Raw genomic sequence first — 57063 nt, 5'->3', positions numbered from 1 at the left:
ACTTACACACTGTCACTTTCAGCTGCTGGTTGCACTATCTGTAATTTTGCACTATTGCACTGTACTCCACCTAGGTTAGAATAGGTTATAGGGTTGTAATAGGTTTTATTTGTATGTAGGGTTAGTATAGTGTATCATTTATTGTTATCTGTACATTTAGGAAGTTTTACTTATTTAAGCTTAGCATAGATGTAAATTATGTTCTGTGTACTTATATGTTAGGTTGTGTTATGCCAGGTGCTTGCGTTGTCTTGTCTTAAGAATTTCAGTGCCCAGTCTGACCTTGTGTTGTTTTGTACATTTGACAATTACAGTACATTTGAAAACTTGAACTTGAGGACTGTAAACAATATATTGTGAAACTGTCATCATGGACTGTTGGCTTTAGTATTCTGAGTCTGAATAAAAAACTCTTTAAAATGGGTCTATATTCTTTTTAACACCATGTCTCTCCTGTAGGCCTATAGGCCTACTGTGCTTTACGCCACGAGGCCTAGGCTTCTATGAATGGGTCCCTAGTGTGGACATTTGCATGGGAAGTGCTCATCACATGTCACATTTTACCACCTTTGCATGATTTTAATGCATCGTTGAAAATCGTATTATATTATCAATTGACGTTGTATTATCAGTGAATGTCAGTTACCTTATTTAAATAGTTGTTATGGTTTCTAAAACCCAATTTACATGATTATTTTCATATTTCTTGCCTGCTTCGCGATTTGGTCAGTGCAAGGTGGATGAAATGGCTATAAAAGTGGAAGGCACACACCACTGATGCCCGTCTTCTTCTTTTGAAACAAAGTGAAGTGCATCATGCAGCCTTGGATTCTTCTGCTTGTCTTCATGGTTGAAGGTAAAACTTTCGACCAGCTTGCTGCTCAGCCTGGTTATTAGCTACAGTAACATTACAACAGGAGTTGAGTGGTGACCATTTAGTCAAGTGAGCACCATGTTTGCAGACAAGTGCTGCTACATACAACATGTGTTCCTGAGAGCTCAAACGTTTTGTTTTTATGAATCAGGATCACAATTGTCTTCCAACAGGCTAACTGGACTTATTATATTTTATCATAGATAATCTGCATGACGTGTTTTGTATTTTCATTTTGGATAAAGACTGGACATGTTTTTATACACATATTTATATACATAGTATTTATATACATAGTATTTAACCTATTATTCTCGATGCGGTGATGCTGAACCAAGGATGATCTTTCCAGTCTTGATCTTCACTTGCAGGCTTTGAACCAGTAAACTAGACCAGAGCATTCTGTACAGCAGACTTTCTGCTTTTCACAGACCATTCTAACTTTATAAACATTTCTGGTCCTTTCTTTTGAAGTGGAAACCATGTAAATGTCTACCATTGTTTTATAACATTGGTAGACATATATTAGAGCTAAATGGCTCAACACCATTTAGCTATAATATTAGAAAGTTAGATGTGATATGGATAGGTCAGCAACAAAGATGAAGAATCTATGTCAATGTCGTATATTCTTTGTTACAACTTAAATTTTGAAACTATATAATCCATAGAGATCTATTTCCTGTACTGTAAAATATTCTAATCAATGACTGTTCTTTTCTCTTTGCTAAAACTTGGCATGCTTCCATAGGTCAGTGTTGTGGCTGGCTGGCAGACTGGTTTGCCATACAACAGCACCACAATTGTGTTTTTATTAAAACTATGTGATCTCGTATTATGAAATATACAATGTCCATTTTAACATGCAAAACATAATCCAGAACTGGGGACATCTATTTCTAATTCAATCTTCTTTCATTTCTTGGGCTACAAAAATGTTGAGTTACAATTTGTAATTAAAAGTTTGCATGTTAAAATGCTCTGGTCTAGTTTACTGGTTCAAAGCCTGCACGTGAAGATCAAGACTGGAAGCATACATGAGGACATTGGGACAAATGTATATTTATCGTCATGGAAATGTTAAATTGTAATTTGTGACATTATTCAAAAGGTTTCTTCAACTTTGTGATTACATTCATGATTCCCTGGTGACAGATATTGATTGGTGTGTGAACACTCCACCGTTTCTCCCCTGCTAGTGTGTGTGAAATGCTAGTGTTTTATCTCAGTCTTAAACTGAAGTAAAGTGGCTGTGTACTGTGCCACAATAAGTATCCTCTGTGTGGCTGAAGTCCTGATATGGAGATGTCACAAAACCAAAACACAACAGCTTAGCGATTATAAGGGAGGTGTAAACAAAATGCCAATGTTTTTTAGGGTTTTTTTTATTCATGAAAAACAGATCAAAAGTGATTTAAAAAAATGATCAGAGTGGGAAGTGACAGGTCCTTGCTGTAGTCAGGTCAGTAAGCAGGCAGCTCCCTCTACTGGTGAGTCATGCAGCTACAGCAGAACACCTTGGAGAGAGCTCCAGAGATCCTGCAGAAGAAGCCTTTAATAGACTTCTTCTTCTTCTTCTGCTTCTGCTTCTGTTCCTCTTCTCCTGGGATGCTGGAGGACTCTGCAAGATCTGGGCCTGGACATGGAAAACCATCACACAACAGGACATAACATCACACACACCTTCAGCACTGTCTATTTACTTGCAACGAGTGTGTGTGTGTGTGTGCGTGTGTGTGTGTGCGTGTGTGTCTGCGTGTGTGTGTGTGTTTGTGTGAAATGATGGGAGAGCCAACTAAAGCCTAGCCTAAATGAACAAATATCCATTCATAATCTCACTTTTACCGTTGAGAGGAGTAACTGTCTTTTGTTTTTTCCTTTTTCCAGTGACAGCCTTGGTCTTCTTTCTCATCTGGGGTGGAAGGGAGAGTAAAGACAAACATAATTCCTTTAAATTCTTAAATGTTTTACATTATGTTGACAGGACATAACTACATTAACTGTAACTGTCAGAGGTTCAAATCCCTCGTGTTTGGATTTGAATGAATAAGTCTGCAAAATAATTACATCTAATGTTTACAACTCATACATCATGTATTCTACACATGCTTACTTGTAACCCATCTTATCCTTGACTCAGTTAAGGTCAGTTCTACCCAGTGCCAGTGTTTGTGGAGTTATTTTCATCTTACCAATGTGAACCATCTTTGGAGGCTGGAGAGTTTTTTCTTTCCAAGACGGCCCAGATTGGAATGGAAGATGGAAGACCTGTTGAAGGTTTGGGAGGGCACAGAGGGAGATAACATTGAGTTGGAGGATGAAGAGGAGGAGTGGCAGGACTGGGAGGTGGAGGTCTCCTCAGAAGACCTGTCGATCTTCTCCCAGGCCTTTAACAAGCCTGGGTCTGCAGCTCTATCTCTCTGCTTCCTGGAGACCCTGAGCTCTTCCGGTGATCTGGAGGAGAAGGGACACTCTCTGGCCTTTACCAAACCAAATCTGTCACATGTCTTCTTGACCTTTCCATCTGCTTTAGTCTCCATATGGGTCTCACTGGCCTTTCCCAAGCCAGAAGACTCCATCTCAGGTCCATCATGTAGCCTCACATCCTCACACAGGGAGCTGGAGCTTCCACCGGCCTTTTCCAAGCCAGCAGAGTTTATAGCATTCTCCTTCTCAAAATGGACGCTAAGATCGGACACGGCAGGAGCGCGCCAGGCCTCGGCGTGGCGGGAGATGACCTTGGCGATGGTCTCAGCCAGACCACAAATGGCTCCAGCTTCTCCATGGCAAGCGGAGCGGAGCAGGGCTCTGCTGCTGTTAGCGCTGAGCAACAGCTTAGCATAAGCCGCCTCCAACATGGCGTCCAGGGCGTCTGTGCCGCTGTAGAAAGGGCTCTGAGGCAGGTGCTCCAGGACGAGGCTGATCCCATCTTGGGTCTTGAGAATCCAGCCTACTTCCTGGAGGAGAGTTGCCTCTATCTGTGAGAAGGTGAGGGAGCTAGAGGTTGAGGGGGACTCCTGGAGGGCCAGGCGGACCAGAAGACCATGCAGCAGGTCCCGCAGGGTCTGGTGGTGTAGGGCACTGGGCCCGGAGGGCTTCCAGACCTTCTCCTGGATGCCAATCTCCAAAGTTTGCAGGGAGGGGGTCTCAGGGGGTCTCGGGGGCAACCAGGGAAGCACCTGGACCACCTCAGGGAGACCAGAAGCTTCATCATCTTTCCCATCCCCCGTAGTATTTATTTGCCTGGCAATGTTGATGCCTTTGGTCAGACTATCTGACATGTCTTCCTCTTCATGGAATTCACAAACATGGTCAACATTGTCGTTGTCGGGGACAATATTGGCCTTCTCAAACTGGCCTACTTGTAGGTTAGTGAAACTTGAACTCAACTCTGGGTTGAGACTTCCTGTTGTGGCTTCAGAGGAGGACCTGCAAAGGTCAGCGATCCTGGCCATGAACTCAGCATCAAGGCCTGGCACAAAAAAAAACCACACTCACACTTTTAAGTATCCTTGTATTACTATAGCTATTACCTATACTTTTCTTTAAACAGTATTAATATTATAGTTCTTAACTATACCTACAGCAGTACTGTAGCACTTACAACTCTGTATTATATGGCAAACATATAGACTCCAGAGGTCTTATACCTCAAAAGGTTAAGGAAAATTTCACAAGGAGGACTTCTTGTAACATGTAAAACACATCCATTTAATAACAGCAATATGGCGACATGGTGAGACATTCTATTTCTAAAGAGCATTCCATTTAATGCAGTCTATCATTTGTACTTATTCTGTAACAGTGTGCTCAGTGTTACTAGTTAGGCTACCTGAACACCTGAAAATTCCCTTTGGGGTCAATATATTGAATTGAGTAAAAGATTTCTCTACCTTTGTTGACAATGGCCATTACTTTTTCTGGGTCATTGCAGGAGCACTGAAGGACCCCTCCCACTTTGAGGGTCAACACCTCAGAAATGGCCTCTAGCGCCCTCCTCTGGTCCTGGCTGGCAGAGGAAGATGGCCGGTTCCTACCCACAGTCCCTCGGCTGGGGCCCGGCATCACGCAGTGGGACCCTTCCAGAGACGCGCGGTCGCTGCTGTTGTCGCTGTCACTGCTGTCGCTGCTCTCCCAAGATACATCCTTGATGGAGGTCCTGTCCTTCTTACACATCCATTCGAGGTGGTCGTTCACCAGGACACATTCGTCCGGAAGCGAGTTGGTCAGGCCAAGGAAGTTCTCCATCAGTTTCTTGAAAGCCAAGTGGATGAAATTGTACAGCATCGGAGCGAAGAGCTCCCAGTCCAGGTGCTGCTTGGCCTCCGGGTTCTGGATGTTGGGCTTGGAGCGGCCTGTCGAGGGGAGTCGTCCCACCTGCGTGTCCAGGAGCAGCTCATAGAGGCGGTCGATCAGCTCCATGGAGAAGCTCTGGATCCTCGTCTGCAACATCCTGGTACACATGTTGTGAGAGGCGAGCAGGCGGCCCAGGTCGTACTCAGCCTGGTCCAACAACCCGACGGAGGAGCCTCCTTTGTCTTTTTCGCAGTCTTCATCATTGGAGACTGATCTGGTGGAGTAGGCCATCCGCATGACAGTGTCCAGCATTTTGTGAGCCGTCAGGTTGAGGTTGTGGCTGTTTGCCTTGATCCTGGGGCTAGGGCTCCTGGGGCTAGGGCCCCTGGTGCTAGGGCTCTTGGGGCTAGGGCTACTGGAGGCTGACCTGGCCTCCTCCTTCTGCTGCTCCTCCTCCTCCTCGTCGCTAGCCGAGCCGCACTCCTCCTCTGATCTCCTCTCCTCCTGCTGGGTGCTGAAAAGGAAGCTTTCCTGACACGAGCGTGTGCAGGCCTCCTTCTCCTCCTTTCCCTTGACCCAGTTCCCCAGCAGCTCTCCCTGGCTGCGGCTCCTCCTGCTGCTCCTCCCGCTGCTGACCCCCTGGTTCCTCCTCTGTAGGGCCTTCACCTCCTCCGTAACCTGGCTGAGCAGGGACTCGCTCACGCACTCCACTAACAGGGTGAAGTCATTACCGCGTGGCTGCAGGAAGTCCACCTCTCCTTCTGTAATCATCTCCGCTGCTGCGCTGAAGTTCTCCAGAACAAGGTGGATGATGGTGCAGGCACTGGAGATGTTCTGGGGCAGGGAGGCCGTGTCGGCGTCTTGGGGATGGTTCAGGGAAGAGCGTCTTTCTCTGGCCACTATCCCCTGGAGGATGCCCCCCAACCGCCTCACCAGCTCCAGCTTCTCCTCTGTGGTGAAAACGCCCTGTCTCTGGAAGAGGGCATGGTGGGACAGGATGCCAGAGAGGCTCTCCATCTGGGTGGAGGGGTTGTGAGGCTCGCTATCGCATCTGACGAGTCCAATGCTGCTGACCGAGCTGCGGCCTGAGCCGGTCGATACCGCTGTCACACAGCTGGGCCTGGGCGATGTCATAGCCTTTTCCATCTCCTGGGCTTCCGCCACACTGCCAATGAGGAACGACACCATCTTCTCAGCCTCCTTTTTCTCCCTGTGGAAGACGACCTCTGACGTATTGCTGTTGGCAGACAACAGGGGCCGCGGGGGCATCTGCTCGTTGACGGCGTCCATGTGGATGTCGGCGAGGACCTGGATCTTCTCCTTGGCGTCCTGCCAGGTGTTCAGGATCAGGTCCTCAGAGATACTTGTCGAATAGAATTCAGACAAGGAGCTGCCCGGGTGGTGAAGCACCAACTCGTCCATCACCTTGTCCATGGCCGAGTCACAGAGCTCCTCTACAATGGCAGACAGCTTCGCCTCTTCCCTGTCTCTCGCCATCACTCCCTTCAACATGGCGATGACCTCTGCCACAGTGAGGGATGCCGTGGCAAGGATATCCTCCTCTGTGGACCTACTGGGGTGAAGGGGTGTCGGAGGCCTCTCGCTCGATAGCCTGTCCTGTGGCCTGGATCCCAGCCCGCTTTCCAGCAGGGGGTGGGACTTCTCTGAGATGATCCCCTCGGGGACATCAGGCTGGGCTGAGCCCTGAGAAGAGGCCCGGTCCTTGGACAAAAGAGGAGACGAAGAAGACCTGTTCCTTGTCGAGATGCCGCTGCTGTAGGAGGTAGCGGAAGACAGAGGGTCTTGGTGGAGGTGGACCTGGTAAAGGGCAATGGCAGGCAGAACCCCATCATTGGCCACCTGGAGAACCCACTCCATCATCTCCTCTGAGCGCTTCTGCAGCTCAGCGATACTCTTGTTCTAAGAGAGAGAGAGAGAGAGAGAGAGAGAGAGAGAGAGAGAGAGAGAGAGAGGGTGAGAGGGGGAAGAGACAGAAAAGGATGGAAAGAGAGGAGACAAAACAGGCAGAGTGAAAAAAGGGGAGAAAGTTCAATCGCAGTTCAGATACAGTACACATAGTTATTGTCAAGCTGAGTAAAAAAGTATTTTGAGTTAGAAACTAAAGATTTTATCTACCTTTCTCAACAGGACCTTTTTGACCAGTCTCCACTGACTGTAACAAGAACAAGAACAGATGTGTTACTGACTCTCTATACAGTACAATGACAACTAACGACACATCTTAACATTGTGTTCAACAGACCAGTAGCCTAAAGGGGACGTTAACAGGGACACTCACGGGTGGGACATCATGGCCTCTGACACTGGAATTTCGTCCAGCGTCATTGGTTCCTCTGGGCGGGATTGGATTTTGATTGGTGGAAGAACACCTATATGTCGAGGATTGTCACAGTGTGATTGGTGGATCCCTCTCTCTTGATAGAAAGTGATAATTCAATCATGAATGTTGTACTTTTGATACATTAATAAACCGATTACTCACGGTAGCTGCTCTGGTACATGGGAGGCATCTTCACACATGTAACCCTGATCTGCAGGCAAGACAAACGCTTTAGCAAGGCAAAGTAACAGAGAAAGTTATCAGAGTTTTTGGAGACATGGAGGTAGATTGATATGACTTCAAAAGTTATATTTCATATTTCCAAGTCATATCAAAAGTTATATTTCATATTTCCAAGTCATATCAAAAGTTAAAATAATTTCTGTTCAAGGCACCTCTCTGTCTGTGATCTACACTATGTATCCAAGTTAATGACTTGGAAATATGAAATATAACTAGATCTACACTATGTATCCAAGTTAAGTCACATTGTTAAACACAACAGTTAAACTCACAGAAATGAAATTCTAAAGAATCTGAAGAATCAAACATTTTCGTGTGTTTTCATCGTTTTAGCTACTAGGATAAATAACCATATTCAAATCAAATGTATTTGTATAGCCCTTTTTACACGCAAGCATGTCACAGAGGGCTTCACATACGCCCATAGAACTGCCCCTCAACCAACCTAAACCCCGAAGGTTTAACCCACTTACTTACCTTCTGTTTAGGCCTCCGTTCTTGTTGTCTTTTCTGTTTTGGGATTTCATCCATGTTTTACTGACTCAGTATGAATGGCAAACTCTTTCAAACGACTCCTTTGCCTTGTGATGAACATTTATTTCATCACTGACAGGTTTGATTTTGCAAGTCGTTTTTATATCATTTGGTAAAGTGCGTCACAATCCCTTTATGCCCCATGACGTCATCATGTCTAAATAGCGCGGCGTCTTTTCCAAAACAATGGCCCGACGTTTTGACAAATAGGTACGATTGGGATGTTTTTAAATAACTACTCGCGGGTTGTTTCCCACTTTACTCGAATTGGTAGGGACATTTTTGACAGTGTGAATTGTACAGCGATTCTACGTCCTGTACCCAGTGCTATCCAAATACTACTTTCACGTAATAAACCACACAGTGAGAAATCAGCTTTGCTGTAAAACAATAAATAAAGACTGAATCTTTATCTGCAGGAGGGGGAAAAAAGGACACAGCTAAGGCAGCTAATAGTTCTCCAACCGTAGGCCTACTGTAGCAGAGCTTCGTCGGCTAGCCAACCGCTAAAACAAACCAATTCAGGAAAACAAAACCCTCGCTTTAAGCAAAATAATTAATATTCTCTCAATCCATACTCATTCACAAAACAACAACATACATTACTAGCTAACTAAATCAATAACTAAATCAATATCTTTGTCTCTTTCTTTCTTCTCAGTAAAATGCTAATCGTTTTTTTTTATTTCTAGTCTTTCTCTCGTCTCCCTCTATTGCGGTTAGCCTTCCTTTCTCCGCGCGAGAGCACACGAGACCCCAAACTTTCTCGCCTGCACCCCGAAAGATGCACATTCACCAACAGCAAGTTATCCCAACATAAAAACATGAAACAAATATGTAGGCTACATTGATCCACAGCATCAACCTGGGACCAAACCACACCAGCATCACTTTTCTTAATAAACAAATAAATAATAGCTCTTGCATATTACCTTTGTGAATATAATAGTTATTTATTTGTTACTGTTTATAAATAATTTTATTTTACATGTAATTAATTTGTGCCTTGTAACCCTGGGTTACACATTGATATGGCCATTGATTCACTGCACACTAGTCACTTAAACACGGCCACTTTCAGCTACTGGTTGCATCAGTAACATTGCACTACTGTACCTCACTGTACTTTGCCATCAGGCTCCTGTATGGTCATTGACATAGTCACTGATTGGCCTCTTAATAGTTACTTACACACTGTCACTTTCAGCTGCTGGTTGCACTATCTGTAATTTTGCACTATTGCACTGTACTCCACCTAGGTTAGAATAGGTTATAGGGTTGTAATAGGTTTTATTTGTATGTAGGGTTAGTATAGTGTATCATTTATTGTTATCTGTACATTTAGGAAGTTTTACTTATTTAAGCTTAGCATAGATGTAAATTATGTTCTGTGTACTTATATGTTAGGTTGTGTTATGCCAGGTGCTTGCGTTGTCTTGTCTTAAGAATTTCAGTGCCCAGTCTGACCTTGTACTGTTTTGTACATTTGACAATTACACTACATTTGAAAACTTGAACTTGAGGACTGTAAACAATATATTGTAAAACTGTCATCATGGACTGTTGGCTTTAGTATTCTGAGTCTGAATAAAAAACTCTTTAAAATGGGTCTATATTCTTTTTAACACCATGTCTCTCCTGTAGGCCTATAGGCCTACTGTGCTTTACACCACGAGGCCTAGGCTTCTATGAATGGGTCCCTAGTGTGGACATTTGCATGGAAAGTGCTCATCACATGTCACATTTTACCACCTTTGCATGATTTTAATGCATCGTTGAAAATCGTATTATATTATCAATTGACGTTGTATTATCAGTGAATGTCAGTTACCTTATTCAAATAGTTGTTATGGTTTCTAAAACCCAATTTACATGATTATTTTCATATTTCTTGCCTGCTTCGCGATTTGGTCAGTGCAAGGTGGATGAAATGGCTATAAAAGTGGAAGGCACACACCACTGATGCCCGTCTTCTTCTTTTGAAACAAAGTGAAGTGCATCATGCAGCCTTGGATTCTTCTGCTTGTCTTCATGGTTGAAGGTAAAACTTTCGACCAGCTTGCTGCTCAGCCTGGTTATTAGCTACAGTAACATTACAACAGGAGTTGAGTGGTGACCATTTAGTCAAGTGAGCACCATGTTTGCAGACAAGTGCTGCTACATACAACATGTGTTCCTGAGAGCTCAAACGTTTTGTTTTTATGAATCAGGATCACAATTGTCTTCCAACAGGCTAACTGGACTTATTATATTTTATCATAGATAATCTGCATGACGTGTTTTGTATTTTCATTTTGGATAAAGACTGGACATGTTTTTATACACATATTTATATACATAGTATTTATATACATAGTATTTAACCTATTATTCTCGATGTGGTGATGCTGAACCAAGGATGATCTTTCCAGTCTTGATCTTCACTTGCAGGCTTTGAACCAGTAAACTAGACCAGAGCATTCTGTACAGCAGACTTTCTGCTTTTCACAGACCATTCTAACTTTATAAACATTTCTGGTCCTTTCTTTTGAAGTGGAAACCATGTAAATGTCTACCATTGTTTTATAACATTGGTAGACATATATTAGAGCTAAATGGCTCAACACCATTTAGCTATAATATTAGAAAGTTAGATGTGATATGGATAGGTCAGCAACAAAGATGAAGAATCTATGTCAATGTCGTATATTCTTTGTTACAACTTAAATTTTGAAACTATATAATCCATAGAGATCTATTTCCTGTACTGTAAAATATTCTAATCAATGACTGTTCTTTTCTCTTTGCTAAAACTTGGCATGCTTCCATAGGTCAGTGTTGTGGCTGGCTGGCAGACTGGTTTGCCATACAACAGCACCACAATTGTGTTTTTATTAAAACTATGTGATCTCGTATTATGAAATATACAATGTCCATTTTAACATGCAAAACATAATCCAGAACTGGGGAAATCTATTTCTAATTCAATCTTCTTTAATTTATTGGGCTACAAGAATGTTGAGTTACAATTTGTAATTAAAAGTTTGCATGTTAAAATGCTCTGGTCTAGTTTACTGGTTCAAAGCCTGCACGTGAAGATCAAGACTGGAAGCATACATGAGGACATTGGGACAAATGTATATTTATCCTCATGGATATGTTAAATTGTAATTTGTGACATTATTCAAAAGGTTTCTTCAACTTTGTGATTACATTCATGATTCCCTGGTGACAGATATTGATTGGTGTGTGAACACTCCACCGTTTCTCCCCTGCTAGTGTGTGTGAAATGCTAGTGTTTTATCTCAGTCTTAAACTGAAGTAAAGTGGCTGTGTACTGTGCCACAATAAATATCCTCTGTGTGGCTGAAATCCTGATATGGAGATGTCACAAAACCAAAACACAACAGCTTAGCGATTATAAGGGAGGTGTAAACAAAATGCCAATGTTTTTTAGGGTTTTTTTTATTCATGAAAAACAGATCAAAAGTGATTTAAAAAAATGATCAGAGTGGGAAGTGACAGGTCCTTGCTGTAGTCAGGTCAGTAAGCAGGCAGCTCCCTCTACTGGTGAGTCATGCAGCTACAGCAGAACACCTTGGAGAGAGCTCCAGAGATCCTGCAGAAGAAGCCTTTAATAGACTTCTTCTTCTTCTTCTGCTTCTGCTTCTGTTCCTCTTCTCCTGGGATGCTGGAGGACTCTGCAAGATCTGGGCCTGGACATGGAAAACCATCACACAACAGGACATAACATCACACACACCTTCAGCACTGTCTATTTACTTGCAACGAGTGTGTGTGTGTGTGTGTGTGTGTGTGCGTGTGTGTCTGCGTGTGTTTGTGTGTTTGTGTGAAATGATGGGAGAGCCAACTAAAGCCTAAATGAACAAATATCCATTCATAATCTCACTTTTACCGTTGAGAGGAGTAACTGTCTTTTGTTTTTTCCTTTTTCCAGTGACAGCCTTGGTCTTCTTTCTCATCTGGGGTGGAAGGGAGAGTAAAGACAAACATAATTCCTTTAAATTCTTAAATGTTTTACATTATGTTGACAGGACATAACTACATTAACTGTAACTGTCAGAGGTTCAAATCCCTCGTGTTTGGATTTGAATGAATAAGTCTGCAAAATAATTACATCTAATGTTTACAACTCATACATAATGTATTCTACACATGCTTACTTGTAACCCATCTTATCCTTGACTCAGTTAAGGTCAGTTCTACCCAGTGCCAGTGTTTGTGGAGTTATTTTCATCTTACCAATGTGAACCATCTTTGGAGGCTGGAGAGTTTTTTCTTTCCAAGACGGCCCAGATTGGAATGGAAGATGGAAGACCTGTTGAAGGTTTGGGAGGGCACAGAGGGAGATAACATTGAGTTGGAGGATGAAGAGGAGGAGTGGCAGGACTGGGAGGTGGAGGTCTCCTCAGAAGACCTGTCGATCTTCTCCCAGGCCTTTAACAAGCCTGGGTCTGCAGCTCTCTCTCTCTGCTTCCTGGAGACCCTGAGCTCTTCCGGTGATCTGGAGGAGAAGGGACACTCTCTGGCCTTTACCAAACCAAATCTGTCACATGTCTTCTTGACCTTTCCATCTGCTTTAGTCTCCATATGGGTCTCACTGGCCTTTCCCAAGCCAGAAGACTCCATCTCAGGTCCATCATGTAGCCTCACATCCTCACACAGGGAGCTGGAGCTTCCACCGGCCTTTTCCAAGCCAGCAGAGTTTATAGCATTCTCCTTCTCAAAATGGACGCTAAGATCGGACACGGCAGGAGCGCGCCAGGCCTCGGCGTGGCGGGAGATGACCTTGGCGATGGTCTCAGCCAGACCACAAATGGCTCCAGCTTCTCCATGGCAAGCGGAGCGGAGCAGGGCTCTGCTGCTGTTAGCGCTGAGCAACAGCTTAGCATAAGCCGCCTCCAACATGGCGTCCAGGGCGTCTGTGCCGCTGTAGAAAGGGCTCTGAGGCAGGTGCTCCAGGACGAGGCTGATCCCATCTTGGGTCTTGAGAATCCAGCCTACTTCCTGGAGGAGAGTTGCCTCTATCTGTGAGAAGGTGAGGGTGCTAGAGGTTGAGGGGGACTCCTGGAGGGCCAGGCGGACCAGAAGACCATGCAGCAGGTCCCGCAGGGTCTGGTGGTGTAGGGCACTGGGCCCGGAGGGCTTCCAGACCTTCTCCTGGATGCCAATCTCCAAAGTTTGCAGGGAGGGGGTCTCAGGGGGTCTCGGGGGCAACCAGGGAAGCACCTGGACCACCTCAGGGAGACCAGAAGCTTCATCATCTTTCCCATCCCCCGTAGTATTTATTTGCCTGGCAATGTTGATGCCTTTGGTCAGACTATCTGACATGTCTTCCTCTTCATGGAATTCACAAACATGGTCAACATTGTCGTTGTCGGGGACAATATTGGCCTTCTCAAACTGGCCTACTTCTAGGTTAGTGAAACTTGAACTCAACTCTGGGTTGAGACTTCCTGTTGTGGCTTCAGAGGAGGACCTGCAAAGGTCAGCGATCCTGGCCATGAACTCAGCATCAAGGCCTGGCACAAAAAAAAAAACACACTCACACTTTTAAGTATCCTTGTATTACTATAGCTATTACCTATACTTTTCAGTATTAATATTATAGTTCTTAACTATACCTACAGCAGTACTGTAGCACTTACAACTCTGTATTATATGGCAAAGATATAGACTCCAGAGGTCTTATACCTCAAAAGGTTAAGGAAAATTTCACAAGGAGGACTTCTTGTAACATGTAAAACACATCCATTTAATAACAGCAATATGGCGACATGGTGAGACATTCTATTTCTAAAGGGCATTCCATTTATTGCAATCTATCATTTGTACTTATTCTGTAACAGTGTGCTCAGTGTTACTAGTTAGGCTACCTGAACACCTGAAAATTCCCTTTGGGGTCAATATATTGAATTGAGTAAAAGATTTCTCTACCTTTGTTGACAATGGCCATTACTTTTTCTGGGTCATTGCAGGAGCACTGAAGGACCCCTCCCACTTTGAGGGTCAACACCTCAGAAATGGCCTCTAGCGCCCTCCTCTGGTCCTGGCTGGCAGAGGAAGATGGCCGGTTCCTACCCACAGTCCCTCGGTTGGGGCCCGGCATCACGCAGTGGGACCCTTCCAGAGACGTGCGGTCGCTGCTGTTGTCGCTGTCACTGCTGTCGCTGCTCTCCCAAGATACATCCTTGATGGAGGTCCTGTCCTTCTTACACATCCATTCGAGGTGGTCGTTCACCAGGACACATTCGTCCGGAAGCGAGTTGGTCAGGCCAAGGAAGTTCTCCATCAGTTTCTTGAAAGCCAAGTGGATGAAATTGTACAGCATCGGAGCGAAGAGCTCCCAGTCCAGGTGCTGCTTGGCCTCCGGGTTCTGGATGTTGGGCTTGGAGCGGCAGCGGCCTGTCGAGGGGAGTCGTCCCACCTGCGTGTCCAGGAGCAGCTCATAGAGGCGGTCGATCAGCTCCATGGAGAAGCTCTGGATCCTCGTCTGCAACATCCTGGTACACATGTTGTGAGAGGCGAGCAGGCGGCCCAGGTCGTACTCAGCCTGGTCCAACAACCCGACGGAGGAGCCTCCTTTGTCTTTTTCGCAGTCTTCATCATTGGAGACTGATCTGGTGGAGTAGGCCATCCGCATGACAGTGTCCAGCATTTTGTGAGCCGTCAGGTTGAGGTTGTGGCTGTTTGCCTTGATCCTGGGGCTAGGGCTCCTGGGGCTAGGGCCCCTGGTGCTAGGGCTCTTGGGGCTAGGGCTACTGGAGGCTGACCTGGCCTCCTCCTTCTGCTGCTCCTCCTCCTCCTCGTCGCTAGCCGAGCCGCACTCCTCCTCTGATCTCCTCTCCTCCTGCTGGGTGCTGAAAAGGAAGCTTTCCTGACACGAGCGTGTGCAGGCCTCCTTCTCCTCCTTTCCCTTGACCCAGTTCCCCAGCAGCTCTCCCTGGCTGCGGCTCCTCCTGCTGCTCCTCCCGCTGCTGACCCCCTGGTTCCTCCTCTGTAGGGCCTTCACCTCCTCCGTAACCTGGCTGAGCAGGGACTCGCTCACGCACTCCACTAACAGGGTGAAGTCATTACCCCGTGGCTGCAGGAAGTCCACCTCTCCTTCTGTAATCATCTCCGCTGCTGCGCTGAAGTTCTCCAGAACAAGGTGGATGATGTTGCAGGCACTGGAGATGTTCTGGGGCAGGGAGGCCGTGTCGGCGTCTTGGGGATGGTTCAGGCAAGAGCGTCTTTCTCTGGCCACTATCCCCTGGAGGATGCCCCCCAACCGCCTCACCAGCTCCAGCTTCTCCTCTGTGGTGAAAACGCCCTGTCTCTGGAAGAGGGCATGGTGGGACAGGATGCCAGAGAGGCTCTCCATCTGGGTGGAGGGGTTGTGAGGCTCGCTATCGCATCTGACGAGTCCAATGCTGCTGACCGAGCTGCGGCCTGAGCCGGTCGATACCGCTGTCACACAGCTGGGCCTGGGCGATGTCATAGCCTTTTCCATCTCCTGGGCTTCCGCCACACTGCCAATGAAGAACGACACCATCTTCTCAGCCTCCTTTTTCTCCCTGTGGAAGACGACCTCTGACGTATTGCTGTTGGCAGACAACAGGGGCCGCGGGGGCATCTGCTCGTTGACGGCGTCCATGTGGATGTCGGCGAGGACCTGGATCTTCTCCTTGGCGTCCTGCCAGGTGTTCAGGATCAGGTCCTCAGAGATACTTGTCGAATAGAATTCAGACAAGGAGCTGCCCGGGTGGTGAAGCACCAACTCGTCCATCACCTTGTCCATGGCCGAGTCACAGAGCTCCTCTACAATGGCAGATAGCTTCGCCTCTTCCCTGTCTCTCACCATCACTCCCTTCAACATGGCGATGACCTCTGCCACAGTGAGGGATGCCGTGGCAAGGATATCCTCCTCTGTGGACCTACTGGGGTGAAGGGGTGTCGGAGGCCTCTCGCTCGATAGCCTGTCCTGTGGCCTGGATCCCAGCCCGCTTTCCAGCAGGGGGTGGGACTTCTCTGAGATGATCCCCTCGGGGACATCAGGCTGGGCTGAGCCCTGAGAAGAGGCCCGGTCCTTGGACAAAAGAGGAGACGAAGAAGACCTGTTCCTTGTCGAGATGCCGCTGCTGTAGGAGGTAGCGGAAGACAGAGGGTCTTGGTGGAGGTGGACCTGGTAAAGGGCAATGGCAGGCAGAACCCCATCATTGGCCACCTGGAGAACCCACTCCATCATCTCCTCTGAGCGCTTCTGCAGCTCAGCGATACTCTTGTTCTGAGAGAGAGAGAGAGAGAGAGAGAGAGAGAGAGAGAGAGAGAGAGAGGGTGAGAGGGGGAAGAGACAGAAAAGGATGGAGAGAGAGGAGAGAAAACAGGCAGAGTGAAAAAAGGGGAGAAAGTTCAATCGCAGTTCAGATACAGTACACATAGTTATTGTCAAGCTGAGTAAAAAAGTATTTTGAGTTAGAAACTAAAGATTTTATCTACCTTTCTCAACAGGACCTTTTTGACCAGTCTCCACTGACTGTAACAAGAACAAGAACAGATGTGTTACTGACTCTCTATACAGTACAATGACAACTAACGACACATCTTAACATTGTGTTCAACAGACCAGTAGCCTAAAGGGGACGTTAACAGGGACACTCACGGGTGGGACATCATGGCCTCTGACACTGGAATTTCGTCCAGCATCATTGGTTCCTCTGGGCGGGATTGGATTTTGATTGGTGGAAGAACACCTATATGTCGAGGATTGTCACAGTGTGATTGGTGGATCCCTCTCTCTTGATAGAAAGTGATAATTCAATCATGAATGTTGTACTTTTGATACATTAATAAACCGATTACTCACGGTAGCTGCTCTGGTACATGGGAGGCATCTTCACACATGTAACCCTGATCTGCAGGCAAGACAAACGCTTTAGCAAGGCAAAGTAACAGAGAAAGTTATCAGAGTTTTTGGAGACATGGAGGTAGATTGATATGACTTCAAAAGTTATATTTCATATTTCCAAGTCATATCAAAAGTTATATTTCATATTTCCAAGTCATATCAAAAGTTAAAATAATTTCTGTTCAAGGCACCTCTCTGTCTCTGATCTACACTATGTATCCAAGTTAATGACTTGGAAATATGAAATATAACTAGATCTACACTATGTATCCAAGTTAAGTCACATTGTTAAACACAACAGTTAAACTCACAGAAATGAAATTCTAAAGAATCTGAAGAATCAAACATTTTCGTGTGTTTTCATCGTTTTAGCTACTAGGATAAATAACCATATTCAAATCAAATGTATTTGTATAGCCCTTTTTACACGCAAGCATGTCACAGAGGGCTTCACATACGCCCATAGAACTGCCCCTCAACCAACCTAAACCCCGAAGGTTTAACCCACTTACTTACCTTCTGTTTAGGCCTCCGTTCTTGTTGTCTTTTCTGTTTTGGGATTTCCTCCATGTTTTACTGACTCAGTATGAATGGCAAACTCTTTCAAACGACTCCTTTGCCTTGTGATGAACATTTCTTTCATCACTGACAGGTTTGATTTTGCAAGTCGTTTTTATATCATTTGGTAAAGTGCGTCACAATCCCTTTATGCCCCATGACGTCATCATGTCTAAATAGCGCGGCGTCTTTTCCAAAACAATGGCCCGACGTTTTGACAAATAGGTACGATTGGGATGTTTTTAAATAACTACTCGTGGGTTGTTTCCCACTTTACTCGAATTGGTAGGGACATTTTTGACAGTGTGAATTGTACAGCGATTCTACGTCCTGTACCCAGTGCTATCCAAATACTACTTTCACGTAATAAACCACACAGTGAGAAATCAGCTTTGCTGTAAAACAATAAATAAAGACTGAATCTTTATTAACACACGCACGCGTGCGCTTACATGTATGTGTAACGAGTGTCTAACTTTAACACCGCTACAGAGAATAATAATGATGATCAATGGGAGATGTATCAGAATATGTGGTTCTTTGGAAAGATGGTACTGTTTGCACTACAGAATGAAACACACAGAACACGTTGGCTATATTTCAGAGGTAATAGAATTGTTGTTGTTATTATTTTTGATATGTTGTTTCTCTATTACCTCTGCTTTATTTTCCCCCAAGGAATGTAGAAGAATGCAGGAGGGGGAAAAAAGGACACAGCTAAGGCAGCTAATAGTTCTCCAACCGTAGGCCTACTGTAGCAGAGCTTCGTCGGCTAGCCAACCGCTAAAACAAACCAATTCAGGAAAACAAAACCCTCGCTTTAAGCGAAATAATTAATATTCTCTCAATCAATACTCATTCACAAAACAACAACATACATTACTAGCTAACTAAATCAATATCTTTGTCTCTTTCTTTCTTCTCAGTAAAATGCTAATCGTTTTTTTTATTTCTAGTCTCTCTCTCGTCTCCCTCTATTGCGGTTAGCCTTCCTTTCTCCGCGCGAGAGCGCACGAGACCCCAAACTTTCTCGCCTGCACCCCGAAAGATGCACATTCACCAACAGCAAGTTATCCCAACATAAAAACATGAAACAAATATGTAGGCTACATTGATCCACAGCATCAACCTGGGACCAAACCACACCAGCATCACTTTTCTTAATAAACAAATAAATAATAGCTCTTGCATTTTACCTTTGTGAATATAATAGTTATTTATTTGTTACTGTTTATAAATAATTTTATCTTACATGTAATTAATTTGTGCCCTGTAACCCTGGGTTACACATTGATATGGCCATTGATTCACTGCACACTAGTCACTTAAACACGGTCACTTTCAGCTACTGGTTGCATCAGTAACATTGCACTACTGTACCTCACTGTACTTTGCCATCAGGCTCCTGTATGGTCATTGACATAGTCACTGATTGGCCTCTTAATAGTTACTTACACACTGTCACTTTCAGCTGCTGGTTGCACTATCTGTAATTTTGCACTATTGCACTGTACTCCACCTAGGTTAGAATAGGTTATAGGGTTGTAATAGGTTTTATTTGTATGTAGGGTTAGTATAGTGTATCATTTATTGTTATCTGTACATTTAGGAAGTTTTACTTATTTAAGCTTAGCATAGATGTAAATTATGTTCTGTGTACTTATATGTTAGGTTGTGTTATGCCAGGTGCTTGCGTTGTCTTGTCTTAAGAATTTCAGTGCCCAGTCTGACCTTGTGTTGTTTTGTACATTTGACAATTACAGTACATTTGAAAACTTGAACTTGAGGACTGTAAACAATATATTGTGAAACTGTCATCATGGACTGTTGGCTTTAGTATTCTGAGTCTGAATAAAAAACTCTTTAAAATGGGTCTATATTCTTTTTAACACCATGTCTCTCCTGTAGGCCTATAGGCCTACTGTGCTTTACACCACGAGGCCTAGGCTTCTATGAATGGGTCCCTAGTGTGGACATTTGCATGGAAAGTGCTCATCACATGTCACATTTTACCACCTTTGCATGATTTTAATGCATCGTTGAAAATCGTATTATATTATCAATTGACGTTGTATTATCAGTGAATGTCAGTTACCTTATTCAAATAGTTGTTATGGTTTCTAAAACCCAATTTACATGATTATTTTCATATTTCTTGCCTGCTTCGCGATTTGGTCAGTGCAAGGTGGATGAAATGGCTATAAAAGTGGAAGGCACACACCACTGATGCCCGTCTTCTTCTTTTGAAACAAAGTGAAGTGCATCATGCAGCCTTGGATTCTTCTGCTTGTCTTCATGGTTGAAGGTAAAACTTTCGACCAGCTTGCTGCTCAGCCTGGTTATTAGCTACAGTAACATTACAACAGGAGTTGAGTGGTGACCATTTAGTCAAGTGAGCACCATGTTTGCAGACAAGTGCTGCTACATACAACATGTGTTCCTGAGAGCTCAAACGTTTTGTTTTTATGAATCAGGATCACAATTGTCTTCCAACAGGCTAACTGGACTTATTATATTTTATCATAGATAATCTGCATGACGTGTTTTGTATTTTCATTTTGGATAAAGACTGGACATGTTTTTATACACATATTTATATACATAGTATTTATATACATAGTATTTATATACATAGTATTTAACCTATTATTCTCGATGCAGTGATGCTGAACCAAGGATGATCTTTCCAGTCTTGATCTTCACTTGCAGGCTTTGAACCAGTAAACTAGACCAGAGCATTCTGTACAGCAGACTTTCTGCTTTTCACAGACCATTCTAACTTTATAAACATTTCTGGTCCTTTCTTTTGAAGTGGAAACCATGTAAATGTCTACCATTGTTTTATAACATTGGTAGACATATATTAGAGCTAAATGGCTCAACACCATTTAGCTATAATATTAGAAAGTTAGATGTGATATGGATAGGTCAGCAACAAAGATGAAGAATCTATGTCAATGTCGTATATTCTTTGTTACAACTTAAATTTTGAAACTATATAATCCATAGAGATCTATTTCCTGTACTGTAAAATATTCTAATCAATGACTGTTCTTTTCTCTTTGCTAAAACTTGGCATGCTTCCATAGGTCAGTGTTGTGGCTGGCTGGCAGACTGGTTTGCCATACAACAGCACCACAATTGTGTTTTTATTAAAACTATGTGATCTCGTATTATGAAATATACAATGTCCATTTTAACATGCAAAACATAATCCAGAACTGGGGAAATCTATTTCTAATTCAATCTTCTTTAATTTATTGGGCTACAAGAATGTTGAGTTACAATTTGTAATTAAAAGTTTGCATGTTAAAATGCTCTGGTCTAGTTTACTGGTTCAAAGCCTGCACGTGAAGATCAAGACTGGAAGCATACATGAGGACATTGGGACAAATGTATATTTATCCTCATGGATATGTTAAATTGTAATTTGTGACATTATTCAAAAGGTTTCTTCAACTTTGTGATTACATTCATGATTCCCTGGTGACAGATATTGATTGGTGTGTGAACACTCCACCGTTTCTCCCCTGCTAGTGTGTGTGAAATGCTAGTGTTTTATCTCAGTCTTAAACTGAAGTAAAGTGGCTGTGTACTGTGCCACAATAAATATCCTCTGTGTGGCTGAAATCCTGATATGGAGATGTCACAAAACCAAAACACAACAGCTTAGCGATTATAAGGGAGGTGTAAACAAAATGCCAATGTTTTTTAGGGTTTTTTTTATTCATGAAAAACAGATCAAAAGTGATTTAAAAAAATGATCAGAGTGGGAAGTGACAGGTCCTTGCTGTAGTCAGGTCAGTAAGCAGGCAGCTCCCTCTACTGGTGAGTCATGCAGCTACAGCAGAACACCTTGGAGAGAGCTCCAGAGATCCTGCAGAAGAAGCCTTTAATAGACTTCTTCTTCTTCTTCTGCTTCTGCTTCTGTTCCTCTTCTCCTGGGATGCTGGAGGACTCTGCAAGATCTGGGCCTGGACATGGAAAACCATCACACAACAGGACATAACATCACACACACCTTCAGCACTGTCTATTTACTTGCAACGAGTGTGTGTGTGTGTGTGTGTGTGTGTGCGTGTGTGTCTGCGTGTGTTTGTGTGTTTGTGTGAAATGATGGGAGAGCCAACTAAAGCCTAAATGAACAAATATCCATTCATAATCTCACTTTTACCGTTGAGAGGAGTAACTGTCTTTTGTTTTTTCCTTTTTCCAGTGACAGCCTTGGTCTTCTTTCTCATCTGGGGTGGAAGGGAGAGTAAAGACAAACATAATTCCTTTAAATTCTTAAATGTTTTACATTATGTTGACAGGACATAACTACATTAACTGTAACTGTCAGAGGTTCAAATCCCTCGTGTTTGGATTTGAATGAATAAGTCTGCAAAATAATTACATCTAATGTTTACAACTCATACATAATGTATTCTACACATGCTTACTTGTAACCCATCTTATCCTTGACTCAGTTAAGGTCAGTTCTACCCAGTGCCAGTGTTTGTGGAGTTATTTTCATCTTACCAATGTGAACCATCTTTGGAGGCTGGAGAGTTTTTTCTTTCCAAGACGGCCCAGATTGGAATGGAAGATGGAAGACCTGTTGAAGGTTTGGGAGGGCACAGAGGGAGATAACATTGAGTTGGAGGATGAAGAGGAGGAGTGGCAGGACTGGGAGGTGGAGGTCTCCTCAGAAGACCTGTCGATCTTCTCCCAGGCCTTTAACAAGCCTGGGTCTGCAGCTCTCTCTCTCTGCTTCCTGGAGACCCTGAGCTCTTCCGGTGATCTGGAGGAGAAGGGACACTCTCTGGCCTTTACCAAACCAAATCTGTCACATGTCTTCTTGACCTTTCCATCTGCTTTAGTCTCCATATGGGTCTCACTGGCCTTTCCCAAGCCAGAAGACTCCATCTCAGGTCCATCATGTAGCCTCACATCCTCACACAGGGAGCTGGAGCTTCCACCGGCCTTTTCCAAGCCAGCAGAGTTTATAGCATTCTCCTTCTCAAAATGGACGCTAAGATCGGACACGGCAGGAGCGCGCCAGGCCTCGGCGTGGCGGGAGATGACCTTGGCGATGGTCTCAGCCAGACCACAAATGGCTCCAGCTTCTCCATGGCAAGCGGAGCGGAGCAGGGCTCTGCTGCTGTTAGCGCTGAGCAACAGCTTAGCATAAGCCGCCTCCAACATGGCGTCCAGGGCGTCTGTGCCACTGTAGAAAGGGCTCTGAGGCAGGTGCTCCAGGACGAGGCTGATCCCATCTTGGGTCTTGAGAATCCAGCCTACTTCCTGGAGGAGAGTTGCCTCTATCTGTGAGAAGGTGAGGGTGCTAGAGGTTGAGGGGGACTCCTGGAGGGCCAGGCGGACCAGAAGACCATGCAGCAGGTCCCGCAGGGTCTGGTGGTGTAGGGCACTGGGCCCGGAGGGCTTCCAGACCTTCTCCTGGATGCCAATCTCCAAAGTTTGCAGGGAGGGGGTCTCAGGGGGTCTCGGGGGCAACCAGGGAAGCACCTGGACCACCTCAGGGAGACCAGAAGCTTCATCATCTTTCCCATCCCCCGTAGTATTTATTTGCCTGGCAATGTTGATGCCTTTGGTCAGACTATCTGACATGTCTTCCTCTTCATGGAATTCACAAACATGGTCAACATTGTCGTTGTCGGGGACAATATTGGCCTTCTCAAACTGGCCTACTTCTAGGTTAGTGAAACTTGAACTCAACTCTGGGTTGAGACTTCCTGTTGTGGCTTCAGAGGAGGACCTGCAAAGGTCAGCGATCCTGGCCATGAACTCAGCATCAAGGCCTGGCACAAAAAACAACCACACTCACACTTTTAAGTATCCTTGTATTACTATAGCTATTACCTATACTTTTCTTTAAACAGTATTAATATTATAGTTCTTAACTATACCTACAGCAGTACTGTAGCACTTACAACTCTGTATTATATGGCAAAGATATAGACTCCAGAGGTCTTATACCTCAAAAGGTTAAGGAAAATTTCACAAGGAGGACTTCTTGTAACATGTAAAACACATCCATTTAATAACAGCAATATGGCGACATGGTGAGACATTCTATTTCTAAAGAGCATTCCATTTAATGCAGTCTATCATTTGTACTTATTCTGTAACAGTGTGCTCAGTGTTACTAGTTAGGCTACCTGAACACCTGAAAATTCCCTTTGGGGTCAATATATTGAATTGAGTAAAAGATTTCTCTACCTTTGTTGACAATGGCCATTACTTTTTCTGGGTCATTGCAGGAGCACTGAAGGACCCCTCCCACTTTGAGGGTCAACACCTCAGAAATGGCCTCTAGCGCCCTCCTCTGGTCCTGGCTGGCAGAGGAAGATGGCCGGTTCCTACCCACAGTCCCTCGGTTGGGGCCCGGCATCACGCAGTGGGACCCTTCCAGAGACGTGCGGTCGCTGCTGTTGTCGCTGTCACTGCTGTCGCTGCTCTCCCAAGATACATCCTTGATGGAGGTCCTGTCCTTCTTACACATCCATTCGAGGTGGTCGTTCACCAGGACACATTCGTCCGGAAGCGAGTTGGTCAGGCCAAGGAAGTTCTCCATCAGTTTCTTGAAAGCCAAGTGGATGAAATTGTACAGCATCGGAGCGAAGAGCTCCCAGTCCAGGTGCTGCTTGGCCTCCGGGTTCTGGATGTTGGGCTTGGAGCGGCAGCGGCCTGTCGAGGGGAGTCGTCCCACCTGCGTGTCCAGGAGCAGCTCATAGAGGCGGTCGATCAGCTCCATGGAGAAGCTCTGGATCCTCGTCTGCAACATCCTGGTACACATGTTGTGAGAGGCGAGCAGGCGGCCCAGGTCGTACTCAGCCTGGTCCAACAACCCGACGGAGGAGCCTCCTTTGTCTTTTTCGCAGTCTTCATCATTGGAGACTGATCTGGTGGAGTAGGCCATCCGCATGACAGTGTCCAGCATTTTGTGAGCCGTCAGGTTGAGGTTGTGGCTGTTTGCCTTGATCCTGGGGCTAGGGCTCCTGGGGCTAGGGCCCCTGGTGCTAGGGCTCTTGGGGCTAGGGCTACTGGAGGCTGACCTGGCCTCCTCCTTCTGCTGCTCCTCCTCCTCCTCGTCGCTAGCCGAGCCGCACTCCTCCTCTGATCTCCTCTCCTCCTGCTGGGTGCTGAAAAGGAAGCTTTCCTGACACGAGCGTGTGCAGGCCTCCTTCTCCTCCTTTCCCTTGACCCAGTTCCCCAGCAGCTCTCCCTGGCTGCGGCTCCTCCTGCTGCTCCTCCCGCTGCTGACCCCCTGGTTCCTCCTCTGTAGGGCCTTCACCTCCTCCGTAACCTGGCTGAGCAGGGACTCGCTCACGCACTCCACTAACAGGGTGAAGTCATTACCGCGTGGCTGCAGGAAGTCCACCTCTCCTTCTGTAATCATCTCCGCTGCTGCGCTGAAGTTCTCCAGAACAAGGTGGATGATGTTGCAGGCACTGGAGATGTTCTGGGGCAGGGAGGCCGTGTCGGCGTCTTGGGGATGGTTCAGGCAAGAGCGTCTTTCTCTGGCCACTATCCCCTGGAGGATGCCCCCCAACCGCCTCACCAGCTCCAGCTTCTCCTCTGTGGTGAAAACGCCCTGTCTCTGGAAGAGGGCATGGTGGGACAGGATGCCAGAGAGGCTCTCCATCTGGGTGGAGGGGTTGTGAGGCTCGCTATCGCATCTGACGAGTCCAATGCTGCTGACCGAGCTGCGGCCTGAGCCGGTCGATACCGCTGTCACACAGCTGGGCCTGGGCGATGTCATAGCCTTTTCCATCTCCTGGGCTTCCGCCACACTGCCAATGAAGAACGACACCATCTTCTCAGCCTCCTTTTTCTCCCTGTGGAAGACGACCTCTGACGTATTGCTGTTGGCAGACAACAGGGGCCGCGGGGGCATCTGCTCGTTGACGGCGTCCATGTGGATGTCGGCGAGGACCTGGATCTTCTCCTTGGCGTCCTGCCAGGTGTTCAGGATCAGGTCCTCAGAGATACTTGTCAAATAGAATTCAGACAAGGAGCTGCCCGGGTGGTGAAGCACCAACTCGTCCATCACCTTGTCCATGGCCGAGTCACAGAGCTCCTCTACAATGGCAGACAGCTTCGCCTCTTCCCTGTCTCTCGCCATCACTCCCTTCAACATGGCGATGACCTCTGCCACAGTGAGGGATGCCGTGGCAAGGATATCCTCCTCTGTGGACCTACTGGGGTGAAGGGGTGTCGGAGGCCTCTCGCTCGATAGCCTGTCCTGTAGCCTGGATCCCAGCCCGCTTTCCAGCAGGGGGTGGGACTTCTCTGAGATGATCCCCTCGGGGACATCAGGCTGGGCTGAGCCCTGAGAAGAGGCCCGGTCCTTGGACAAAAGAGGAGACGAAGAAGACCTGTTCCTTGTCGAGATGCCGCTGCTGTAGGAGGTAGCGGAAGACAGAGGGTCTTGGTGGAGGTGGACCTGGTAAAGGGCAATGGCAGGCAGAACCCCATCATTGGCCACCTGGAGAACCCACTCCATCATCTCCTCTGAGCGCTTCTGCAGCTCAGCGATACTCTTGTTCTAAGAGAGAGAGAGAGAGAGAGAGAGAGAGAGAGAGAGAGAGAGAGAGAGACAGACAGAGAGGGTGAGAGGGGGAAGAGACAGAAAAGGATGGAAAGAGAGGAGAGAAAACAGGCAGAGTGAAAAAAGGGGAGAAAGTTCAATCGCAGTTCAGATACAGTACACATAGTTATTGTCAAGCTGAGTAAAAAAGTATTTTGAGTTAGAAACTAAAGATTTTATCTACCTTTCTCAACAGGACCTTTTTGACCAGTCTCCACTGACTGTAACAAGAACAAGAACAAGAACAGATGTGTTACTGACTCTCTATACAGTACAATGACAACTAACGACACATCTTAACATTGTGTTCAACAGACCAGTAGCCTAAAGGGGACGTTAACAGGGACACTCACGGGTGGGACATCATGGCCTCTGACACTGGAATTTCGTCCAGCGTCATTGGTTCCTCTGGGCGGGATTGGATTTTGATTGGTGGAAGAACACCTATATGTCGAGGATTGTCACAGTGTGATTGGTGGATCCCTCTCTCTTGATAGAAAGTGATAATTCAATCATGAATGTTGTACTTTTGATACATTAATAAACCGATTACTCACGGTAGCTGCTCTGGTACATGGGAGGCATCTTCACACATGTAACCCTGATCTGCAGGCAAGACAAACGCTTTAGCAAGGCAAAGTAACAGAGAAAGTTATCAGAGTTTTTGGAGACATGGAGGTAGATTGATATGACTTCAAAAGTTATATTTCATATTTCCAAGTCATATCAAAAGTTATATTTCATATTTCCAAGTCATATCAAAAGTTAAAATAATTTCTGTTCAAGGCACCTCTCTGTCTGTGATCTACACTATGTATCCAAGTTAATGACTTGGAAATATGAAATATAACTAGATCTACACTATGTATCCAAGTTAAGTCACATTGTTAAACACAACAGTTAAACTCACAGAAATGAAATTCTAAAGAATCTGAAGAATCAAACATTTTCGTGTGTTTTCATCGTTTTAGCTACTAGGATAAATAACCATATTCAAATCAAATGTATTTGTATAGCCCTTTTTACACGCAAGCATGTCACAGAGGGCTTCACATACGCCCATAGAACTGCCCCTCAACCAACCTAAACCCCGAAGGTTTAACCCACTTACTTACCTTCTGTTTAGGCCTCCGTTCTTGTTGTCTTTTCTGTTTTGGGATTTCCTCCATGTTTTACTGACTCAGTATGAATGGCAAACTCTTTCAAACGACTCCTTTGCCTTGTGATGAACATTTCTTTCATCACTGACAGGTTTGATTTTGCAAGTCGTTTTTATATCATTTGGTAAAGTGCGTCACAATCCCTTTATGCCCCATGACGTCATCATGTCTAAATAGCGCGGCGTCTTTTCCAAAACAATGGCCCGACGTTTTGACAAATAGGTACGATTGGGATGTTTTTAAATAACTACTCGCGGGTTGTTTCCCACTTTACTCGAATTGGTAGGGACATTTTTGACAGTGTGAATTGTACAGCGATTCTACGTCCTGTACCCAGTGCTATCCAAATACTACTTTCACGTAATAAACCACACAGTGAGAAATCAGCTTTGCTGTAAAACAATAAATAAAGACTGAATCTTTATTAACACACGCACGCGTGCGCTTACATGTATGTGTAACGAGTGTCTAACTTTAACACCGCTACAGAGAATAATAATGATGATCAATGGGAGATGTATCAGAATATGTGGTTCTTTGGAAAGATGGTACTGTTTGCACTACAGAATGAAACACACAGAACACGTTGGCTATATTTCAGAGGTAATAGAATTGTTGTTGTTATTATTTTTGATATGTTGTTTCTCTATTACCTCTGCTTTATTTTCCCCCAAGGAATGTAGAAGAATGCAGGAGGGGGAAAAAAGGACACAGCTAAGGCAGCTAATAGTTCTCCAACCGTAGGCCTACTGTAGCAGAGCTTCGTCGGCTAGCCAACCGCTAAAACAAACCAATTCAGGAAAACAAAACCCTCGCTTTAAGCGAAATAATTAATATTCTCTCAATCAATACTCATTCACAAAACAACAACATACATTACTAGCTAACTAAATCAATATCTTTGTCTCTTTCTTTCTTCTCAGTAAAATGCTAATCGTTTTTTTTATTTCTAGTCTCTCTCTCGTCTCCCTCTATTGCGGTTAGCCTTCCTTTCTCCGCGCGAGAGCGCACGAGACCCCAAACTTTCTCGCCTGCACCCCGAAAGATGCACATTCACCAACAGCAAGTTATCCCAACATAAAAACATGAAACAAATATGTAGGCTACATTGATCCACAGCATCAACCTGGGACCAAACCACACCAGCATCACTTTTCTTAATAAACAAATAAATAATAGCTCTTGCATTTTACCTTTGTGAATATAATAGTTATTTATTTGTTACTGTTTATAAATAATTTTATCTTACATGTAATTAATTTGTGCCCTGTAACCCTGGGTTACACATTGATATGGCCATTGATTCACTGCACACTAGTCACTTAAACACGGTCACTTTCAGCTACTGGTTGCATCAGTAACATTGCACTACTGTACCTCACTGTACTTTGCCATCAGGCTCCTGTATGGTCATTGACATAGTCACTGATTGGCCTCTTAATAGTTACTTACACACTGTCACTTTCAGCTGCTGGTTGCACTATCTGTAATTTTGCACTATTGCACTGTACTCCACCTAGGTTAGAATAGGTTATAGGGTTGTAATAGGTTTTATTTGTATGTAGGGTTAGTATAGTGTATCATTTATTGTTATCTGTACATTTAGGAAGTTTTACTTATTTAAGCTTAGCATAGATGTAAATTATGTTCTGTGTACTTATATGTTAGGTTGTGTTATGCCAGGTGCTTGCGTTGTCTTGTCTTAAGAATTTCAGTGCCCAGTCTGACCTTGTGTTGTTTTGTACATTTGACAATTACAGTACATTTGAAAACTTGAACTTGAGGACTGTAAACAATATATTGTGAAACTGTCATCATGGACTGTTGGCTTTAGTATTCTGAGTCTGAATAAAAAACTCTTTAAAATGGGTCTATATTCTTTTTAACACCATGTCTCTCCTGTAGGCCTATAGGCCTACTGTGCTTTACGCCACGAGGCCTAGGCTTCTATGAATGGGTCCCTAGTGTGGACATTTGCATGGGAAGTGCTCATCACATGTCACATTTTACCACCTTTGCATGATTTTAATGCATCGTTGAAAATCGTATTATATTATCAATTGACGTTGTATTATCAGTGAATGTCAGTTACCTTATTCAAATAGTTGTTATGGTTTCTAAAACCCAATTTACATGATTATTTTCATATTTCTTGCCTGCTTCGCGATTTGGTCAGTGCAAGGTGGATGAAATGGCTATAAAAGTGGAAGGCACACACCACTGATGCCCGTCTTCTTCTTTTGAAACAAAGTGAAGTGCATCATGCAGCCTTGGATTCTTCTGCTTGTCTTCATGGTTGAAGGTAAAACTTTCGACCAGCTTGCTGCTCAGCCTGGTTATTAGCTACAGTAACATTACAACAGGAGTTGAGTGGTGACCATTTAGTCAAGTGAGCACCATGTTTGCAGACAAGTGCTGCTACATACAACATGTGTTCCTGAGAGCTCAAACGTTTTGTTTTTATGAATCAGGATCACAATTGTCTTCCAACAGGCTAACTGGACTTATTATATTTTATCATAGATAATCTGCATGACGTGTTTTGTATTTTCATTTTGGATAAAGACTGGACATGTTTTTATACACATATTTATATACATAGTATTTATATACATAGTATTTATATACATAGTATTTAACCTATTATTCTCGATGCAGTGATGCTGAACCAAGGATGATCTTTCCAGTCTTGATCTTCACTTGCAGGCTTTGAACCAGTAAACTAGACCAGAGCATTCTGTACAGCAGACTTTCTGCTTTTCACAGACCATTCTAACTTTATAAACATTTCTGGTCCTTTCTTTTGAAGTGGAAACCATGTAAATGTCTACCATTGTTTTATAACATTGGTAGACATATATTAGAGCTAAATGGCTCAACACCATTTAGCTATAATATTAGAAAGTTAGATGTGATATGGATAGGTCAGCAACAAAGATGAAGAATCTATGTCAATGTCGTATATTCTTTGTTACAACTTAAATTTTGAAACTATATAATCCATAGAGATCTATTTCCTGTACTGTAAAATATTCTAATCAATGACTGTTCTTTTCTCTTTGCTAAAACTTGGCATGCTTCCATAGGTCAGTGTTGTGGCTGGCTGGCAGACTGGTTTGCCATACAACAGCACCACAATTGTGTTTTTATTAAAACTATGTGATCTCGTATTATGAAATATACAATGTCCATTTTAACATGCAAAACATAATCCAGAACTGGGGAAATCTATTTCTAATTCAATCTTCTTTAATTTATTGGGCTACAAGAATGTTGAGTTACAATTTGTAATTAAAAGTTTGCATGTTAAAATGCTCTGGTCTAGTTTACTGGTTCAAAGCCTGCACGTGAAGATCAAGACTGGAAGCATACATGAGGACATTGGGACAAATGTATATTTATCCTCATGGATATGTTAAATTGTAATTTGTGACATTATTCAAAAGGTTTCTTCAACTTTGTGATTACATTCATGATTCCCTGGTGACAGATATTGATTGGTGTGTGAACACTCCACCGTTTCTCCCCTGCTAGTGTGTGTGAAATGCTAGTGTTTTATCTCAGTCTTAAACTGAAGTAAAGTGGCTGTGTACTGTGCCACAATAAATATCCTCTGTGTGGCTGAAATCCTGATATGGAGATGTCACAAAACCAAAACACAACAGCTTAGCGATTATAAGGGAGGTGTAAACAAAATGCCAATGTTTTTTAGGGTTTTTTTTATTCATGAAAAACAGATCAAAAGTGATTTAAAAAAATGATCAGAGTGGGAAGTGACAGGTCCTTGCTGTAGTCAGGTCAGTAAGCAGGCAGCTCCCTCTACTGGTGAGTCATGCAGCTACAGCAGAACACCTTGGAGAGAGCTCCAGAGATCCTGCAGAAGAAGCCTTTAATAGACTTCTTCTTCTTCTTCTGCTTCTGCTTCTGTTCCTCTTCTCCTGGGATGCTGGAGGACTCTGCAAGATCTGGGCCTGGACATGGAAAACCATCACACAACAGGACATAACATCACACACACCTTCAGCACTGTCTATTTACTTGCAACGAGTGTGTGTGTGTGTGTGTGTGTGTGCGTGTGTGTCTGCGTGTGTTTGTGTGTTTGTGTGAAATGATGGGAGAGCCAACTAAAGCCTAAATGAACAAATATCCATTCATAATCTCACTTTTACCGTTGAGAGGAGTAACTGTCTTTTGTTTTTTCCTTTTTCCAGTGACAGCCTTGGTCTTCTTTCTCATCTGGGGTGGAAGGGAGAGTAAAGACAAACATAATTCCTTTAAATTCTTAAATGTTTTACATTATGTTGACAGGACATAACTACATTAACTGTAACTGTCAGAGGTTCAAATCCCTCGTGTTTGGATTTGAATGAATAAGTCTGCAAAATAATTACATCTAATGTTTACAACTCATACATAATGTATTCTACACATGCTTACTTGTAACCCATCTTATCCTTGACTCAGTTAAGGTCAGTTCTACCCAGTGCCAGTGTTTGTGGAGTTATTTTCATCTTACCAATGTGAACCATCTTTGGAGGCTGGAGAGTTTTTTCTTTCCAAGACGGCCCAGATTGGAATGGAAGATGGAAGACCTGTTGAAGGTTTGGGAGGGCACAGAGGGAGATAACATTGAGTTGGAGGATGAAGAGGAGGAGTGGCAGGACTGGGAGGTGGAGGTCTCCTCAGAAGACCTGTCGATCTTCTCCCAGGCCTTTAACAAGCCTGGGTCTGCAGCTCTCTCTCTGCTTCCTGGAGACCCTGAGCTCTTCCGGTGATCTGGAGGAGAAGGGACACTCTCTGGCCTTTACCAAACCAAATCTGTCACATGTCTTCTTGACCTTTCCATCTGCTTTAGTCTCCATATGGGTCTCACTGGCCTTTCCCAAGCCAGAAGACTCCATCTCAGGTCCATCATGTAGCCTCACATCCTCACACAGGGAGCTGGAGCTTCCACCGGCCTTTTCCAAGCCAGCAGAGTTTATAGCATTCTCCTTCTCAAAATGGACGCTAAGATCGGACACGGCAGGAGCGCGCCAGGCCTCGGCGTGGCGGGAGATGACCTTGGCGATGGTCTCAGCCAGACCACAAATGGCTCCAGCTTCTCCATGGCAAGCGGAGCGGAGCAGGGCTCTGCTGCTGTTAGCGCTGAGCAACAGCTTAGCATAAGCCGCCTCCAACATGGCGTCCAGGGCGTCTGTGCCACTGTAGAAAGGGCTCTGAGGCAGGTGCTCCAGGACGAGGCTGATCCCATCTTGGGTCTTGAGAATCCAGCCTACTTCCTGGAGGAGAGTTGCCTCTATCTGTGAGAAGGTGAGGGTGCTAGAGGTTGAGGGGGACTCCTGGAGGGCCAGGCGGACCAGAAGACCATGCAGCAGGTCCCGCAGGGTCTGGTGGTGTAGGGCACTGGGCCCGGAGGGCTTCCAGACCTTCTCCTGGATGCCAATCTCCAAAGTTTGCAGGGAGGGGGTCTCAGGGGGTCTCGGGGGCAACCAGGGAAGCACCTGGACCACCTCAGGGAGACCAGAAGCTTCATCATCTTTCCCATCCCCCGTAGTATTTATTTGCCTGGCAATGTTGATGCCTTTGGTCAGACTATCTGACATGTCTTCCTCTTCATGGAATTCACAAACATGGTCAACATTGTCGTTGTCGGGGACAATATTGGCCTTCTCAAACTGGCCTACTTCTAGGTTAGTGAAACTTGAACTCAACTCTGGGTTGAGACTTCCTGTTGTGGCTTCAGAGGAGGACCTGCAAAGGTCAGCGATCCTGGCCATGAACTCAGCATCAAGGCCTGGCACAAAAAACAACCACACTCACACTTTTAAGTATCCTTGTATTACTATAGCTATTACCTATACTTTTCTTTAAACAGTATTAATATTATAGTTCTTAACTATACCTACAGCAGTACTGTAGCACTTACAACTCTGTATTATATGGCAAAGATATAGACTCCAGAGGTCTTATACCTCAAAAGGTTAAGGAAAATTTCACAAGGAGGACTTCTTGTAACATGTAAAACACATCCATTTAATAACAGCAATATGGCGACATGGTGAGACATTCTATTTCTAAAGAGCATTCCATTTAATGCAGTCTATCATTTGTACTTATTCTGTAACAGTGTGCTCAGTGTTACTAGTTAGGCTACCTGAACACCTGAAAATTCCCTTTGGGGTCAATATATTGAATTGAGTAAAAGATTTCTCTACCTTTGTTGACAATGGCCATTACTTTTTCTGGGTCATTGCAGGAGCACTGAAGGACCCCTCCCACTTTGAGGGTCAACACCTCAGAAATGGCCTCTAGCGCCCTCCTCTGGTCCTGGCTGGCAGAGGAAGATGGCCGGTTCCTACCCACAGTCCCTCGGTTGGGGCCCGGCATCACGCAGTGGGACCCTTCCAGAGACGTGCGGTCGCTGCTGTTGTCGCTGTCACTGCTGTCGCTGCTCTCCCAAGATACATCCTTGATGGAGGTCCTGTCCTTCTTACACATCCATTCGAGGTGGTCGTTCACCAGGACACATTCGTCCGGAAGCGAGTTGGTCAGGCCAAGGAAGTTCTCCATCAGTTTCTTGAAAGCCAAGTGGATGAAATTGTACAGCATCGGAGCGAAGAGCTCCCAGTCCAGGTGCTGCTTGGCCTCCGGGTTCTGGATGTTGGGCTTGGAGCGGCAGCGGCCTGTCGAGGGGAGTCGTCCCACCTGCGTGTCCAGGAGCAGCTCATAGAGGCGGTCGATCAGCTCCATGGAGAAGCTCTGGATCCTCGTCTGCAACATCCTGGTACACATGTTGTGAGAGGCGAGCAGGCGGCCCAGGTCGTACTCAGCCTGGTCCAACAACCCGACGGAGGAGCCTCCTTTGTCTTTTTCGCAGTCTTCATCATTGGAGACTGATCTGGTGGAGTAGGCCATCCGCATGACAGTGTCCAGCATTTTGTGAGCCGTCAGGTTGAGGTTGTGGCTGTTTGCCTTGATCCTGGGGCTAGGGCTCCTGGGGCTAGGGCCCCTGGTGCTAGGGCTCTTGGGGCTAGGGCTACTGGAGGCTGACCTGGCCTCCTCCTTCTGCTGCTCCTCCTCCTCCTCGTCGCTAGCCGAGCCGCACTCCTCCTCTGATCTCCTCTCCTCCTGCTGGGTGCTGAAAAGGAAGCTTTCCTGACACGAGCGTGTGCAGGCCTCCTTCTCCTCCTTTCCCTTGACCCAGTTCCCCAGCAGCTCTCCCTGGCTGCGGCTCCTCCTGCTGCTCCTCCCGCTGCTGACCCCCTGGTTCCTCCTCTGTAGGGCCTTCACCTCCTCCGTAACCTGGCTGAGCAGGGACTCGCTCACGCACTCCACTAACAGGGTGAAGTCATTACCGCGTGGCTGCAGGAAGTCCACCTCTCCTTCTGTAATCATCTCCGCTGCTGCGCTGAAGTTCTCCAGAACAAGGTGGATGATGTTGCAGGCACTGGAGATGTTCTGGGGCAGGGAGGCCGTGTCGGCGTCTTGGGGATGGTTCAGGCAAGAGCGTCTTTCTCTGGCCACTATCCCCTGGAGGATGCCCCCCAACCGCCTCACCAGCTCCAGCTTCTCCTCTGTGGTGAAAACGCCCTGTCTCTGGAAGAGGGCATGGTGGGACAGGATGCCAGAGAGGCTCTCCATCTGGGTGGAGGGGTTGTGAGGCTCGCTATCGCATCTGACGAGTCCAATGCTGCTGACCGAGCTGCGGCCTGAGCCGGTCGATACCGCTGTCACACAGCTGGGCCTGGGCGATGTCATAGCCTTTTCCATCTCCTGGGCTTCCGCCACACTGCCAATGAAGAACGACACCATCTTCTCAGCCTCCTTTTTCTCCCTGTGGAAGACGACCTCTGACGTATTGCTGTTGGCAGACAACAGGGGCCGCGGGGGCATCTGCTCGTTGACGGCGTCCATGTGGATGTCGGCGAGGACCTGGATCTTCTCCTTGGCGTCCTGCCAGGTGTTCAGGATCAGGTCCTCAGAGATACTTGTCAAATAGAATTCAGACAAGGAGCTGCCCGGGTGGTGAAGCACCAACTCGTCCATCACCTTGTCCATGGCCGAGTCACAGAGCTCCTCTACAATGGCAGACAGCTTCGCCTCTTCCCTGTCTCTCGCCATCACTCCCTTCAACATGGCGATGACCTCTGCCACAGTGAGGGATGCCGTGGCAAGGATATCCTCCTCTGTGGACCTACTGGGGTGAAGGGGTGTCGGAGGCCTCTCGCTCGATAGCCTGTCCTGTGGCCTGGATCCCAGCCCGCTTTCCAGCAGGGGGTGGGACTTCTCTGAGATGATCCCCTCGGGGACATCAGGCTGGGCTGAGCCCTGAGAAGAGGCCCGGTCCTTGGACAAAAGAGGAGACGAAGAAGACCTGTTCCTTGTCGAGATGCCGCTGCTGTAGGAGGTAGCGGAAGACAGAGGGTCTTGGTGGAGGTGGACCTGGTAAAGGGCAATGGCAGGCAGAACCCCATCATTGGCCACCTGGAGAACCCACTCCATCATCTCCTCTGAGCGCTTCTGCAGCTCAGCGATACTCTTGTTCTAAGAGAGAGAGAGAGAGAGAGAGAGAGAGAGAGAGAGAGAGAGAGAGACAGACAGAGAGGGTGAGAGGGGGAAGAGACAGAAAAGGATGGAAAGAGAGGAGAGAAAACAGGCAGAGTGAAAAAAGGGGAGAAAGTTCAATCGCAGTTCAGATACAGTACACATAGTTATTGTCAAGCTGAGTAAAAAAGTATTTTGAGTTAGAAACTAAAGATTTTATCTACCTTTCTCAACAGGACCTTTTTGACCAGTCTCCACTGACTGTAACAAGAACAAGAACAAGAACAGATGTGTTACTGACTCTCTATACAGTACAATGACAACTAACGACACATCTTAACATTGTGTTCAACAGACCAGTAGCCTAAAGGGGACGTTAACAGGGACACTCACGGGTGGGACATCATGGCCTCTGACACTGGAATTTCGTCCAGCGTCATTGGTTCCTCTGGGCGGGATTGGATTTTGATTGGTGGAAGAACACCTATATGTCGAGGATTGTCACAGTGTGATTGGTGGATCCCTCTCTCTTGATAGAAAGTGATAATTCAATCATGAATGTTGTACTTTTGATACATTAATAAACCGATTACTCACGGTAGCTGCTCTGGTACATGGGAGGCATCTTCACACATGTAACCCTGATCTGCAGGCAAGACAAACGCTTTAGCAAGGCAAAGTAACAGAGAAAGTTATCAGAGTTTTTGGAGACATGGAGGTAGATTGATATGACTTCAAAAGTTATATTTCATATTTCCAAGTCATATCAAAAGTTATATTTCATATTTCCAAGTCATATCAAAAGTTAAAATAATTTCTGTTCAAGGCACCTCTCTGTCTGTGATCTACACTATGTATCCAAGTTAATGACTTGGAAATATGAAATATAACTAGATCTACACTATGTATCCAAGTTAAGTCACATTGTTAAACACAACAGTTAAACTCACAGAAATGAAATTCTAAAGAATCTGAAGAATCAAACATTTTCGTGTGTTTTCATCGTTTTAGCTACTAGGATAAATAACCATATTCAAATCAAATGTATTTGTATAGCCCTTTTTACACGCAAGCATGTCACAGAGGGCTTCACATACGCCCATAGAACTGCCCCTCAACCAACCTAAACCCCGAAGGTTTAACCCACTTACTTACCTTCTGTTTAGGCCTCCGTTCTTGTTGTCTTTTCTGTTTTGGGATTTCATCCATGTTTTACTGACTCAGTATGAATGGCAAACTCTTTCAAACGACTCCTTTGCCTTGTGATGAACATTTCTTTCATCACTGACAGGTTTGATTTTGCAAGTCGTTTTTATATCATTTGGTAAAGTGCGTCACAATCCCTTTATGCCCCATGACGTCATCATGTCTAAATAGCGCGGCGTCTTTTCCAAAACAATGGCCCGACGTTTTGACAAATAGGTACGATTGGGATGTTTTTAAATAACTACTCGCGGGTTGTTTCCCACTTTACTCGAATTGGTAGGGACATTTTTGACAGTGTGAATTGTACAGCGATTCTACGTCCTGTACCCAGTGCTATCCAAATACTACTTTCACGTAATAAACCACACAGTGAGAAATCAGCTTTGCTGTAAAACAATAAATAAAGACTGAATCTTTATTAACACACGCACGCGTGCGCTTACATGTATGTGTAACGAGTGTCTAACTTTAACACCGCTACAGAGAATAATAATGATGATCAATGGGAGATGTATCAGAATATGTGGTTCTTTGGAAAGATGGTACTGTTTGCACTACAGAATGAAACACACAGAACACGTTGGCTATATTTCAGAGGTAATAGAATTGTTGTTGTTATTATTTTTGATATGTTGTTTCTCTATTACCTCTGCTTTATTTTTCCCCAAGGAATGTAGAAGAATGCAGGAGGGGAAAAAAGGACACAGCTAAGGCAGCTATTAGTTCTCCAACCGTAGGCCTACTGTAGCAGAGCTTCGTCGGCTAGCCAACCGCTAAAACAAACCAATTCAGGAAAACAAAACCCTCGCTTTAAGCAAAATAATTAATATTCTCTCAATCAATACTCATTCACAAAACAACAACATACATTACTAGCTAACTAAATCAATATCTTTGTCTCTTTCTTTCTTCTCAGTAAAATGCTAATCGTTTTTTTTATTTCTAGTCTCTCTCTCGTCTCCCTCTATTGCGGTTAGCCTTCCTTTCTCCGCGCGAGAGCGCACGAGACCCCAAACTTTCTCGCCTGCACCCCAAAAGATGCACATTCACCAACAGCAAGTTATCCCAACATAAAAACATGAAACAAATATGTAGGCTACATTGATCCACAGCATCAACCTGGGACCAAACCACACCAGCATCACTTTTCTTAATAAACAAATAAATAATAGCTCTTGCATATTACCTTTGTGAATATAATAGTTATTTATTTGTTACTGTTTATAAATAATTTTATTTTACATGTAATTCATTTGTGCCCTGTAACCCTGGGTTACACATTGATATGGCCATTGATTCACTGCACACTAGTCACTTAAACACGGTCACTTTCAGCTACTGGTTGCATCAGTAACATTGCACTACTGTACCTCACTGTACTTTGCCATCAGGCTCCTGTATGGTCATTGACATAGTCACTGATTGGCCTCTTAATAGTTACTTACACACTGTCACTTTCAGCTGCTGGTTGCACTATCTGTAATTTTGCACTATTGCACTGTACTCCACCTAGGTTAGAATAGGTTATAGGGTTGTAATAGGTTTTATTTGTATGTAGGGTTAGTATAGTGTATCATTTATTGTTATCTGTACATTTAGGAAGTTTTACTTATTTAAGCTTAGCATAGATGTAAATTATGTTCTGTGTACTTATATGTTAGGTTGTGTTATGCCAGGTGCTTGCGTTGTCTTGTCTTAAGAATTTCAGTGCCCAGTCTGACCTTGTGTTGTTTTGTACATTTGACAATTACAGTACATTTGAAAACTTGAACTTGAGGACTGTAAACAATATATTGTGAAACTGTCATCATGGACTGTTGGCTTTAGTATTCTGAGTCTGAATAAAAAACTCTTTAAAATGGGTCTATATTCTTTTTAACACCATGTCTCTCCTGTAGGCCTATAGGCCTACTGTGCTTTACGCCACGAGGCCTAGGCTTCTATGAATGGGTCCCTAGTGTGGACATTTGCATGGAAAGTGCTCATCACATGTCACATTTTACCACCTTTGCATGATTTTAATGCATCGTTGAAAATCGTATTATATTATCAATTGACGTTGTATTATCAGTGAATGTCAGTTACCTTATTCAAATAGTTGTTATGGTTTCTAAAACTCAATTTACATGATTATTTTCATATTTCTTGCCTGCTTCGCGATTTGGTCAGTGCAAGGTGGATGAAATGGCTATAAAAGTGGAAGGCACACACCACTGATGCCCGTCTTCTTCTTTTGAAACAAAGTGAAGTGCATCATGCAGCCTTGGATTCTTCTGCTTGTCTTCATGGTTGAAGGTAAAACTTTCGACCAGCTTGCTGCTCAGCCTGGTTATTAGCTACAGTAACATTACAACAGGAGTTGAGTGGTGACCATTTAGTCAAGTGAGCACCATGTTTGCAGACAAGTGCTGCTACATACAACATGTGTTCCTGAGAGCTCAAACGTTTTGTTTTTATGAATCAGGATCACAATTGTCTTCCAACAGGCTAACTGGACTTATTATATTTTATCATAGATAATCTGCATGACGTGTTTTGTATTTTCATTTTGGATAAAGACTGGACATGTTTTTATACACATATTTATATACATAGTATTTATATACATAGTATTTAACCTATTATTCTCGATGCGGTGATGCTGAACCAAGGATGATCTTTCCAGTCTTGATCTTCACTTGCAGGCTTTGAACCAGTAAACTAGACCAAGGCATTCTGTACAGCAGACTTTCTGCTTTTCACAGACCATTCTAACTTTATAAACATTTCTGGTCCTTTCTTTTGAAGTGGAAACCATGTAAATGTCTACCATTGTTTTATAACATTGGTAGACATATATTAGAGCTAAATGGCTCAACACCATTTAGCTATAATATTAGAAAGTTAGATGTGATATGGATAGGTCAGCAACAAAGATGAAGAATCTATGTCAATGTCGTATATTCTTTGTTACAACTTAAATTTTGAAACTATATAATCCATAGAGATCTATTTCCTGTACTGTAAAATATTCTAATCAATGACTGTTCTTTTCTCTTTGCTAAAACTTGGCATGCTTCCATAGGTCAGTGTTGTGGCTGGCTGGCAGACTGGTTTGCCATACAACAGCACCACAATTGTGTTTTTATTAAAACTATGTGATCTCGTATTATGAAATATACAATGTCCATTTTAACATGCAAAACATAATCCAGAACTGGGGACATCTATTTCTAATTCAATCTTCTTTCATTTCTTGGGCTACAAAAATGTTGAGTTACAATTTGTAATTAAAAGTTTGCATGTTAAAATGCTCTGGTCTAGTTTACTGGTTCAAAGCCTGCACGTGAAGATCAAGACTGGAAGCATACATGAGGACATTGGGACAAATGTATATTTATCGTCATGGAAATGTTAAATTGTAATTTGTGACATTATTCAAAAGGTTTCTTCAACTTTGTGATTACATTCATGATTCCCTGGTGACAGATATTGATTGGTGTGTGAACACTCCACCGTTTCTCCCCTGCTAGTGTGTGTGAAATGCTAGTGTTTTATCTCAGTCTTAAACTGAAGTAAAGTGGCTGTGTACTGTGCCACAATAAGTATCCTCTGTGTGGCTGAAGTCCTGATATGGAGATGTCACAAAACCAAAACACAACAGCTTAGCGATTATAAGGGAGGTGTAAACAAAATGCCAATGTTTTTTAGGGTTTTTTTTATTCATGAAAAACAGATCAAAAGTGATTTAAAAAAATGATCAGAGTGGGAAGTGACAGGTCCTTGCTGTAGTCAGGTCAGTAAGCAGGCAGCTCCCTCTACTGGTGAGTCATGCAGCTACAGCAGAACACCTTGGAGAGAGCTCCAGAGATCCTGCAGAAGAAGCCTTTAATAGACTTCTTCTTCTTCTTCTGCTTCTGCTTCTGTTCCTCTTCTCCTGGGATGCTGGAGGACTCTGCAAGATCTGGGCCTGGACATGGAAAACCATCACACAACAGGACATAACATCACACACACCTTCAGCACTGTCTATTTACTTGCAACGAGTGTGTGTGTGTGTGTGCGTGTGTGTGTGTGCGTGTGTGTCTGCGTGTGTGTGTGTGTTTGTGTGAAATGATGGGAGAGCCAACTAAAGCCTAGCCTAAATGAACAAATATCCATTCATAATCTCACTTTTACCGTTGAGAGGAGTAACTGTCTTTTGTTTTTTCCTTTTTCCAGTGACAGCCTTGGTCTTCTTTCTCATCTGGGGTGGAAGGGAGAGTAAAGACAAACATAATTCCTTTAAATTCTTAAATGTTTTACATTATGTTGACAGGACATAACTACATTAACTGTAACTGTCAGAGGTTCAAATCCCTCGTGTTTGGATTTGAATGAATAAGTCTGCAAAATAATTACATCTAATGTTTACAACTCATACATCATGTATTCTACACATGCTTACTTGTAACCCATCTTATCCTTGACTCAGTTAAGGTCAGTTCTACCCAGTGCCAGTGTTTGTGGAGTTATTTTCATCTTACCAATGTGAACCATCTTTGGAGGCTGGAGAGTTTTTTCTTTCCAAGACGGCCCAGATTGGAATGGAAGATGGAAGACCTGTTGAAGGTTTGGGAGGGCACAGAGGGAGATAACATTGAGTTGGAGGATGAAGAGGAGGAGTGGCAGGACTGGGAGGTGGAGGTCTCCTCAGAAGACCTGTCGATCTTCTCCCAGGCCTTTAACAAGCCTGGGTCTGCAGCTCTATCTCTCTGCTTCCTGGAGACCCTGAGCTCTTCCGGTGATCTGGAGGAGAAGGGACACTCTCTGGCCTTTACCAAACCAAATCTGTCACATGTCTTCTTGACCTTTCCATCTGCTTTAGTCTCCATATGGGTCTCACTGGCCTTTCCCAAGCCAGAAGACTCCATCTCAGGTCCATCATGTAGCCTCACATCCTCACACAGGGAGCTGGAGCTTCCACCGGCCTTTTCCAAGCCAGCAGAGTTTATAGCATTCTCCTTCTCAAAATGGACGCTAAGATCGGACACGGCAGGAGCGCGCCAGGCCTCGGCGTGGCGGGAGATGACCTTGGCGATGGTCTCAGCCAGACCACAAATGGCTCCAGCTTCTCCATGGCAAGCGGAGCGGAGCAGGGCTCTGCTGCTGTTAGCGCTGAGCAACAGCTTAGCATAAGCCGCCTCCAACATGGCGTCCAGGGCGTCTGTGCCGCTGTAGAAAGGGCTCTGAGGCAGGTGCTCCAGGACGAGGCTGATCCCATCTTGGGTCTTGAGAATCCAGCCTACTTCCTGGAGGAGAGTTGCCTCTATCTGTGAGAAGGTGAGGGAGCTAGAGGTTGAGGGGGACTCCTGGAGGGCCAGGCGGACCAGAAGACCATGCAGCAGGTCCCGCAGGGTCTGGTGGTGTAGGGCACTGGGCCCGGAGAGCTTCCAGACCTTCTCCTGGATGCCAATCTCCAAAGTTTGCAGGGAGGGGGTCTCAGGGGGTCTCGGGGGCAACCAGGGAAGCACCTGGACCACCTCAGGGAGACCAGAAGCTTCATCATCTTTCCCATCCCCCGTAGTATTTATTTGCCTGGCAATGTTGATGCCTTTGGTCAGACTATCTGACATGTCTTCCTCTTCATGGAATTCACAAACATGGTCAACATTGTCGTTGTCGGGGACAATATTGGCCTTCTCAAACTGGCCTACTTGTAGGTTAGTGAAACTTGAACTCAACTCTGGGTTGAGACTTCCTGTTGTGGCTTCAGAGGAGGACCTGCAAAGGTCAGCGATCCTGGCCATGAACTCAGCATCAAGGCCTGGCACAAAAAAAAACCACACTCACACTTTTAAGTATCCTTGTATTACTATAGCTATTACCTATACTTTTCTTTAAACAATATTAATATTATAGTTCTTAACTATACCTACAGCAGTACTGTAGCACTTACAACTCTGTATTATATGGCAAAGATATAGACTCCAGAGGTCTTATACCTCAAAAGGTTAAGGAAAATTTCACAAGGAGGACTTCTTGTAACATGTAAAACACATCCATTTAATAACAGCAATATGGCGACATGGTGAGACATTCTATTTCTAAAGAGCATTCCATTTAATGCAGTCTATCATTTGTACTTATTCTGTAACAGTGTGCTCAGTGTTACTAGTTAGGCTACCTGAACACCTGAAAATTCCCTTTGGGGTCAATATATTGAATTGAGTAAAAGATTTCTCTACCTTTGTTGACAATGGCCATTACTTTTTCTGGGTCATTGCAGGAGCACTGAAGGACCCCTCCCACTTTGAGGGTCAACACCTCAGAAATGGCCTCTAGCGCCCTCCTCTGGTCCTGGCTGGCAGAGGAAGATGGCCGGTTCCTACCCACAGTCCCTCGGCTGGGGCCCGGCATCACGCAGTGGGACCCTTCCAGAGACGCGCGGTCGCTGCTGTTGTCGCTGTCACTGCTGTCGCTGCTCTCCCAAGATACATCCTTGATGGAGGTCCTGTCCTTCTTACACATCCATTCGAGGTGGTCGTTCACCAGGACACATTCGTCCGGAAGCGAGTTGGTCAGGCCAAGGAAGTTCTCCATCAGTTTCTTGAAAGCCAAGTGGATGAAATTGTACAGCATCGGAGCGAAGAGCTCCCAGTCCAGGTGCTGCTTGGCCTCCGGGTTCTGGATGTTGGGCTTGGAGCGGCCTGTCGAGGGGAGTCGTCCCACCTGCGTGTCCAGGAGCAGCTCATAGAGGCGGTCGATCAGCTCCATGGAGAAGCTCTGGATCCTCGTCTGCAACATCCTGGTACACATGTTGTGAGAGGCGAGCAGGCGGCCCAGGTCGTACTCAGCCTGGTCCAACAACCCGACGGAGGAGCCTCCTTTGTCTTTTTCGCAGTCTTCATCATTGGAGACTGATCTGGTGGAGTAGGCCATCCGCATGACAGTGTCCAGCATTTTGTGAGCCGTCAGGTTGAGGTTGTGGCTGTTTGCCTTGATCCTGGGGCTAGGGCTCCTGGGGCTAGGGCCCCTGGTGCTAGGGCTCTTGGGGCTAGGGCTACTGGAGGCTGACCTGGCCTCCTCCTTCTGCTGCTCCTCCTCCTCCTCGTCGCTAGCCGAGCCGCACTCCTCCTCTGATCTCCTCTCCTCCTGCTGGGTGCTGAAAAGGAAGCTTTCCTGACACGAGCGTGTGCAGGCCTCCTTCTCCTCCTTTCCCTTGACCCAGTTCCCCAGCAGCTCTCCCTGGCTGCGGCTCCTCCTGCTGCTCCTCCCGCTGCTGACCCCCTGGTTCCTCCTCTGTAGGGCCTTCACCTCCTCCGTAACCTGGCTGAGCAGGGACTCGCTCACGCACTCCACTAACAGGGTGAAGTCATTACCGCGTGGCTGCAGGAAGTCCACCTCTCCTTCTGTAATCATCTCTGCTGCTGCGCTGAAGTTCTCCAGAACAAGGTGGATGATGGTGCAGGCACTGGAGATGTTCTGGGGCAGGGAGGCCGTGTCGGCGTCTTGGGGATGGTTCAGGGAAGAGCGTCTTTCTCTGGCCACTATCCCCTGGAGGATGCCCCCCAACCGCCTCACCAGCTCCAGCTTCTCCTCTGTGGTGAAAACGCCCTGTCTCTGGAAGAGGGCATGGTGGGACAGGATGCCAGAGAGGCTCTCCATCTGGGTGGAGGGGTTGTGAGGCTCGCTATCGCATCTGACGAGTCCAATGCTGCTGACCGAGCTGCGGCCTGAGCCGGTCGATACCGCTGTCACACAGCTGGGCCTGGGCGATGTCATAGCCTTTTCCATCTCCTGGGCTTCCGCCACACTGCCAATGAGGAACGACACCATCTTCTCAGCCTCCTTTTTCTCCCTGTGGAAGACGACCTCTGACGTATTGCTGTTGGCAGACAACAGGGGCCGCGGGGGCATCTGCTCGTTGACGGCGTCCATGTGGATGTCGGCGAGGACCTGGATCTTCTCCTTGGCGTCCTGCCAGGTGTTCAGGATCAGGTCCTCAGAGATACTTGTCGAATAGAATTCAGACAAGGAGCTGCCCGGGTGGTGAAGCACCAACTCGTCCATCACCTTGTCCATGGCCGAGTCACAGAGCTCCTCTACAATGGCAGACAGCTTCGCCTCTTCCCTGTCTCTCGCCATCACTCCCTTCAACATGGCGATGACCTCTGCCACAGTGAGGGATGCCGTGGCAAGGATATCCTCCTCTGTGGACCTACTGGGGTGAAGGGGTGTCGGAGGCCTCTCGCTCGATAGCCTGTCCTGTGGCCTGGATCCCAGCCCGCTTTCCAGCAGGGGGTGGGACTTCTCTGAGATGATCCCCTCGGGGACATCAGGCTGGGCTGAGCCCTGAGAAGAGGCCCGGTCCTTGGACAAAAGAGGAGACGAAGAAGACCTGTTCCTTGTCGAGATGCCGCTGCTGTAGGAGGTAGCGGAAGACAGAGGGTCTTGGTGGAGGTGGACCTGGTAAAGGGCAATGGCAGGCAGAACCCCATCATTGGCCACCTGGAGAACCCACTCCATCATCTCCTCTGAGCGCTTCTGCAGCTCAGCGATACTCTTGTTCTAAGAGAGAGAGAGAGAGAGAGAGAGAGAGAGAGAGAGAGAGAGAGGGTGAGAGGGGGAAGAGACAGAAAAGGATGGAAAGAGAGGAGAGAAAAGGTGAGTGGCAGAGTGAAAAAAGGGGAGAAAGTTCAATCGCAGTTCAGATACAGTACACATAGTTATTGTCAAGCTGAGTAAAAAAGTATTTTGAGTTAGAAACTAAAGATTTTATCTACCTTTCTCAACAGGACCTTTTTGACCAGTCTCCACTGACTGTAACAAGAACAAGAACAGATGTGTTACTGACTCTCTATACAGTACAATGACAACTAACGACACATCTTAACATTGTGTTCAACAGACCAGTAGCCTAAAGGGGACGTTAACAGGGACACTCACGGGTGGGACATCATGGCCTCTGACACTGGAATTTCGTCCAGCGTCATTGGTTCCTCTGGGCGGGATTGGATTTTGATTGGTGGAAGAACACCTATATGTCGAGGATTGTCACAGTGTGATTGGTGGATCCCTCTCTCTTGATAGAAAGTGATAATTCAATCATGAATGTTGTACTTTTGATACATTAATAAACCGATTACTCACGGTAGCTGCTCTGGTACATGGGAGGCATCTTCACACATGTAACCCTGATCTGCAGGCAAGACAAACGCTTTAGCAAGGCAAAGTAACAGAGAAAGTTATCAGAGTTTTTGGAGACATGGAGGTAGATTGATATGACTTCAAAAGTTATATTTCATATTTCCAAGTCATATCAAAAGTTATATTTCATATTTCCAAGTCATATCAAAAGTTAAAATAATTTCTGTTCAAGGCACCTCTCTGTCTGTGATCTACACTATGTATCCAAGTTAATGACTTGGAAATATGAAATATAACTAGATCTACACTATGTATCCAAGTTAAGTCACATTGTTAAACACAACAGTTAAACTCACAGAAATGAAATTCTAAAGAATCTGAAGAATCAAACATTTTCGTGTGTTTTCATCGTTTTAGCTACTAGGATAAATAACCATATTCAAATCAAATGTATTTGTATAGCCCTTTTTACACGCAAGCATGTCACAGAGGGCTTCACATACGCCCATAGAACTGCCCCTCAACCAACCTAAACCCCGAAGGTTTAACCCACTTACTTACCTTCTGTTTAGGCCTCCGTTCTTGTTGTCTTTTCTGTTTTGGGATTTCATCCATGTTTTACTGACTCAGTATGAATGGCAAACTCTTTCAAACGACTCCTTTGCCTTGTGATGAACATTTCTTTCATCACTGACAGGTTTGATTTTGCAAGTCGTTTTTATATCATTTGGTAAAGTGCGTCACAATCCCTTTATGCCCCATGACGTCATCATGTCTAAATAGCGCGGCGTCTTTTCCAAAACAATGGCCCGACGTTTTGACAAATAGGTACGATTGGGATGTTTTTAAATAACTACTCGTGGGTTGTTTCCCACTTTACTCGAATTGGTAGGGACATTTTTGACAGTGTGAATTGTACAGCGATTCTACGTCCTGTACCCAGTGCTATCCAAATACTACTTTCACGTAATAAACCACACAGTGAGAAATCAGCTTTGCTGTAAAACAATAAATAAAGACTGAATCTTTATCTGCAGGAGGGGGAAAAAAGGACACAGCTAAGGCAGCTAATAGTTCTCCAACCGTAGGCCTACTGTAGCAGAGCTTCGTCGGCTAGCCAACCGCTAAAACAAACCAATTCAGGAAAACAAAACCCTCGCTTTAAGCAAAAATAATTAATATTCTCTCAATCCATACTCATTCACAAAACAACAACATACATTACTAGCTAACTAAATCAATAACTAAATCAATATCTTTGTCTCTTTCTTTCTTCTCAGTAAAATGCCAATCGCTTTTTTTATTTCTAGTCTCTCTCTCGTCTCCCTCTATTGCGGTTAGCCTTCCTTTCTCCGCGCGAGAGCGCACGAGACCCCAAACTTTCTCGCCTGCACCCCGAAAGATGCACATTCACCAACAGCAAGTTATCCCAACATAAAAACATGAAACAAATATGTAGGCTACATTGATCCACAGCATCAACCTGGGACCAAACCACACCAGCATCACTTTTCTTAATAAACAAATAAATAATAGCTCTTGCATATTACCTTTGTGAATATAATAGTTATTTATTTGTTACTGTTTATAAATAATTTTATTTTACATGTAATTAATTTGTGCCCTGTAACCCTGGGTTACACATTGATATGGCCATTGATTCACTGCACACTAGTCACTTAAACACGGCCACTTTCAGCTACTGGTTGCATCAGTAACATTGCACTACTGTACCTCACTGTACTTTGCCATCAGGCTCCTGTATGGTCATTGACATAGTCACTGATTGGCCTCTTAATAGTTACTTACACACTGTCACTTTCAGCTGCTGGTTGCACTATCTGTAATTTTGCACTATTGCACTGTACTCCACCTAGGTTAGAATAGGTTATAGGGTTGTAATAGGTTTTATTTGTATGTAGGGTTAGTATAGTGTATCATTTATTGTTATCTGTACATTTAGGAAGTTTTACTTATTTAAGCTTAGCATAGATGTAAATTATATTCTGTGTACTTATATGTTAGGTTGTGTTATGCCAGGTGCTTGCGTTGTCTTGTCTTAAGAATTTCAGTGCCCAGTCTGACCTTGTACTGTTTTGTACATTTGACAATTACAGTACATTTGAAAACTTGAACTTGAGGACTGTAAACAATATATTGTAAAACTGTCATCATGGACTGTTGGCTTTAGTATTCTGAGTCTGAATAAAAAACTCTTTAAAATGGGTCTATATTCTTTTTAACACCATGTCTCTCCTGTAGGCCTATAGGCCTACTGTGCTTTACACCACGAGGCCTAGGCTTCTATGAATGGGTCCCTAGTGTGGACATTTGCATGGAAAGTGCTCATCACATGTCACATTTTACCACCTTTGCATGATTTTAATGCATCGTTGAAAATCGTATTATATTATCAATTGACGTTGTATTATCAGTGAATGTCAGTTACCTTATTCAAATAGTTGTTATGGTTTCTAAAACCCAATTTATATTATTATTTTCATATTTCTTGCCTGCTTCGCGATTTGGTCAGTGCAAGGTGGATGAAATGGCTATAAAAGTGGAAGGCACACACCACTGATGCCCGTCTTCTTCTTTTGAAACAAAGTGAAGTGCATCATGCAGCCTTGGATTCTTCTGCTTGTCTTCATGGTTGAAGGTAAAACTTTCGACCAGCTTGCTGCTCAGCCTGGTTATTAGCTACAGTAACATTACAACAGGAGTTGAGTGGTGACCATTTAGTCAAGTGAGCACCATGTTTGCAGACAAGTGCTGCTACATACAACATGTGTTCCTGAGAGCTCAAACGTTTTGTTTTTATGAATCAGGATCACAATTGTCTTCCAACAGGCTAACTGGACTTATTATATTTTATCATAGATAATCTGCATGACGTGTTTTGTATTTTCATTTTGGATAAAGACTGGACATGTTTTTATACACATATTTATATACATAGTATTTATATACATAGTATTTAACCTATTATTCTCGATGTGGTGATGCTGAACCAAGGATGATCTTTCCAGTCTTGATCTTCACTTGCAGGCTTTGAACCAGTAAACTAGACCAGAGCATTCTGTACAGCAGACTTTCTGCTTTTCACAGACCATTCTAACTTTATAAACATTTCTGGTCCTTTCTTTTGAAGTGGAAACCATGTAAATGTCTACCATTGTTTTATAACATTGGTAGACATATATTAGAGCTAAATGGCTCAACACCATTTAGCTATAATATTAGAAAGTTAGATGTGATATGGATAGGTCAGCAACAAAGATGAAGAATCTATGTCAATGTCGTATATTCTTTGTTACAACTTAAATTTTGAAACTATATAATCCATAGAGATCTATTTCCTGTACTGTAAAATATTCTAATCAATGACTGTTCTTTTCTCTTTGCTAAAACTTGGCATGCTTCCATAGGTCAGTGTTGTGGCTGGCTGGCAGACTGGTTTGCCATACAACAGCACCACAATTGTGTTTTTATTAAAACTATGTGATCTCGTATTATGAAATATACAATGTCCATTTTAACATGCAAAACATAATCCAGAACTGGGGACATCTATTTCTAATTCAATCTTCTTTCATTTCTTGGGCTACAAAAATGTTGAGTTACAATTTGTAATTAAAAGTTTGCATGTTAAAATGCTCTGGTCTAGTTTACTGGTTCAAAGCCTGCACGTGAAGATCAAGACTGGAAGCATACATGAGGACATTGGGACAAATGTATATTTATCGTCATGGAAATGTTAAATTGTAATTTGTGACATTATTCAAAAGGTTTCTTCAACTTTGTGATTACATTCATGATTCCCTGGTGACAGATATTGATTGGTGTGTGAACACTCCACCGTTTCTCCCCTGCTAGTGTGTGTGAAATGCTAGTGTTTTATCTCAGTCTTAAACTGAAGTAAAGTGGCTGTGTACTGTGCCACAATAAATATCCTCTGTGTGGCTGAAATCCTGATATGGAGATGTCACAAAACCAAAACACAACAGCTTAGCGATTATAAGGGAGGTGTAAACAAAATGCCAATGTTTTTTAGGGTTTTTTTTATTCATGAAAAACAGATCAAAAGTGATTTTAAAAAATGATCAGAGTGGGAAGTGACAGGTCCTTGCTGTAGTCAGGTCAGTAAGCAGGCAGCTCCCTCTACTGGTGAGTCATGCAGCTACAGCAGAACACCTTGGAGAGAGCTCCAGAGATCCTGCAGAAGAAGCCTTTAATAGACTTCTTCTTCTTCTTCTGCTTCTGCTTCTGTTCCTCTTCTCCTGGGATGCTGGAGGACTCTGCAAGATCTGGGCCTGGACATGGAAAACCATCACACAACAGGACATAACATCACACACACCTTCAGCACTGTCTATTTACTTGCAACGAGTGTGTGTGTGTGTGTGTGTGTGTGTGCGTGTGTGTCTGCGTGTGTGTGTGTGTTTGTGTGAAATGATGGGAGAGCCAACTAAAGCCTAGCCTAAATGAACAAATATCCATTCATAATCTCACTTTTACCGTTGAGAGGAGTAACTGTCTTTTGTTTTTTCCTTTTTCCAGTGACAGCCTTGGTCTTCTTTCTCATCTGGGGTGGAAGGGAGAGTAAAGACAAACATAATTCCTTTAAATTCTTAAATGTTTTACATTATGTTGACAGGACATAACTACATTAACTGTAACTGTCAGAGGTTCAAATCCCTCGTGTTTGGATTTGAATGAATAAGTCTGCAAAATAATTACATCTAATGTTTACAACTCATACATCATGTATTCTACACATGCTTACTTGTAACCCATCTTATCCTTGACTCAGTTAAGGTCAGTTCTACCCAGTGCCAGTGTTTGTGGAGTTATTTTCATCTTACCAATGTGAACCATCTTTGGAGGCTGGAGAGTTTTTTCTTTCCAAGACGGCCCAGATTGGAATGGAAGATGGAAGACCTGTTGAAGGTTTGGGAGGGCACAGAGGGAGATAACATTGAGTTGGAGGATGAAGAGGAGGAGTGGCAGGACTGGGAGGTGGAGGTCTCCTCAGAAGACCTGTCGATCTTCTCCCAGGCCTTTAACAAGCCTGGGTCTGCAGCTCTCTCTCTCTGCTTCCTGGAGACCCTGAGCTCTTCCGGTGATCTGGAGGAGAAGGGACACTCTCTGGCCTTTACCAAACCAAATCTGTCACATGTCTTCTTGACCTTTCCATCTGCTTTAGTCTCCATATGGGTCTCACTGGCCTTTCCCAAGCCAGAAGACTCCATCTCAGGTCCATCATGTAGCCTCACATCCTCACACAGGGAGCTGGAGCTTCCACCGGCCTTTTCCAAGCCAGCAGAGTTTATAGCATTCTCCTTCTCAAAATGGACGCTAAGATCGGACACGGCAGGAGCGCGCCAGGCCTCGGCGTGGCGGGAGATGACCTTGGCGATGGTCTCAGCCAGACCACAAATGGCTCCAGCTTCTCCATGGCAAGCGGAGCGGAGCAGGGCTCTGCTGCTGTTAGCGCTGAGCAACAGCTTAGCATAAGCCGCCTCCAACATGGCGTCCAGGGCGTCTGTGCCGCTGTAGAAAGGGCTCTGAGGCAGGTGCTCCAGGACGAGGCTGATCCCATCTTGGGTCTTGAGAATCCAGCCTACTTCCTGGAGGAGAGTTGCCTCTATCTGTGAGAAGGTGAGGGTGCTAGAGGTTGAGGGGGACTCCTGGAGGGCCAGGCGGACCAGAAGACCATGCAGCAGGTCCCGCAGGGTCTGGTGGTGTAGGGCACTGGGCCCGGAGGGCTTCCAGACCTTCTCCTGGATGCCAATCTCCAAAGTTTGCAGGGAGGGGGTCTCAGGGGGTCTCGGGGGCAACCAGGGAAGCACCTGGACCACCTCAGGGAGACCAGAAGCTTCATCATCTTTCCCATCCCCCGTAGTATTTATTTGCCTGGCAATGTTGATGCCTTTGGTCAGACTATCTGACATGTCTTCCTCTTCATGGAATTCACAAACATGGTCAACATTGTCGTTGTCGGGGACAATATTGGCCTTCTCAAACTGGCCTACTTCTAGGTTAGTGAAACTTGAACTCAACTCTGGGTTGAGACTTCCTGTTGTGGCTTCAGAGGAGGACCTGCAAAGGTCAGCGATCCTGGCCATGAACTCAGCATCAAGGCCTGGCACAAAAAACAACCACACTCACACTTTTAAGTATCCTTGTATTACTATAGCTATTACCTATACTTTTCTTTAAACAGTATTAATATTATAGTTCTTAACTATACCTACAGCAGTACTGTAGCACTTACAACTCTGTATTATATGGCAAAGATATAGACTCCAGAGGTCTTATACCTCAAAAGGTTAAGGAAAATTTCACAAGGAGGACTTCTTGTAACATGTAAAACACATCCATTTAATAACAGCAATATGGCGACATGGTGAGACATTTTATTTCTAAAGAGCATTCCATTTAATGCAGTCTATCATTTGTACTTATTCTGTAACAGTGTGCTCAGTGTTACTAGTTAGGCTACCTGAACACCTGAAAATTCCCTTTGGGGTCAATATATTGAATTGAGTAAAAGATTTCTCTACCTTTGTTGACAATGGCCATTACTTTTTCTGGGTCATTGCAGGAGCACTGAAGGACCCCTCCCACTTTGAGGGTCAACACCTCAGAAATGGCCTCTAGCGCCCTCCTCTGGTCCTGGCTGGCAGAGGAAGATGGCCGGTTCCTACCCACAGTCCCTCGGCTGGGGCCCGGCATCACGCAGTGGGACCCTTCCAGAGACGTGCGGTCGCTGCTGTTGTCGCTGTCACTGCTGTCGCTGCTCTCCCAAGATACATCCTTGATGGAGGTCCTGTCCTTCTTACACATCCATTCGAGGTGGTCGTTCACCAGGACACATTCGTCCGGAAGCGAGTTGGTCAGGCCAAGGAAGTTCTCCATCAGTTTCTTGAAAGCCAAGTGGATGAAATTGTACAGCATCGGAGCGAAGAGCTCCCAGTCCAGGTGCTGCTTGGCCTCCGGGTTCTGGATGTTGGGCTTGGAGCGGCAGCGGCCTGTCGAGGGGAGTCGTCCCACCTGCGTGTCCAGGAGCAGCTCATAGAGGCGGTCGATCAGCTCCATGGAGAAGCTCTGGATCCTCGTCTGCAACATCCTGGTACACATGTTGTGAGAGGCGAGCAGGCGGCCCAGGTCGTACTCAGCCTGGTCCAACAACCCGACGGAGGAGCCTCCTTTGTCTTTTTCGCAGTCTTCATCATTGGAGACTGATCTGGTGGAGTAGGCCATCCGCATGACAGTGTCCAGCATTTTGTGAGCCGTCAGGTTGAGGTTGTGGCTGTTTGCCTTGATCCTGGGGCTAGGGCTCCTGGGGCTAGGGCCCCTGGTGCTAGGGCTCTTGGGGCTAGGGCTACTGGAGGCTGACCTGGCCTCCTCCTTCTGCTGCTCCTCCTCCTCCTCGTCGCTAGCCGAGCCGCACTCCTCCTCTGATCTCCTCTCCTCCTGCTGGGTGCTGAAAAGGAAGCTTTCCTGACACGAGCGTGTGCAGGCCTCCTTCTCCTCCTTTCCCTTGACCCAGTTCCCCAGCAGCTCTCCCTGGCTGCGGCTCCTCCTGCTGCTCCTCCCGCTGCTGACCCCCTGGTTCCTCCTCTGTAGGGCCTTCACCTCCTCCGTAACCTGGCTGAGCAGGGACTCGCTCACGCACTCCACTAACAGGGTGAAGTCATTACCGCGTGGCTGCAGGAAGTCCACCTCTCCTTCTGTAATCATCTCCGCTGCTGCGCTGAAGTTCTCCAGAACAAGGTGGATGATGGTGCAGGCACTGGAGATGTTCTGGGGCAGGGAGGCCGTGTCGGCGTCTTGGGGATGGTTCAGGGAAGAGCGTCTTTCTCTGGCCACTATCCCCTGGAGGATGCCCCCCAACCGCCTCACCAGCTCCAGCTTCTCCTCTGTGGTGAAAACGCCCTGTCTCTGGAAGAGGGCATGGTGGGACAGGATGCCAGAGAGGCTCTCCATCTGGGTGGAGGGGTTGTGAGGCTCGCTATCGTATCTGACGAGTCCAATGCTGCTGACCGAGCTGCGGCCTGAGCCGGTCAATACCGCTGTCACACAGCTGGGCCTGGGCGATGTCATAGCCTTTTCCATCTCCTGGGCTTCCGCCACACTGCCAATGAAGAACGACACCATCTTCTCAGCCTCCTTTTTCTCCCTGTGGAAGACGACCTCTGACGTATTGCTGTTGGCAGACAACAGGGGCCGCGGGGGCATCTGCTCGTTGACGGCGTCCATGTGGATGTCGGCGAGGACCTGGATCTTCTCCTTGGCGTCCTGCCAGGTGTTCAGGATCAGGTCCTCAGAGATACTTGTCAAATAGAATTCAGACAAGGAGCTGCCCGGGTGGTGAAGCACCAACTCGTCCATCACCTTGTCCATGGCCGAGTCACAGAGCTCCTCTACAATGGCAGACAGCTTCGCCTCTTCCCTGTCTCTCGCCATCACTCCCTTCAACATGGCGATGACCTCTGCCACAGTGAGGGATGCCGTGGCAAGGATATCCTCCTCTGTGGACCTACTGGGGTGAAGGGGTGTCGGAGGCCTCTCGCTCGATAGCCTGTCCTGTGGCCTGGATCCCAGCCCGCTTTCCAGCAGGGGGTGGGACTTCTCTGAGATGATCCCCTCGGGGACATCAGGCTGGGCTGAGCCCTGAGAAGAGGCCCGGTCCTTGGACAAAAGAGGAGACGAAGAAGACCTGTTCCTTGTCGAGATGCCGCTGCTGTAGGAGGTAGCGGAAGACAGAGGGTCTTGGTGGAGGTGGACCTGGTAAAGGGCAATGGCAGGCAGAACCCCATCATTGGCCACCTGGAGAACCCACTCCATCATCTCCTCTGAGCGCTTCTGCAGCTCAGCGATACTCTTGTTCTAAGAGAGAGAGAGAGAGAGAGAGAGAGAGAGAGAGAGAGAGAGAGAGAGAGAGAGACAGACAGAGAGGGTGAGAGGGGGAAGAGACAGAAAAGGATGGAAAGAGAGGAGAGAAAACAGGCAGAGTGAAAAAAGGGGAGAAAGTTCAATCGCAGTTCAGATACAGTACACATAGTTATTGTCAAGCTGAGTAAAAAAGTATTTTGAGTTAGAAACTAAAGATTTTATCTACCTTTCTCAACAGGACCTTTTTGACCAGTCTCCACTGACTGTAACAAGAACAAGAACAGATGTGTTACTGACTCTCTATACAGTACAATGACAACTAACGACACATCTTAACATTGTGTTCAACAGACCAGTAGCCTAAAGGGGACGTTAACAGGGACACTCACGGGTGGGACATCATGGCCTCTGACACTGGAATTTCGTCCAGCGTCATTGGTTCCTCTGGGCGGGATTGGATTTTGATTGGTGGAAGAACACCTATATGTCGAGGATTGTCACAGTGTGATTGGTGGATCCCTCTCTCTTGATAGAAAGTGATAATTCAATCATGAATGTTGTACTTTTGATACATTAATAAACCGATTACTCACGGTAGCTGCTCTGGTACATGGGAGGCATCTTCACACATGTAACCCTGATCTGCAGGCAAGACAAACGCTTTAGCAAGGCAAAGTAACAGAGAAAGTTATCAGAGTTTTTGGAGACATGGAGGTAGATTGATATGACTTCAAAAGTTATATTTCATATTTCCAAGTCATATCAAAAGTTATATTTCATATTTCCAAGTCATATCAAAAGTTAAAATAATTTCTGTTCAAGGCACCTCTCTGTCTGTGATCTACACTATGTATCCAAGTTAATGACTTGGAAATATGAAATATAACTAGATCTACACTATGTATCCAAGTTAAGTCACATTGTTAAACACAACAGTTAAACTCACAGAAATGAAATTCTAAAGAATCTGAAGAATCAAACATTTTCGTGTGTTTTCATCGTTTTAGCTACTAGGATAAATAACCATATTCAAATCAAATGTATTTGTATAGCCCTTTTTACACGCAAGCATGTCACAGAGGGCTTTACATACGCCCATAGAACTGCCCCTCAACCAACCTAAACCCCGAAGGTTTAACCCACTTACTTACCTTCTGTTTAGGCCTCCGTTCTTGTTGTCTTTTCTGTTTTGGGATTTCATCCATGTTTTACTGACTCAGTATGAATGGCAAACTCTTTCAAACGACTCCTTTGCCTTGTGATGAACATTTCTTTCATCACTGACAGGTTTGATTTTGCAAGTCGTTTTTATATCATTTGGTAAAGTGCGTCACAATCCCTTTATGCCCCATGACGTCATCATGTCTAAATAGCGCGGCGTCTTTTCCAAAACAATGGCCCGACGTTTTGACAAATAGGTACGATTGGGATGTTTTTAAATAACTACTCGCGGGTTGTTTCCCACTTTACTCGAATTGGTAGGGACATTTTTTACAGTGTGAATTGTACAGCGATTCTACGTCCTGTACCCAGTGCTATCCAAATACTACTTTCACGTAATAAACCACACAGTGAGAAATCAGCTTTGCTGTAAAACAATAAATAAAGACTGAATCTTTATTAACACACGCACGCGTGCGCTTACATGTATGTGTAACGAGTGTCTAACTTTAACACCGCTACAGAGAATAATAATGATGATCAATGGGAGATGTATCAGAATATGTGGTTCTTTGGAAAGATGGTACTGTTTGCACTACAGAATGAAACACACAGAACACGTTGGCTATATTTCAGAGGTAATAGAATTGTTGTTGT

General features: G+C 45.1%; 6 protein-coding genes across 9 annotated transcripts; all 6 read right to left on the bottom strand.

Annotated features, from left to right (window-relative positions):
• Window positions 1-2257: 2257 nt before the first annotated feature.
• On the bottom strand, window positions 2258-8962 carry LOC146260342 (uncharacterized). Its single transcript, XM_084671133.1, has 8 exons — window positions 8232-8962; window positions 7674-7722; window positions 7470-7560; window positions 7307-7343; window positions 4768-7090; window positions 3067-4346; window positions 2714-2786; window positions 2258-2510 (listed from the first exon to the last, which is right to left on the bottom strand). Exons 1-8 carry the CDS (start codon window positions 8283-8285, stop codon window positions 2359-2361), a joined length of 4059 nt encoding a protein of 1352 aa, XP_084527259.1. The 5' UTR covers window positions 8286-8962; the 3' UTR covers window positions 2258-2358.
• A 2768-nt stretch (window positions 8963-11730) lies between these two features.
• On the bottom strand, window positions 11731-17161 carry LOC146260341 (uncharacterized). Its single transcript, XM_084670528.1, has 7 exons — window positions 17134-17161; window positions 16930-17020; window positions 16767-16803; window positions 14226-16554; window positions 12531-13810; window positions 12178-12250; window positions 11731-11983 (listed from the first exon to the last, which is right to left on the bottom strand). Exons 1-7 carry the CDS (start codon window positions 17159-17161, stop codon window positions 11832-11834), a joined length of 3990 nt encoding a protein of 1329 aa, XP_084526654.1. The 3' UTR covers window positions 11731-11831.
• A 4293-nt stretch (window positions 17162-21454) lies between these two features.
• LOC146260340 (uncharacterized) lies at window positions 21455-28678 on the bottom strand. Its single transcript, XM_084671097.1, has 8 exons — window positions 27442-28678; window positions 26884-26932; window positions 26680-26770; window positions 26511-26547; window positions 23956-26284; window positions 22255-23534; window positions 21902-21974; window positions 21455-21707 (listed from the first exon to the last, which is right to left on the bottom strand). The coding sequence occupies exons 1-8, from the start codon at window positions 27493-27495 to the stop codon at window positions 21556-21558; spliced, it is 4065 nt and encodes a 1354-aa protein (XP_084527223.1). The 5' UTR covers window positions 27496-28678; the 3' UTR covers window positions 21455-21555.
• Window positions 28679-31204: 2526 nt separating this feature from the next.
• LOC146260339 (uncharacterized) lies at window positions 31205-32677 on the bottom strand. 4 transcript variants are annotated; one of them, XM_084671140.1, is made up of 3 exons: window positions 32003-32677; window positions 31650-31722; window positions 31205-31457 (listed from the first exon to the last, which is right to left on the bottom strand). In XM_084671140.1, the coding sequence occupies exons 1-3, from the start codon at window positions 32114-32116 to the stop codon at window positions 31306-31308; spliced, it is 339 nt and encodes a 112-aa protein (XP_084527266.1). In that variant the 5' UTR covers window positions 32117-32677; the 3' UTR covers window positions 31205-31305. The 4 variants fall into 2 exon arrangements, 2 of the variants coding, with proteins under 2 accessions (XP_084527266.1, XP_084527267.1); XR_014729627.1 differs by having other exon boundaries at window positions 31656-31722.
• Window positions 32678-40932: 8255 nt separating this feature from the next.
• LOC146260338 (uncharacterized) lies at window positions 40933-47664 on the bottom strand. The gene is made up of 8 exons (XM_084671144.1): window positions 46906-47664; window positions 46348-46396; window positions 46144-46234; window positions 45981-46017; window positions 43443-45765; window positions 41742-43021; window positions 41389-41461; window positions 40933-41185 (listed from the first exon to the last, which is right to left on the bottom strand). Exons 1-8 carry the CDS (start codon window positions 46957-46959, stop codon window positions 41034-41036), a joined length of 4059 nt encoding a protein of 1352 aa, XP_084527270.1. The 5' UTR covers window positions 46960-47664; the 3' UTR covers window positions 40933-41033.
• A 2785-nt stretch (window positions 47665-50449) lies between these two features.
• Window positions 50450-56723, bottom strand: LOC146260337 (uncharacterized). Its single transcript, XM_084671075.1, has 8 exons — window positions 56397-56723; window positions 55839-55887; window positions 55635-55725; window positions 55472-55508; window positions 52911-55239; window positions 51210-52489; window positions 50857-50929; window positions 50450-50657 (listed from the first exon to the last, which is right to left on the bottom strand). The coding sequence occupies exons 1-8, from the start codon at window positions 56448-56450 to the stop codon at window positions 50506-50508; spliced, it is 4065 nt and encodes a 1354-aa protein (XP_084527201.1). The 5' UTR covers window positions 56451-56723; the 3' UTR covers window positions 50450-50505.
• Window positions 56724-57063: the final 340 nt, after the last annotated feature.

Source organism: Hypomesus nipponensis, chromosome 13 (genome assembly GCF_054491055.1).
Source record: "Hypomesus nipponensis isolate SF chromosome 13, ASM5449105v1, whole genome shotgun sequence".
NCBI lineage: Eukaryota > Metazoa > Chordata > Actinopteri > Osmeriformes > Osmeridae > Hypomesus > Hypomesus nipponensis.
The sequence above is the reverse complement of the archived record's forward strand: the minus strand, read 5'-3'. Positions and strand labels throughout refer to the sequence as shown.

Bases quoted from the DNA above. Each gene is read 5' to 3' on its own strand.
- LOC146260342 (XM_084671133.1), bottom strand. From the start codon at position 8,285: ATGGATGAAATCCCAAAACAGAAAAGACAACAAGAACGGAGGCCTAAA. The intron at 7,561-7,673 runs GTGAGTAATCGG...CTCGACATATAG, and splicing joins CATGTACCAGAGCAGCTACC to GTGTTCTTCCACCAATCAAA. The intron at 2,787-3,066 runs GTAAGATGAAAA...CTTCCACCCCAG, and splicing joins TCCAAAGATGGTTCACATTG to ATGAGAAAGAAGACCAAGGC.
- LOC146260341 (XM_084670528.1), bottom strand. From the start codon at position 17,161: ATGCCTCCCATGTACCAGAGCAGCTACC. The intron at 13,811-14,225 runs GTAGAGAAATCT...TTTTTGTGCCAG, and splicing joins AATGGCCATTGTCAACAAAG to GCCTTGATGCTGAGTTCATG. The intron at 11,984-12,177 runs GTGAGATTATGA...TTCCATGTCCAG, and splicing joins TACTCCTCTCAACGGTAAAA to GCCCAGATCTTGCAGAGTCC.
- LOC146260340 (XM_084671097.1), bottom strand. From the start codon at position 27,495: ATGGAGGAAATCCCAAAACAGAAAAGACAACAAGAACGGAGGCCTAAA. The intron at 26,285-26,510 runs GTAGATAAAATC...TCTCTCTCTTAG, and splicing joins AAAAGGTCCTGTTGAGAAAG to AACAAGAGTATCGCTGAGCT. The intron at 21,975-22,254 runs GTAAGATGAAAA...CTTCCACCCCAG, and splicing joins TCCAAAGATGGTTCACATTG to ATGAGAAAGAAGACCAAGGC.
- LOC146260339 (XM_084671140.1), bottom strand. From the start codon at position 32,116: ATGTTATCTCCCTCTGTGCCCTCCCAAACCTTCAACAGGTCTTCCATC. The intron at 31,723-32,002 runs GTAAGATGAAAA...CTTCCACCCCAG, and splicing joins TCCAAAGATGGTTCACATTG to ATGAGAAAGAAGACCAAGGC. The intron at 31,458-31,649 runs GTGAGATTATGA...TTCCATGTCCAG, and splicing joins TACTCCTCTCAACGGTAAAA to GCCCAGATCTTGCAGAGTCC.
- LOC146260338 (XM_084671144.1), bottom strand. From the start codon at position 46,959: ATGGATGAAATCCCAAAACAGAAAAGACAACAAGAACGGAGGCCTAAA. The intron at 46,235-46,347 runs GTGAGTAATCGG...CTCGACATATAG, and splicing joins CATGTACCAGAGCAGCTACC to GTGTTCTTCCACCAATCAAA. The intron at 45,766-45,980 runs GTAGATAAAATC...TCTCTCTCTTAG, and splicing joins AAAAGGTCCTGTTGAGAAAG to AACAAGAGTATCGCTGAGCT.
- LOC146260337 (XM_084671075.1), bottom strand. From the start codon at position 56,450: ATGGATGAAATCCCAAAACAGAAAAGACAACAAGAACGGAGGCCTAAA. The intron at 55,509-55,634 runs GTGAGTGTCCCT...TTCTTGTTACAG, and splicing joins GAGGCCATGATGTCCCACCC to TCAGTGGAGACTGGTCAAAA. The intron at 50,930-51,209 runs GTAAGATGAAAA...CTTCCACCCCAG, and splicing joins TCCAAAGATGGTTCACATTG to ATGAGAAAGAAGACCAAGGC.